The following is a 72,089-nucleotide window of genomic DNA, read 5'->3' on the forward strand; positions in this document are numbered from 1 at the left end:
ATGAGATCAACTTTATTTTTGTTTCTGCATATGAATCAGAACATGCAGAATTTGTCTTTCTGTGCCTAGCTTTTTTAACTTAACATAATGTCTTCCAATTTTATCCATATTGCTGCAAATGACAGGGTTTCAATTTTTATGACTGAATAGTATTCCATTGTATATATGTACATTTTTTATCCATTCATCCATTGATGGCCACTTTCATGATTTCATATCATGGCTATTGTGTATAAGTGCTGCAGTATATATGAGAATACAGGTATCTTTGATATTTTGATTTCATTGCCTTTGGATATATACCTAGCAGTGGGATTGCTGGCTCATGTGGTAGTTCTGTTTCCATAATTACAATACTAACTTACCTTCCCGCCAACATTATATGAGAGTTTCTCTTTCTACACATCCTTGCTAGCATTTGTTATTTTTTGTCTTTTTGATAATAGCCATTCTAACTTGGTTTAGATGCTATCTCATGTTTTTTATTAGTGCATTTTAATTATGTAGCATATTTGAACATGCAGATAGCATACTTTAATAATACCCACCCCTCCCCATTATTCCCCTTCCTCTTCTTTAATAGTCTTCCTAATTTTTTTCAAGTTATCTTTTTCTCATTTTGGGTTTGATTTGCATTTCCCTGATGATCCCCTGGTGATTTGCATTTCTTTAATGATCAGTGAGTATTTTTCAAACACTTGTTGACTATTTATCTAACTAAAATTTGCAACAGGAATATTTGTGCTTTGTCACGGTTTTTAAACAACTTTACTTCAAAGGTTGAATTCAAAATCACAAAGAATTGACAAAGAAGCATTAAAGATGTACATAATTTTTTATAGCTTCTTCTTTCTGTAGTCTCTCAAATATTTCTTAAAATTTTATAATTTCTTTCCAAGTTACATTAATTTCTTTCCAAGTTACATTAATTTTCTGGAGAGAACACCTCTTAGGGGTGGAGGGTATTTTTGTTATTCAATTCCCTGCCTTGATCACTGCCTGGGGTAGGAATAAGTGTATGGATATATGAATGAAACATATGAGGGGTATAAAGGAAAAATTGATCTACTTAAAATTAACTTTCAGAGAACCTTATTTTGTTAATTGGTATGCAAATGTGTTATTCTTTTCATGCTGCAGTTTCTATGTTGAATAGATGATTATTTTAATAAATGAATTTTATTAAAAGTTTTATTTAAGACTCTTTAGTTTGTAAGGTTCAAAGATTTACTGAAATTGTTTTGAGGATTAGGATATTTATTTTCAGAATATTGTGTGGATTTTCTAAATATCTAAAGTAGAAGTTATAATACTTTTAACTTAAAATTTAAAATAGCCCAAATAATGAAGAGACATAGAGATGTTTTCCTACATTTAAGGGATTATTACCCTGAATGTACTTTTTAATTACTTAGTCTTGGACCAATTTTTAAAGATTCTTGAACTTCTGTTTCGTCTTCTAGAGAATATTTTGTATTTTTCAATCATTGTGAAGTTTAGGAAAGAATTTTCATCAAAAAAGCTCAGTAAGGGACTATTAGGGTTGTGAATCTATAATATTTGTTTCTGTCTCCATTCCTTCATTTGGAAAATGAGAATAATTATTTTTTGTGTGTAACATTATCTGTTTGGATGCTTATAATAAATTATGTGAATTAATTGAGGAAACTTTGAAGAGTTTCACAAACACTTGTGATATAGATGTCAACTGGATGATATCAACCAGTTAAGGTAGTTTATAAACAAGTAGGACAGAAACTTTCAGAAGTAGTATTGTTTTCTTAAAAAATTGAATCCTGGGATATAACTCAGATGCTAGTGTGATTGCCTCACATTCACATGACATGGCCCTGGGTTCAATCCTCAGCATAAAAAATAAAAGAAAAAAAATTGAATCCAGTCAAGAATAAAATTAATTTGAATGCTCAAAAAATTAAGGATTCAATTTAGTTACATACAAACATTAGATTAAATAAAATCTATAGTCAAATAGCAAAGATGAGTCATTACACTTTAAAAATAGATGAAAAGTTGTAATTTATGTTTGTAGGCACGTCTGTAACAGTTCAGTTAGTTTTTGATTTCTCAATAGGAAGTTGTCTTTCATTACTTACTTTGAACAAACAGAAAATTCCACTTCCAATAGTGAGTATTTATAAATAACTTTATAATTGTTTCCAGTTTATATTTTCAAAAAGGGGACTTTAGAATAATGAGAATTATTTGTATATATTTTTTGCATGCCTTTGAAGTTGGTACAAGGTGAAAAAATTAAGAAGGAGCTCCTAGAATAAAAGAGAGGCAGAATTAAACTTTTGCTAGTTTAGAGGTCATTTTGTTTTTCAAACTTCTTAGCAGTATAAATGAGGAATCCGAGAATCTAGAATTATTTCAATAATTAAACCACAACCAAGAGAATGTGTGGAAGGTTAGAAACTGTAACTTCCATGGTAGGATTCAGTTCTGAGGCAGTCTTTAAGTCAAGAAAAATCTACCATTGGTGCTTTGAGAACGATCAAAAGTTGGCATGTGTAATGGTTAGTGTAGATGCTAACCATTCATGCTTGAAGTTTCTGAACAGGTTGTAGTTTCCATTCTATACTGTACTGGTCATAACTGGATGCAGAACATTTTAGCACACAGAAACTAAATGAAATTTTGTGTTATTTAATGGGTGGGCATTGGAATATTTGTCTTCCCATTTACAGAAGTAACATTAACTAAAACCAAAATCACAGATGTATTTTGTTGATTTGTTTTAAATAAGAATTATATCTAGTGGCATTTTAATAGTCAAAAATTTCTTTCAATAAAATGATGTGTTTCTTTAAAGATTGTTTAGTTCCTTCCCAGCCTAGTATATTTTCATAGGAAAAATGTTTCTCTTGGTGAAATTAAGTTATAATTGTTTCCTGAGTAGGTTCTCTGATCCACTTAGATGATTTTTTTGTTGTCGTCTTTTTACTGGTTGTGGACAGAATGAGACCTTACTGTCCTGAGGTCACCAAGTTAAAATGATTTATCTATATGTGACAATAAAATTAGCTTTTATAAACTTCTCAAGTGTCTTCATTATCTTTTGTGGAATCAAAAACTATTTCCTAATTACTTAAACATAAAATGACAAATTTAAAGTTTGTTTTACTTATGGAAAAACTTAAATATTTTATGTAAAAGGTCTGGACAAGCCAGGTGCAGTGGTGCATTCCAGTAATCCCAGTGGCCTAGGAGGCTGAGGCAGGAGGATCACGAGTTCAAAGCCAGCCTCAGCAAAAACAAGGTGCTAAGCAACTCAGTGAGAAGCTGTCTCTAAATAAAATACAAAATAGGGCTAGGGATGTGTCTCAGCAGTCGAGTGCCCCTGAGTTCAGTCCCTGGTAACCATACCCACACCCCCACCAAACAAACAAACAAACAAACAAAAAGTCGAAACCTCTGGACAAGTTAAAAATGTTGAATAATTGTTAGCTTCTAATAATGAGACTACAGGTTAATATTTCTGTGTATATTTGTAGTCTTTCATTTATTCATATACACATTTTCCCAAAGCAGTAACTTAATGCATATTGGTTTCAACTTGGTTTTCTATTTGTTTTTAATTTATTTATTTATTCTAATTTGTTATAAATGACAGCAGAATGCATTTCAACTCATAGTACACATAAACAGCACAGATTTTTCATTTCTCTGGTTCTACACAAATTAGAGTCATATAATTCATATTTTCATACATGTACTTAGAGTAATGATGTCCATCTCAGTCCACCATCTTTCCTACCTCCCTACCCTCTTCCTTCCTCTCCCTCCCCTTTGCCCTATCCAAAGTTCCTCTATTCCTCCCATTCTCCCCCACCCCCATTCACATTATGGATCAGCATCCACTTATCAGGGAAAACATTTAGCTATTGGTATTTTGGGGAATGGCTTATTTCACTTAGTATGATATTCTCCAACTCCATCCATTTACCTGAAAACGTCGTGATTTAATTCTTTTTTAATGCTGAGTAATATTCCATTGTGTATATATACCACAATTTCTTTATCCATTCATCTATTGAAGGGTATCTAGGTTGGTTCCACAGTTTAGCTATTGTGAATTGTGCCATTATAAACATTAATGTGTCTGTGTCCCTGTAGTATGCCATTTTTAAGTCCTTTGGGTATAAACCAAGGAGTGGGATGGATAACTGGGTTGAATGGTGTTCCATTCCAAGGTTTCTAAGGAATCTCCAAACTGCTTTCCATATTGGTTGCACCAATTTTCAGTTCCACCAAGAATGTATGAGTGTGCCTTTTCCCCCATATCCTCGCCAACATTTACTGTTGTTTGTATTCTTAATAGCTGCCATTCTGACTGGAGTGAGATGAAATCTTAGAGTTGTTTTGATTTGCATTTTTCTAATTGCTAGAGATGTTGAACATTTTTTCATCTGTTTGTTTTATAATATATCATCTTCTGAGAAGTGCCTGTTCAGTTCCTTAGCTCATTTATTGATTGGGTTGTTTGCTTTTTTGTGTTAAATTTTTTGAGTTCTTTATATATCCTAGAGATTAGTGCTCTACTGATGTGCATGTGGTAAAAATTTGCCCCCATTCTGTAGGCTCTCTATTTACCTCACTGATTATTTCTTTTGCTGAAAAGAAGCTTTTTGGTTTGAATCCATTCCATTTATTGATTCTTGATTTTATTTCTTGTGCTATTAAGAAAGTTGGGGCCTAACCCGACATGATGAAGATTTGGGCCTACTTTTTCTTCTATTAGGAGCAGGGTCTCTGGTCTAATTTCTAGGTCCTTGATCCACTTTTAATTGAGTTTTGTGCATGGTGAGAGATAGGGACTTAATTTTATTTTGCTGCATATGGATTTCCAGTTTTCCCAGCACCATTTGTTGAAGAGGCTATATTTTCTTCAATGTATGTTTTTGGAACCTTTGTCTCATATAAGATAATTGTAATTTTGTGGATTAGTCTCTGTGTCCTCTATTCTGTACCATTGGTCTACCAGTATGTTTTGGTGCCAATGCATGCTGTTTTTGTTACTATTGCTCTGTCGTATAGTTTAACATCTGGTGTAGTGATACTACCTGCTTTACTCTTCTTGATAATGATTGTTATGGCTATTCTGGGTCTCTTATATTTCCAGATTTGATCCCTTTTTCTATTTTTATGAGGAATGTCATTGGGATTTTGTTTGGAATTGCATTGAATTTGAATAGTGCTTTTGGTAGTATGGTCATTTTGACAATATTAATTCTGCTTATCCAAGAACAAGGGAGATCTTTCCATCTTCTAAGATCTTCTTTAATTTCTTTCTTTAGCATTCTGTAGTTTTCATTGTAGAGGTGTTTCACCTCTTTTGTTAAGTTGATTCCCAAGTATTTTTTGAGGCTATTGTAAATGGGGTAGTTTTCCTTTCAGATGATTTGCTACTGATGACCAGAAATCCCTTTGATTTATAGGTGTGGATTTTATATCCTGTTACTTTGCTGAATTCATTTATTAGTTCTCTGCATGGGCTCTCTCTCTTCCAGCAAGGAGGTCCACGGAACAGGGTAGAGGAGAATGTGGCTGCAGAGTTGCTAATAAAGACCTCCAGAGACCAAGCACAAAGCAGGTCTGATTTTATTTTACCATGTATATATACTCAGGCAGTAACTAGGCAGATTATAGGCAGCCACCAATACACTTTCTTGCTAACTGTCCTTGCAGTGACCAGTTGAGGAGTGGGCCATGGAACAAGCACTGGGACTGCAACACGTGGCCTCATGCCCAGGGCTATGCCTATGGGGTAAGCAGTCTGCTGCTCACGTGCCAAGCATCAGGGGAGCGGCTTGCCACTCAAATGCCCTTAATGTATGCCATGTATGCAATATTCCATGCAGTTGTCCCCACAGTCCTAGAGGTTTTCTGGTGGAATGTTTTGGACCTTAGGTATAGAATCATGAGGTCAGCAAATAATGATAGTTTGAGTTCTTCTTTTCCTATCTGTATCCCCTTAACTTTTTTTTTGGTCTGTCTGATCACTCTGGCTATGTTAAATAGAAGTGGCGAAAGAGGACATCCTTGTCTTGTTCTGGTTTTTAGAGGGAATGCTTTCAATATTTCTCTGTTTAGAATGATGTTGGCCTGGGGCTTAGCATAAATAGCCTTTACAATGTTGAGATATGTTCCTGTTATCCCTGGTTTTTCTAGTGTTTTGAACATGAGGGGTGTTGTATTTTGTCAAATGCTTTTTCTGCATCTATTGAGATGATCATGTGATTCTTATCTTTGAGTCTATTGATGTGATGAATTACATTTATTGGTTTCCTTATGTTGAACCAACCTTGCATACCTGGGATGATTCCTACTTGATCATGGTGCATGATCTTTTTGATATATTTTTATATTCAATTTGCCAGAATTTTATTGAGAATTTTTGCATCTATGTTCATCAGAGTTATTGGCCTAAAGTTTTCTTTCTTTGATGTGTCTTTGTCTGGTTTTGAAATCAGGGTGAAATTGGCCCCATAGAATGAGTTTGGAAGTGTTTCCTCTTTTTCTATTTCATGAAATAATTTGAGAAGTATTGGTATTTGTTCTTCATTGAAGGTCTTATAGAACTCAGCTGTGTATCTGTCTGATCCTGGCCTTTTCTTGGTTAGTTTTCTCTGATGGCGTCTTCTATTTCATTGCTTGAAATTGATCTGTTCAATTTGTATATAGGTCATGATTCAGTTTGGATAAATCATATGATTCTAGAAATTTGTAGATGTCTTTGATATTTTCTATTTTATTGGAGTAAAAATTTTTCAAAATAATTTCTAATTATCTTTTGTATTTCTGTAGTATCCATTGGGATATTTCCTTTTTCATCACAGATTTTGGTAATTTGACTTTTATCTCTCCTTCTCTTCATTAGCATGGCTTAGGGTTTATCAGTTTTATTTATTTTTTTTTAAAGAACCAATGTTTTGTTTTGTCAATTTTTTCAGTTGTTTCTTTTGTTTGAATTTCATTGATTTCAGCTCTGATTTTAATTATTTCCTGTCTTCTACTGCTTTTGGTGCTGATTTTTTCTTTTTTTCTAGGGCTTTGAAATGTAATGTTAGATCATTTATTTGTTGTCTTTTTCTTCTTTTAAGTAATGAACTCCATGCAACGAACTTTTCTCTTAGTACTGTTTTCATAGTGCCCCAGAGATTTTGATGTTATGTCAGTGTTCACATTTATCTCTAAGAATTTTTTAATCTCTTCTTTCATGACTTCTGCAATCCATTGTTCATTCAATAGCATATTATTTAGTCTCCAGGTGTTGGAATAGCTTCTATTTTTTATTTTATCATTGATTTCTAATTTCATTCCATTATGATCTGGAAGAATTCAGGGTAGTATCTCTACTTTTTGTATTTGCTAAGAGTTGCTTTGTGGCATACTATATGGTCTACTTTAGAGAAGTATCCAAGTGCTGCTGAAAAGAAAGTGTATTCACTTGTTGATGGATGAAATATTCTATATATGTCTGTTATGTCTAAGTTATTGATTATATTATTGAATTCTAAAGTTTCTCTGTTTAACGTTTGTTTGAAAGATCTATCCAGTGGTCTATTTGACTCTTGAAGTTGAGAAGAGTTTGTTTGATGAACGTAGATGCTCCATTGTTTGGGACATATACATTTATAATTGTTATATTTTGTTGCTGTATGGTTCCCTTAAGCAGTATGTTATGTATTCTTTATCCCTTTTTGATTAACTTTGGCTTGAAGTCTACTTTATTGGATATAAGGATAGAAACTACTGCTTCTTTCTGAGGTCCATGTGAGTAGTATGTTTTTTCCCAACTTTTCACCTTCAGTCTGAGGATGTCTTTTCCTATGAGATGAGTCTCTTAAAGACAGAATATTGTTTGGTCTTTTTTTTATATCTTTATTTATTTATTTTTTTTAATTTTTGTGTGGTGCTGAGGATCGAACCCAGTTCCTCAGGCATGGTAGGCTAGCACTCTACCTCTGAGCCACAGCCTCAGCCCTTGTTTGGTCTTTTAAAAAAATCCATTCTTCCAGTCTATTTCTTTTGATTAATCAGTTTAGGCCAATAACATTCAGGGTTATTATTGAGACATGATTTGTATTCCTGGTCATTTTTTTTCATTTTTGTTTATTTTTGGTATTTAACTTGACTTGGTTTCTCTTTTGACTGGTTTTTACTTTAGTGTAATACCTCCCTTTGCTGATTTTCATTTTTTAAAATCTCCTTCTCGTGGAATATTTTGTCAAGGATGTTCTGTAGTGCAGGCATTCTAGTTCTAAATTCTTTTAACATTTTTTTTTTAAAGAGAGAGTGAGAGAGGAGAGAGAGAGAGAGAGAGAGAGAGAGAGAGAGAGAGAGAGAGAGAGAATTATTAATATTTATTTTTTAGTTCTCGGCGGACACAACATCTTTGTTTGTATGTGGTGCTGAGGATCGAACCCGGGTCGCACGCATGCCAGGCGAGCACACTACCGCTTGAGCCACATCCCCAGCCCTAACTTTTTTTTTTCAATGGAAGGTTTTTATTTTGTTATCAAATCTAAATTTTGCTGGATATGAGATTCTTGGTTGGCATCCATTTTCTTTCAGAGCTTGGAATATGTTGTTCCAGGATCTTCTAGCTTTCAGGGTCTGGGTTGAAAAATCTGCAGATATCCTAATTGGTTTTCCATTACGTAATCTGTTTTTTTTTTCTTGTGTGGCTTTTGAAATTTTATCCTTTTCTGTATGCTAGGCATTTTCATTATAATATTCCTTGGTGTAGATCTGCTGTGATTTTGTATATTTGGTCTCCTGTAAGCCTCTTGTATTTGATTTTCCAATTATTCTTCATGTTCAGAAATTTTTCTGATATTATTTCATTGAATAGATTGTTCATTCCTTTGATTTGGAACTCTGTGCATTCCTCTATCCCAATTATTCTTAAATTTGGCATTTTTATTTTATCCCATAATTCTTGAATGTTTCTTACTGTCTTCATTGTGTGATCTACATTCTTTTTGAGATTATATATTTTGTCTTCATTGTCTGAGGTCCTGTCTTCCAAGTGATCTAATCTGTTGGTGATGTTTTCTATTGAGTTTTTAATTTGGTTTATTGTTTTCTTCATTTCAAGGATTACTGTTTGGTATTTTTTCAGAACCTCTATCTCATTATTGAAGTAATCTTTTGCTTCCTGTGTTTGCTTATGTAGTTCTTTATTGAAATGATATTTTGCTGCCTGTATTTTCTCTCTTATATCATCCTTTATTCACAGAAAATTTCAATTATGTATATCCTGAACTCATTTTCTGTCATTTCTTCTGCTGTTCTGGCCATGGATTCTAATAAAGTAGTATCTTTGTTTGTTTGGGGCACTTTCTTCCCTTGGTTTTTCATGTTGTTTTTGTGTTTTCCCTTCTAGCACTACGTATCTAAGATGTTACAGGTTTTACCCTATAGGATTATAGTGTCCTCCTTCAAGGGGGAGACCAATATTAACAGATCCCAATACAAACAATATACTCTAAGGAAAATAAAAGGAGACACAGAGACAAGATGCAGAGGCAGGAAATATGGCAGAATGGCAGAGATGCCAAATTGCCAAGCTTTATTTATATTAATAGGTTACTTTAGGTCATTAGTGCCATAATTACATTATTGTTTGGTGTTCCTTTATTCCCAGGAGCCGAGTGTATGACATCAGGGTCCAGGATGATAAGACTGTAGCACAGAGCCTCTTCATGAAGGATATTACCATAGCAATTAGATACTGCACCTGTATTAGTTTTTTTACTAGCTTCTAGGAGAAACTGCCGAGCATTCCAAACATATGAAACAAAGTTCCAGTTCCCCCCTGGGAGTTTGCTCTTCAAAGAAACATTTCTCTGTATATTTCCATGGTCAGAGTTCCTACACAGCCTTAAACCAAAGAGCTTTTATTTTATTTTATTTTTTTTTATAGACTAAGAAAAGTTTTAAATTTATTTTGTGATAAAGGACATGTTTACATAATTAAGTGATAATGTAGCTTTACATTTTCTAGTTTTGTTTGATCAAATAGTATAGCTTATATTTCCCTCCTGTTTATTTCTAACATAATGTGGCCCTACTGTCACCTTATCTAAATAAAAATAGTGTCTTCAGCAGACAGTCAAACCAAAGAGCTTTTATTAAGATGTTTACAGTTTTGTCACAATATACAGAAATGGTGAGTTCAATTATTATGTACAATATAAATGGTATGTTTGCAAAAGGGTCTACAATTTCTGATGGTGGACAAAAAGAGACCTGGGGGTGGTGTGTAGGATGAGATGTTAAGGAGGTAGGAAGTGAGGATGTAGAGTTATTAGGTCTTAGAAAGCATGAAAGAGGAATCTAAAGAAGTTGGCTAGTAGCAGGAGAACAGAGAAAGTTATTTTGGGGACACAAATGGGAAGACAATAGACAGAGTACCAAAAAAAAAAATACATAAAAATTAAGAAAAATAAAAGTACAAAAATAGAAGGTAAAAGAATAAACAACACAACTGTAATACACTATTCAGACATCCCAGACTTCAGCAGCCTAATCTATGAAAAGTACTTGGCTTCACAAATGTTGGGGATGTGAAGGCAGGAGAAGAGAGAGAGAAAAAATAGAAAAGAGAAAAAAAAAATCTTGAGGTCTACCATGCGGCCTGCGTAATGGTTTCATTAATGAGGTTCTTGGCATAAAAGTTAGCTAGATGAGATCGAAATAAAACACACACACTCAGTTACCTTATTTCTATTGCCAGGTCCGAGACGGCTCCCCTCTCTGGTTCCCACCTCTAACCGCCCAGCAGGGCAGCAAGGATTACTCAGGGCTAGCAGGAGAGAGAGAGAGTGTACATGCCTGGGAGTAGCTTTTTATTGGGGAACAAGAGATTCAGGGGAGAATTCCATCCAATGAAGATTGAGGGGGGACCGCACTCCAAGGTCAGGGTCAGTGATTGGGTCCCCGGGGTCAGTGGTCAGGCACACCCCCACACGGATGGGTTCTCTCATCAGGAAAGGGCCGGGAAAGTTCCGACACAGCCAGAACGCCTCAGGCCCTTAACGGGAGCCACCCAATCACGTGTCAGAATGGCTTCCCACATTGAAGGAAAATACAAAGATTGTTTTTGTTGGAGTGCAGTATCTTTCCTGCTTCTCTTCTCATCCAGTAGGTGGGTTGTCTGTTGTTTGCCAGTGTCTCCGCCCTCAGGATGGTGAAGGTTATTGGGTGGGAGGGTTGGTTTTGGAGGTGGAACTCCTGGAGGTGGGGTATACACTTTCTGGTCCCTGATGGGAGACTGCACCCCAAGAATCTCTTTTGGGGCCTGCTCAAGTGATGTGGACACCTGGTCTTATCCTTCTATCTCCTATAGATTTCACAATTGGTCTCTAATTTAGTCTCTAAACTGTATCTTACTCACTCCCTCCCTTTCTACTTCCAAATCAGGAACCTCTCACTACAGAGGTATTGTAGGCTGTGCTCTGGGGTCTGCACACCCATCTTGGAGAGCTATTTTGTATTGGGCAGTTCTGGACCAGGCTTTGTGAGCTACCAACCAGCCATATAGCACTGTGCAGGGTTAGTGGCTTTGGGGGAGACGGGGGATTTGGGGACTATAGCTGGGAGTTGCCCCAACTAAAGATGGTGACAAAGGTGTCTCAAGATGGAGGCGGCTGCTTTCAGCGATGGGGTGTCCAGTTGGGTGGGGCCAGGCAGATGGGTCGCCACACAGGAGTGGCAGATGGAGGTCCTGTGTGTGGGCAGCAGCCAGAGGATCTGTGTGGGAGTAGTGGGGTTGAGATTATGGCTGCAGGTGGGTGGCCAGGGGACCAGTGTGAGTGTTGATGCTGAGGGTCCTGCTTGGCATGGTGGTCAGAGGTCCTGCGTGGATGCTGAGGCCTGGGGACCTGTGTGGGCACGGTGGCTGGGATTCCTCCACAGGAGCAGCTGTAAAGGGTCCTTTAATAACTGGCAGAGAAACAGTATTCCCACTGCTTGAATCCCAGGCCATGGAGCTACACAGAATACAGCCTCCCTCTAGTCTTGGATCTCCTCTTGGTTTTCTAAATGTAATATTATATCCTGGATATCTTTCTGTACTAATTAAAAATTCTTCTGTATTTAAGTGATAGATTTGAGTGTGTCACAGATTTAAAAATGTCATTTTATTAGAAATTTAAACTTTTACAATATTTTAAAAGATGAACTTTCTTCGATGAATGTCCATATTGCTAAATGTTTGAAGATACAGGCATGTTAAATTTCCCTCAGGATAAATTCTAAGAATGGATTTTCTGGGTCAAATAGAATATACATTTTAGAATCTTTTGGTTTATACAGCCAAACTACCCTCCAGAAATATTATAACATGAATTGTTTCTAAGTAAAACCACATGAAATATGTCATTTTATGTGACCTTGATGGTGATCACATTTAATAAAAAAGACCAAAAGGAGGTTTCCACTGTTAGGAAGTACAAGGAAGGAAGAAAAATGCAAAACACAACAAAACAAATGGACACAAAGCCAAAACTGGAGAAGTTATTTTCAATATCAAGCCAAGATCTACTTTTACAATTTGGAATAAAGTTTCCTTAGCAGACCAGGCAAACTGTCATAATGATAGGACCATGTATAAGGTTTTATTTTGCCTTTTCAAAGCCTCATTTTCTTATAGTCTTTTTTCCCCCTCATTTTTCTTCCAGTCTCTCCTATTCAAATATTTTTTCCTCCAGAGATGATGGTGGTGACATTTAGCAGGTTGTTCTCTTTTCTAAAGTTTTCTCAATGTGAAGATTATGGCTAGTTTGGTTATAGACTAGAGACAGTGAAAGCTGACTTGGTACCTTGAGACAGTAGTATGTATTTCACCACCAACTCATCAGCCAACCTTTGTTAAGGTGTGAGATCCTGACATCACCTTTTATTTAGTCAGGGTTTTCTAGAGAAGTGGAACCAATAGATTCACTCCATTCCCAATAGGAGATATATACATATGTATATCCCTAATGAATAACTATATTATATATCTCTAATAAATCCCTTTTACCTATAAAACATTTATAATATAAATATTTATAAATATATTTTATAAAATGTTTATAATTAACCTATATTATATATTTTTATAGATAAAAGAGGAAGTTTATTAGGGGATAGGCTCACAAGATCACAAAGGCTGAAAAGGTCCATGATGGCCATCTGCAAACTGGAAAGCTGAGAAGCCAGTAGCATGGCTCAGTCCAAGAAGATGGAAGCCCCAGGACCAGGAAAATCAATGTTGCAGCCTCCAGTCCATAGGCAAATGCCCCAAAGCCCCTAGTACAAAGGGTCCAAAGCCTGAAGAACCTGGGCAGGAGGAATCTTCCACTCAGGGAGGAAGATTCAGACAGTTTCCATCTTCTTCCATTTTATTGTTCCATTTGGGCCTCCAGGCAGTTGGACCGTGTTTTTCCACATTGAAGGCAGGTCTTCCCCATTTTGTTCACTGACCCACATGCCAGTCTTCTCTGGAATCATCTTGACAAATATTCTCGGAGGTAATACTTTACTAGTGCTCCAGTTGACACCCAAATTAACTATCACAACCTCATACTTTAAAATAACTAAATTTTAAATCATATAATATAATACAGATTCAGGAGATAATAGGAGCTACTGTTGTTGTCTGTTTAACTGCTATTTTCCTATAAAAATATCGATATTATAAAGATCCAGGGAGTATCAGTAGAGTAGATACAGGAGAACAAGAGGAAGGAAGGAAGGGAAAGGGGAAGATAAATGGAATGAATTCAATAAAATCTTGCTATATTCACATATGAAGATACAAAAGGGAATTTCAGTTTTATGTATATGTAGAAGAAAGAAAGTTTAATGGAGCAGAGAAGAAGAATGGCAGGAGGGAGGAGGGGAAGAAAAGTTGTGGGGGGAATGGGGCTTGAAATAAATTTCCTTGGACATATGATTTTGTCCAAATGAACCCAAATACAATGTATAGTTATGATCTCTAATAAAATATTTTAAAAACACTGATATAAGAGATGAATATTATAAATTCAGTAGCTTATTTAAGCCTCATAATTCTGTAAGTGTGGTTGGTCCCTGGACAAGTAGCATAAGCATCACGGGAACTTCTTAGGAAAGTACTCAGGACTTACCCCACTCCTCCTGAATCAGAAACTCTAGCTTCTTATTTTAACAAGATCTCCAGGTGATTCTGATGCATGCTAAAGTTGGAAAAAACACTTATCTCAGATAATATTCTGAAGTTTTTGTTAAGTCAGTATGATGTAGGAAAGACTTCTCTTTCATCTTAACACCTATTTGGATTATTTGTGGTATACATTAAACTCTCAAAGATAACTTTAAAATATATAGAGAGCCAACAACGTTTCCCAGGAAAATACTAGGAAAAGTATTACTTCTGAAATTACTGATTCTGGTAAGTCATGTCCCTTAGGGATGTTTTGATGTTATAGTTCTCATTAGCTGTGTACAGCTGAAGGCATGTTTCCCATTACTTTTTCCCCCACAGGGGTTAGATGTACCCTTCGGACCGGATTTCTGGTGGTGATGAGTAAAAACTTTAATGTCATCATTCGTTCAGCTATTTTCACTTGCAAAAACATACAGACCCATGAGAAAAAGTAGCTCCTTGGCATTTTTCTCACAAGTATTTATCCAATTGAGGCTGTGGAATGATTTTTTTGATTTAAGAGAGAATCTTTGCTTGCATTAAGTGACAAGGTTAACTAGCTCTTGGAAAAATGATGTTAAGCACTAACATTTACGGGGTTTGATGGGGCTTACAGATTGTAAAGACAATAATTAATAAATCCGAGATACATATGGATGCTGCATTTTACTCATGAATCAAGTGAAATAATCCCAATAAAAGTCAGCTATCTAGTGAGAGAGAGGACCTCATATATCAGTCAACTTCCCTAACTAGGACCACAGAAGAAAATATGGGGAAATACAGGCTCCGCATCCAGATACGAGACCAGTTAAGTGAGGAAGGCCAGAGAGCTCTTAGCTTCCTGAACTTTCCTGGGGCCTGGGACTGTTTTGGAAAATTGCTTTTTACTTTTTACCTCTCTGGGGTATGGTCTCCCTCTAACTGTGAACTGAGGACAGGAAAAGACATGGTCTCTAGGGTAAGAGAGAGTGGGAAGAAAGGGAAGAAATGTTGAGAGATTCAGAAAACATGATTTATTACTTCAACTTCCTCATGATGTTTTACTTTTCTGTTGTTTATAAGATTGCCAGCTATGAGTGAATGAAATAAAAAGTATAAGGTGATTCAATTATCATGTTATCATTTGACTTTTGCCATGAGTGAGCATATTGCCTCTTTAGAATTGCACATAATATTCTTAAGCTAAATCTGCCTTGACTTGTGCATAAATTTCTGAAAGTAAAATTTTGTCTAAAGTGGGTAAAGAATAAATTAAACTATATAAAATCATATTAACAAGGTGTCTCAGTTACAGAGAATATGTTAAATTTAACATGCCTTCAGCTGTACACAGCTAATGAGAACTATAAAAGGAAAACAAATTCCAAAGAACTGTGTACAGAAAGGAAGCAGGGAATGAGTGGAGTTGTAGGCAAGACCCACTGCACAGCTGTAGTTGAAAACAAATGACTAGTTAAGGAATTAATAGTCCCTCTACTAAAAAAAGCACTCCTACAGAATAAGTTTTTGGAAAAAAAAACTTGAAGTTTTTGGACTATGTCTTGTATTTACTTTGTCACAGCCAAGCATGGCTTCTGTTATTAGGGCTAATTTTTTTCATTTTGGGATTGCTGGGGATTGAACCCAAGGCTTTGGGATGCTAGAAAAGAGCTCTGCCACTGGGCTGCATTCCTAGACCATTAAGGCTGACTTTTTCTTGGGGAGTGGGTCCTAGGAATTGGGCACTTGACCACTGAACCACATCTTCAGCCCTTTTTTTTGTATTTTTATTTAGAGACAGGGTCTCACTGAGTTGCTTAGCACCTCACTTTTGCTTAGGCTGGCTTTGAAATTACTATCCTCCTTCCTCAGTCTCCCGAGCAGTGGAAAGGCTGACTTTTATGAGTACATCATAGTGTAAAGTCATACCTCCTATACAATGAAACAAATGTAGACATTCAGGGAGAAAAGTGAATTTAAAACTAAGGATCCTTTAAAATATTTAATTATTTTACTGAAAATGGAGAAAGTTCAATTTCCTAAAATTATGAATCGCAAGCTTTGAATTAATTTCATCAGTCAGGAAAGAACTGAAACCAAATGATATAAGCCATTCACACTTCAGTAAACCTCTAATGATAAAGGGTCCCAGGTAAAGTTTTTGCAGGAAGAGCAGCATGTCCGTATGACAGATCTTTCTTTGTTATAAGCAGTGACTCTCATTTTAAGTATAATCTGCTATGAGAAATATGATTGAAACAATCTCATGGAAATGAAAAGATGAAAAAGACACATCAGGCATTTTCCTTAAGTAAACAGGAAACCTCATTTGAAAATAATCTAAAGAGAAAATGATTACTTACAAGAGCCTATTCATGACAGCATTCAAAATAGATCTTAAAACACTAATATGGGAACTGGTTGAGGAGTATAAAATTAGAAATTTACAATTAGTTTAATAAATGCTGTCTACTGGTGAATTTTATAGTCTGAATCCTACTCCAAAGGACCATGAGTGAAATGCTTGATCTTTAGGATGATGTTATTGGGATGTGGTGAAGCCTTTAAAATGTGGAGCCTGGGAGGAGGTCTTTAGGTCATTGGAGAGATCATGGGACCCCAGACTCTTCCTCTTTTTCCCTTTTTCCTCCTGTCCATGGGAGGAATGTTTTTGCCCTCCTGCTTCTTCCTGCCACGATATGCTGTCTTTTTTTAACTTAAAAAAAATTCTTACATACATGACAGTAGTGGAATGCATTATAATCATAATTATCCATTCACAACACCAGATATGCTGTCTTGCTATATATAGGCCCAAATGCAATGGGTCTAATTGATAATAGACTGGAACTTCCAATACTGTGAGCCAAAATAAAAATTTTGTCTATATAAGTTAATTATCTTAGATATTTGTTATAGTTTTGAAAAGTTAACATCCTAAAATGCTCAATTCAATGTGTGTGTATACACACACACACACACACATATCACACATACCACACACACATAATAAATATAGTGTAAAATATGCAGCTTAAGCTTCATTCTTTTAAATTATTCTTTTAAAATAACAACCTATAATAGTTACATGAAACTATAGGGTATGATTTGGGTAACTAGTTATTGGAATTTTGCATGCCTGAAGTAAAGGGAAAGGAAATCAATATTTATTGAGCACCTGTTATACTTCATATGCACAATTTAAATACTCATTTATTAGAACAGCCCTGTGAACTAGGCAATCTGGTTCCCTACTTAAAGATAAAGACATAATACTTAAGAAACATATTCTTGAATTGATTAGTCAGCTAGTAAGTGAAGGAGTTATTAATTTCTCTTAGCCTATAAAGTAAGCCTATAATTTGTACCTCAGAGAAAGTAGATAATAAGCAAGCAAATAACTAAATGACAAAATCGAGAATCATAGTAAATGCCATGAAGAAAAATAATTTACTTACAATGGAACATTTGGAATATTGTGGATAATAAACCTTTATCTGTATTTAAAAAGAATAAAAAATAGAATTAAATAGGATGATATATATGTATAAAGGCCTTAAGGAAGCACTGCTAAGTTGTGGTCTGATTCTTGACCCCATAGTTCTGTGTCATCATTCTTATTCTCTTTAGGCTGTAATGAAAGAAGACTTCAACTTTTAATTCTTGATGTTTATGCTGAATGCATATCTTTGAAATACCACAGGAACTCTTGAGAAATATGGACAATCCTAATATTTTCAAAGGAGTTGCTTCCAGTGTTGTCTTGTATTTTTATTTTAAGCAGATGTTGACTTATAAACATAAGTCATTGTGTTATGGTTCTCTAGAGAAATATTATAACTATTATCGTGTTGTCCATCCCTACCCTTCCTGCCCAATCAAGAGAGGAGAGAGAGATTTATTGCAAGGAGTTGGCTCACATGACCATGGAGGCTAACACATCCCAAGATCTGCAGTTGGCATTTTGGAGACTCAGAAGAGCTAGTGATGTAGCTCCAGTCTGAGTCCAAAGGCCTGAGAACCAGGAGAATTGAGTTGTCTTGAGGATAAGAGTGAGAATGCATGTAAATTGTTTAGAATAATGTCTGGCATACACGAGGGATTTAATAAATCATTTCTCACATCCTTTGTTACTTTGCCCCCGAGGACAAGGACCACTCTATTGTGCACTTTATGCATGTTCTATGAAAATGTGCTTATTTCTTGAATTTAAAACTATGGCAAAAAAAACAAAGAGAACTTCATTTTATAAGTGGTTCAGATAGGAATCAGAAGAGCCTAAAGTCCTGCAGAGCCTAAAGTAAGACAATTGTAAATAGAAATTTGGCAACCTAGATGATTTAGGCATGCGGGTAGCTATTTAGCATGTGTGTTTTTGCCAAAAACAAATCCTATAAGCTCATGGGGATTTATGTGGTTACATTAGTCATTTCAGGGGCTATGGAAAGAAAACATTCCCCTCAGATCCCTCATTTAAAATATTTTCTCATGTTCTTCCCCTTGTATATTCTCCTGAGAAAACTCAGTTAATCCAAATACCCTGAAGACACACATACACAAACACACACTTATAAGCCAAATATATTTATGAATTATATGTATGTAAGTTAGCTATATATAAATTATATACACTAAATATATAAATCAAGTGCAATTAAATACACATATGAATTAAGCATATAAAAATTACTTACATGAACTATGTACACAGCGTTTATGTAATAACATAACTATGTATATAATATAAAGATAAAATAACTATTCAATCAATATCTATATCCTTATTTACTTATATTGTAGTTTTCAAAAAATTATAACAATGCCTTGATTTCTTACTAGGTGCTAGAAATTGTCTAGGTATATAAGATGAATAGAATACAGTCTCTGTCACGATGGACTTCATATTTTACTTAGGAAAATACACAAAGGAATAATTTTATAGTATTTACAGCTCACAATGAAAATAGAAATCTAACAAAAAGAAATAATAGTAGAGGAGAGAGAAGCTCTGCAAAAAGTGTCATCCACATGCAGAGTTAGAAATCCTTGGGTGAGGTTTTCTAGAACAGTTGACAATGGACTTTTATAATGATTGGTATTTCATCAAGAGGAAAAGGACTGGGAGGGATCAAAGGAACAGCATGACAACAGTCAAAGCAGCATGAAAGTACATGACTTGTGTTTTATAATTTTTTTTGTTCTTCTTAGATAAACATGACAGTAGAGTATATTTTGACATATTACACATACATGGAGTATGACTTTTCCAGTTAGGATCCCATTCTTGTGGTTGAACAGGATGTGGAGTTTCACTGGCTGTCCGTGTATTCATATATGAACATAGGAAGGTTATGTCCGATTCACTCTGTTTTTCTTATCCCCCACCCACTTCATTCCCCTTTGTCTAATCCAACGAACTTCTATTCTTCCCTCTCCACCTTGCTGTGTGTTAAAATCTGCACATCATTGAGAACATTCTTGGCCATTGGTTTTTTGTCTTGTTTTTGTGGGGAGTTGCATGAGTACAGATATCAAGTAGGTTGGGTCGAGGTGGTTGTAACAGAAAGATGACCCTGAAAATGAATCAAAGGACTGCCTACAGTGGATTAAGGGTATTTGGAAGTATATTCCATGGATAAATGTCCAGTAAGGCTGACCTAATAAAAGTTAAGATAGACTGATGAGAAGCCTAAACTTCCCAAATTCTAGTATGTGCACAACTGGCCTAAGGACCTTGATATAAGGTCCAAGGGTGGGCCCAAGGCTTTACATTCCTAATAAGCCCCCAGGCATTGCCTAAACTGCTCCTCTGAAGACTACTTCTTGAGTAGCGTGGGTTCATAGCCTGAATGGCCCAAGGAGAGAAAACGGTTCTGGCAGGAAGGGCCATGGGCTGGCTCACGGGAAGCTGCCCTCTGAGTGGACCAGCAGGCCATGCTGGACTTCCTATGGAGCAGAGATGGACTGGCAGGAAGCATAGGAACAGAGGCAGGCAGGGCACATCTGAAGAAAACTTAATTTGGAAAAAATCATTAAAATATCATGGTGGGAGCAGATCCACATAACCAATGACTCACAATAAATTTGTTGGTCCTAAAATAACCTGATGAGGGTTAGTAAATTTATTTCTGAAAATACATTAGTGTTCTGTGGGATAGAGCAATGTTTATATGTTATACTTCCCCAAATGACAAGCTATTCCTAATTCTATTCCATATGTTCAGTGCTCTGACAGTTGAGCTTTTGATCCCATTTTGTTGACAGAGACTTTCTCATACTTTGAACTCCAAAGTCTTCCCATGACCCTGCACGCTCAGAGGGCTCTCCACCACTCATCTCTCCTTCTCTCCACCTATTGAAGTAAACCAACATTTTAGTGTTTTGGATTTTATTCCACTTTTTCAATGCCCCTCTTAACATAGCAGCTATCTTAAAATGTCTGGCCCCCACTGCCCAAGGCAAATCCTCTGTTGGCGCTGTGAGTTCCATCTTTCTAACTCTCTTTTGGGTATGTGGTTTCCTTGATTACTTCATCCCCATCTTGGATCTTAAATCTCTATCTGCGTCAAGGCTCTTGGTCATCTTCATTGAGCCCTCCCTCTCATGCTCAGATGTCTTTCATGTTAGACATGATCTCTTGACCTATTTTCCCCTCCAGCTACAGCTCCCTCTTTTCTTTGTAGTTTCCTCACCTCATCTCCCATTCCTTTGCCAACACACTGCAAGCTGGTTTCCAGCCCATTGTTGAAATGCCTCTTGCTAAGTTACCAATGAACTTAAATGAAATGAGCATTTCAATGTCTTATTTTACTTGACCTGAAGTTCATTTATTTATGACATTATTTCCTTCCTGTCTCATAAGAGGATCTTTCTCAGGCTCTTTTATTTTCCACTTAGTCTCTAAAACTTGTTTTTCCCACATATAAAGTACATAAAATTAGGATTATGCCAATTTTAGGATTCTTAGGAATAATGAGGATTGTACGTAATGTCCATGACACAGCATCTTGACAGCTTGAATAACTAGTAGCTTGCAGAGACAGGGTGCTGATTAGGACTTTAGGTTCTGGACTCTGGATTTCCTACACTCAAATCCTGCCCATGTTGGTTTTCAGCTTTGGGAAACCTCTTCAATCTTTCTGCTTTTTAATTTTCTCATCTGAAAGATGGCATCCCCAATAGTACCTGCTTCATAGGGCTGTGAAGATTTAATGGTGTAATATGTATCAATACTTAGTGTAGAGTCTGGTAAATATTTCTCAATTATTATTAGTTGTTAATAAAATAAATTTTATTCTATTACTCAATTTGGCCATAAAATGTCCCTAAACCAGTCTTTACTTTTTATTTGTCATTCTGGAATCCCATGATTTTTCAACTTAAAAATCATCACAGAGCTTTAATTGATTTATAAAAAAAAATTTAGATAATTTGAGCACATTGCTCACACAGTTTCTAATTCTGTCACTAATTTCTAATTCCGTCCCTAATTTCTAATTCTGTCCCTCCTGCTGAGTGAAGTGCCTTCCTCCACTCTACCACATGTAGTAATAGAGAAGCCAGTTTTATTCTTACTTCTAGAGTTTTGGAAGTGTAGAATGGTGAACAGGCATGGGGACTGGGACTCAGAGGCCCCAAATTCATGTTCCGGCTCCTTCATCACCAAATCTCAGGACTTTGGTCAAAACCTATCACTCTGAGTTTCAGTTTCTGTAACTGAAAAATGAAAATATTTTCCTTAAGTGTAAAAGCACATTAAACCTCCCTCAAAATTATAGTAAAAGATTCAAAGAACACAAATTTATAACGTATTGTATAAATATGAAACATTGCTAAACTGCTTTATTTACAACGTCTTTTAGTGTCTCAGTGATCTAAATTTTTCTTCTTGCCACAGAAGAGTCTGTGTGCCTCCTGGCTCACTCAGCTGCGCTGTTTCAGCTTCCTGTGTTCTCTAGATCTGGGCTCCTCTTTTCAATCCTGTGGATGCTTTTACTTTTCTGCTCCTATTGTTCTGTGAGTTTTCATCTCAAAGTTTCTGATCCTTTTTTAAAAAATGATTTGTTCTTTCTTTCTTAATGGTACATTGAAAGAAAAATCAAAATGAATATCAACTGACCTTAGAGACATGCGACTAGGGAAAAAAAAAAATTTAGGTATTAGCTGTAAGCATCACTTCTTTAAAAACTAAACCATGTCTCTTCATGGTTCCAGTATAATCCTTTAAAATTAGGGGAAAATTTGACATGAAAAATAAGATAGATAGGCTAGTTGTTGATGCCAGTGCATTTGTGAATTCACTTGGCTATGAGAGGATAATATTGGCTGATGAGTTTCCACCTGGGTGTCTAAGCCAACTGTAATTTCATGGGCACTGAGGACATGCTAATAGTCAATTCAAATTTGGATAGTACATGACTGCCACTTTTTTGTGTGTTATGTATAATCAAGTGAATGAACAGAATGTGAAATCCACTTAACACATGCAGTTTAACCAGGAGGAAGATGATTCTGCCAGCACTAAGATTTATCTCTGATGAGTTTTCAGTCTGCTAAAGTGGGAAGCTTATAATTTTCTTCTAATTTAGACTCTAAATTTCCTCCAATGGAAAGTGAGTTGGGGGTGGATAGGTGGAGATCCTCTATTAACTGAGCACCCACAACTTGCTAGCGTGGGAATTTATGTGAATGTATTTCATATTCAATTTTTTTTGATGGAAGAATAATGTCATGAACTTTAAATGGGTCATAGCTTTCTTCTGTTTTTTTTTTTCTTCAGCTTGTAATTAACCAAAATAGTGGGCTGTTGTGCAAAGATCATTAAATGGAATTTTCTTTTCTTTTGATTTAGTCACATATTCCTAAAGTCTTGCTTGCAGGAAGTCTTGTTTTTTCCCCATCTGGAAGTGATCTCTGGTATATTTTTATTTTGGGATCTTTATGGTATGCATCATCACTTCCTCTTTTAGCTTATAGATACCTATATGTGTCTGATTTTTCCCATTAGAATACAAAATGGCCTTGAAAAAAGGTGTTTTATACATCATGTTCTAGTGCTTAAATATATTTCATGCTAAATAAATAAATGAGTACATAATACTTTGTTTGACTAACAATAGGAAAAGAAACAAAACAAAACAAACAAACAAAATACAGAAATTATGGACTCTGAGAATGAACATAGGATCCAGTGGAAAATGTGCCTGATGTGGGGAAAAGAAAGAGCTCTGCTATTTTCTGATACCAAGAAGTCCAAGAGTTGGGGTGATCTTAGGCAATTTATATATTCTAAGCCTAAATTTTTTCTTTTCTTTTGTTTTTAATCAACAGGTAATAATCATACTTGTTTTTTCATTTGTGAAATGGAAATGACTTGTGTCTTCGTCATAGAACTGATGTAAAGCTCTAAGTTAAAAAATGTAAGTATGGGTGCTTTTTGATCTACAAGGTAAATCTGACCCTGTTGAAGGGGAGTTTGAATTATGAATGATTCCCATGTTTAACGGAGTTTGAAGTCTTTAGTAGAAATTTATGAGTCATATGTAAGTTATCTGGAAGAGGGCCTGTCTCAAAGTAGGTACTCAATATGTATTTGATGAACTGAATTATTGATAATTTTATCAAAAGGGTTCCCTTAGAGAATCAATGAAATTGTGTCCTAACCTGGCCTACAGGAAGAAAAATTTAACAGCTAGCTGTGTGATTTTCTTTATTCTTCTTGTTTTTTATTTTTTATTTTTTAAAGTTTCACATATTTATTACTGAACCAACCCAAACCAGTACTGCAGCACCTTTCTAACTAAAGAAAGCTCACATTCTCAGTTAAATGTTCTCAACTGTCCAGATAGTGGTGATGTTTTCAGCTGGACATGACAAGATGATCATAACCTTGATACAACATAAACATGTAATTCCTTATAGATCCAGTTTGGTTCTCCTCCAATGTCTGCTCTTGGAGTTGTACCTGATCTTATTCCCAGTTTTCATTTGAGTCTACTGGGGGAATGGGATGATTTTGCTTTTGTTTCTTGGCCAGGAATCGCTTGATCCCAAAAGTCTTGTGAGAAGACAGGTGAGGAACCGAATCAAGTGCTTGCAACACAATGACTGAAAAAAGGTGAAGGTAGCTGTAGGATTTTCAGATGGCTGTTGGATTTGTATTTGGTTTCTAATTCTAGAGTTTTGGACCCATTCCTTCAGAGAGTTGTTATTTGAAAGAGATACTGTATAGGCTTTTACCTATAGGACTCATCAAGAGCCATATCTTGAGTTGCTCAACAGAAGTCCCATTCAGAAATTATCCTTGAGCCGTCCTGCAGGTCAAAATCTAAGAGCTGGTCCAAAAGCAAGAAATACTTTAATGTATTAAGGCAGATAAGATGCTAAAGGTCATTTTCATTGGTGGTTGCTGCCAAATGGAGTCATGGCAATTCCTAGGATCTATCCCTTTATTAAATTAATTTATTCAAAAATATTTATCAAATACCTACTGTGTGCCAAACACTATTTAGACACAGGCATTCAGGTGTTGGAAAGATGAAAACTCTTGCTGTCATGGATAAGATTTTTCAGGAATAGTTATTGGGAAGTGTTGCCATCAAAAGCTAATACCAATAATGATAATTCACTGATGGCAGAGGCTGGGTGTACTCCTGGGATCCATGAGTGGTACATGTAGTCAGAAGAATGCTTGGAGGGGATTCCTTAGGTCTCATCAGCATCTCAAATAAAGCTTCCTGAGATTCTGGGAGAAAAAATAGAAGTCATTGAATTTTTTAAAACTCAAAATTTCCTTTTCCTACCATTAAAGTTTGATTCCCATGTCAACTTACCTTGATTAATTCCCACATCTGTCCCCTGTTCTCTCTCATATTATTTATCACTTTCTAGCTTATATTGTGGTTAACCTTTCTTAAAGGGAAAATAGAATAGAAGGAAGTAGAATTGTCATCATTGCTGGAAAATCTCTATCTAAAGATACTCATGTTTTAATATGAAGTCTAAAATAGTTTTTTAAGTGTTGGGGATCCTTAGTACTAATGTTCCTTTCCCAGGGCCTCTTGACATATTACTTTGAACTATAGTGGACTTTCTTGTACTTTTAAACATCATCTATCCTAAAATTTATCAAATCATTCAACAAATATTATTAGAAAATTTATTTTCCCAGACTTTAAAAAAAATACAAAAACGGGAAAACCCCCCATACACTGCTTATCATAAGTAGTCAGTTATCACATTCACTTTAGTTATTGGCAATTTACAGCTTCTCTATGAGTCACATAGTAATGTTAAAGATAAATTGCTATAATCCTTTCCTGGAGGACCTCTGAATATGTCTTTCTTTTCTTTTTTATTTTTTTTTTAAAGAAAACACAGGAACATTATGAGTACCTCCAATGTGATAGACACTTATGTTACTCAGTGAATCCTAAACACAACCCTAAGAATAGAGCAGTATGAAAATTACTATTTCACAGAAAAGAAAACTGAGTGTCAGAAAGATTCAGTAACAAGTACTATAGGTTTTCAATCATATAATAAGCATGTGATTTTTATTAGTGCATTTAAATATACAGAATAATGAGTTTCATTGTGGCATATTTGTACATGCAAATAACATGCTTTGATCACATGTGATGTGTTTTTTGACCTAATTGTAATGCTATTAAATATGATAGTAGTTCAGAATGTCTAAAGATGAAAGCTGAGTAGTGATTTAATAAAAATTAAATATAATTTAACTATTAAATATAAAAACAAAGACACTAATATTGTGTATATAATTCTGATTCAGATATTATATTTCTTAATATAATAATAATTAATATAAATGTATTATTATCTGTATTGTAAAACTTAATTTTGACAACCAGGAGTTGAATTATTTTGTGTTAAACGGCTTTACACCAAAATGTTACAGCATATATATATATATATATATATATATATATATATATATATATATTTGTTGTATTTAGTGGTTCATTTGTGAATAGTTTTGAAATATACTTTTGGCAAATTAGTTCCTGAGTTTTACAAAATTCTGCTAAATACTGGATGACAGAATATTTTCAATCATGAGTTATAACACAATACAGGCTTGAAAATAATTGCTTTGTTAATTTTCTTAGTGCATGTTCAATCTGCCCAAGGCAAATATATAATCCTTATATGCATTCCTGTCAGTGTGATTTTATAAGTTTATAAAAATAAATATTTGTAAAGATGTTAGGACTTGGAGATTTTCTGAAAGTAAAATCAGAGAGTACCCACAGTCTTCGACAAGTTTATAAAGCCTCAGAAATGTGCCCTAGAAAATTTTGAATAGATAAGCCCAGTGAGAAACAATGAACTTGTAAACACTGTCAATTTACCCTGTGCATCAATAGGTAATTTGAACAAGGATCCCTGCATTGAACTAAGAAACAGATCCTAAGGAGAGAATTATAGAATTGGACCAGTTATCAGCTGGATGGCAGTGTAAATGCTGTCACTGATGGCAATCATGGTACTGATGTTTCTTGGCATGTGCTAGTGGTGCCAAAGCTAAGACTTTGATCCATCATGTTCTGAAATGGGTTATATATAGAAGAGAAAATGCTAATACTGCAGTGTCTCACATTTGAGAGATCTGGAAGAAAGTGTAACTATATAGACTGAGGATGTGGGGGCTGCTATGAAGCACAAGCAACTTTTTGAAAAAAGAAATAATAGTTTCATATCTACTAATCAAACTGTGAGAGTAGTAGGGCCTCCAATATGTTTTCTAAAGAGAATCTTATCTCCTAAAGTTGAAGTACAGACACAGATGGAGATCAGGCACCAATGATAGAACATCACAGAAGATTGAATTTTCAGCCCAGGTTAAGTCTTCTATCCCAAGGTCAACTTGAATAGGGGAAAAGCAGAACTCTGAAACTTGGGATGGGGATATCTGTATAGATGCACTTGTGATTTTTGAACCTTCTAACTTGTCTGAACCATCTGTGTGTGCAGAAGAAGCTAATCATCTACTGCTAGAAGATGGGAGCTTCCCTCTCCACTTTAAAGATTATCTGAAGGACTCAAGTGAGGCAGTTCCTTCTAAGACAGTATTTTCCCTTTTCAGAATCTGTTTCCATCTTTTCTCCTGGCTAGTTCTGTTATTGGCATTGACTATATGCATAGCCCACCTGGGGGAAACATTGACTTGCTAAGGGAGGTTAAATAGTGTCTGGTAAAGGGGAATCTGGGCCTTGCTTATATTTACTTTAGAAAATATGATAACAGAAAGGTAATAGAAATCTTGAGTGTGCTAGATGGAGTGAGATATAAAACTGGCTTAGGAAAAAATTGTTAAGAGGAAGGTGTTTTTATATTTCACTCATGGCCATAGGAAATGAGCTTATATGGTGTTGGTATTCTACTTGCAAGCTTAGAGGAAAAAATATTTCTCATTAAGAAAAACAGAGATGTAGACCTTTCTCCTTAATAAATGAGAAAAGAGGACATTCTAGAGTGGCTCTTCTATATAAGAAAAATAACTAGCTCACCATATTCCTCAGGGTACTCCATTTACCAACGCAATAAAGAATGCACTGGTGAGGGAACTCCAGCATAAAGGAGCACTCAGAGATGCTTTTCATATTTTTTCTCCTAGCAGCTCTGTGGATTATAGGGTCTTGAAATAGCTGAGGTCAAGTGGCAATATTTATCATCAAGGGCAGGGTGAAAAAGGGTAGTAGTTACTATCATATTTTATCCAGATGCCTTCTTCTTCAGGGGTGACTTGCACCCTAGTTTCTTGGAATTGGTGGCTACTGATACAGACAAGATTATACTCTTTCCAGGAAACAACATTCTTCCAATGGTTAACAGGAGGATCTAATGACCTTGCCAGAATTTGGGACAATTCTGAAGAGTGTGACTGGCTTCAGAACTACTAGAAGGATTGATTAAAGACTCATTTATAACTTCATTGATGATAAACTGTATAAACCTAACCAAGTAGGATGCCTAATGCAGTTATAACTCTGGACATAGTATTTTTACTGGAGCAGATTAAATTACTTAAGCTACATAATTTACTAACATAGTAAATGTATTCCTTACTTGTTCACAAATAAGATCAGAAATAGATTGTATTCATAAGGGAGGATCAACAATTTATACTCGAAATGCTTTCTCAAGGCTATATTAATTCTATTCGTCATAATTTAATCCAAAGGGATCTGGATTGTTCTGGGCACATAGAACATTTATCCCCTGTATTAATGATATCATGTAAATGAGATCTGTTGACCTGGATAGTGTTAAGGATGCTTTGATAAAACACTTGTACTCCAGAAGGTAGCATGGAAACCCTAAAAAAAAATTCAGTAATATGCCACATGATTGAAGTGTTTAGGGATCTAGTGGTTTGGTGTATACCTATATATCCTCATCAGAATACAGGACAATTATTGCCCCTTGTAGTTTTTACCCCTAATTAAGAAGCATAAAACTTGTAAGGGCTCTTTGGTATTTGGACTCAACATATTCTACACTGACAATTACTCTGATGCTCAACTATTTGGTGAAGTAAAAGTCTTCTCATTTTGACAGGGGCTCAGACCAAGATGAAGAAAAGGCACTACAACAGGTATAGTTTGCAGTAGAAGCAGCCCTTCTAGATAAAGAAGTTTGAAGTTTCTAAATAAATAGGAGAAAAAGTGCAGACTGGAGTAGGGACAAGCCTCCATGCAACTTATGACCACTGTGCACCACTCAAAAGTCTCTTGACATGTTATTGGCTCTAAGAGAAACTAGGCATCTCACCAATTGTCAAACAGAGACAATGAGCAGTCAAGATCTGATTCCCTCAAGAGACTGTATGCAGGAGCCCCTCACCACTTATTAGGCAGACCAAAACCAATGTTTGGCTAATGTGAAGGTGGACAGTACAGCCTACTTCTCTTGAAATGAGACCAAGTCTGTGGTGTAGTTTACATTCTAGAATTTCTCCATTATATCAAATGAAAGCTAGCTTATCTTGCTTTTTCTTTAGCTCCCTTCTTCTGAGAGAAATGAATAATTTTTTACAAGGACCCTGGTCTTAAGCTGTTTCTAGGGATCCTGACCCAAGACAGGAATCACTGGCATAATGGTGGTATTTTAAGCCTTGCATGTAATGGGATCACCTAAAACAAGTACAGAGTGAAAACCTATCTGAAGAATAAATGGTTAAAGAGCAGGAAAAGGAAGAACAAGATGCTGAGTAGGAAAGCAATCGCGAATATTGTGGAAGCCAAAAAGTATGTTAAGAAAGAAAGTCAAGTGTAAAGTGGGAAGAAACTGTAGCAGATGCTGTTCATCCTCTACCAGATTTCTTGGGTTTTCCGACACTTTAAAGGTTTACCCTGGGGCAACAAGAGGCCCATATCTGCTGTGTCTGTTATTCCAATATATTTTGGGCCTTGGGTGCAGAAGGCATGCTTCTTTGCAGGTGGGTACAAAAGCTACCATTCTTCCCTTTAGGTTATCACAGACTCTGTAGTACAATCTAATTTCCAAGGCTTCCTGTGGAATCAGACTGAGGCTGCTCTTTACCTGGAAACACAGCCTTGATTAATCTCTCACTCTTTTGTATCCTAGATCCCTCAGATTTTTGTAGGGCCCTCCTGAGGACTTGGGCTTCTTAGAAACCATGCCTAAGATTCAGATTCAGGTAATTTATTGATGGATTGTTAAATAAAGGCTCAAGTAAGGTCAGTATCAAAAAAGTGTTTCTAGGATTTGGAAATTAGGATATAGCTAATGATCTTGGGACAAAAATCAGATTAGCATGAATAGAGGAAGGAGAGGGAGGAGAGTTACAGAAGCCAGGATATTTAGACAAATATACACCATTTTGTTGTGACATAAAGGAGAGCCAGAGAGATTTAGATTTGGAAATAGGGTCAAGGGAATTATGTGTGTGGATGCATATGTGTGTGGATGCTTATGTGTATTTGTATGTTTTTGTGGGAGGTGGGTGTTTTAAGATGTCAGTTTTTTTTATGAGAATTCTTTATGCTTAAAGAAAATAGTAAAAAAAAAAGTGTGTTGGGGGGAGAAGTTGACAATGCAGGAAAATATGTGGAACTGAACACCTGTGTGAATCTCATATAAATGTGTATGAATAAAAGGCACATACAGAATAAAAGATGAATGGCAGCATATTTTATTTTTATATCTAGAAGTACTTATAGAGCCTCAAGTATTCAGATGCATCCAATCCTCCTGAATAGATAATAATGATAATTTTCTGTAAAGTAGATAAACAAGACCTTAAAAACAATAAGTTGCTGATTGCTTGACTTGTGCCATATAAAATATCTTTCTTGTTGCTAGGTATCAGATGTGATAAACTATATGGCAAATGATGTGCACTATTTTAGGGGTTTACCAATGACTTAAAGAAGACTAACATAACCAAATTGAGGTGGATGAAAGGAACAGATATCTAAATAAGGAAAACAGGGAAAATCTGAATGTTTTAAATTCAGCTAATATAAAACCCATCAGTAGGTTGGATGCAGTCGGGGCTACTAAAAAGTTTAGACACTGAACCTTGTCTGAAGGATGTTATGTATATCTGAAATCCTTATCTTAAAGTTACTGAGATCAGCTTAGACTCAGTGAATGTTTCCCTCTTATTTTTCCATTTACCTTTGCCAACCGTTCATTGATAATCATTCTCTAATTTTTTTCATCTTCTCTGTGTTGTTTTTTGGAGTCTGTACTCTTAGCTCTGGGAACTCTTCACTATTTGTACATTTTCATCTGTTGGCTCAATTTGGGCAATTTGAAAATTGGCAGTCTTTCATCATGCTCTGCTTCTATTTGCTACAATGGATGCAAGCACATATTTAAGCATTGGCTCGAAGTCCAAGGATTTAGTTAGTGTTAGCGTACAGTCTGAAATGTGGCAAGAATTATCAGCTTCATGAGAATTCCTCCTGTAATCTTTGGATTCCAGGATGTCAATTCATTTTTGTTTTCTCCTTGGCACTTCCATTATCTTTTATTTAGAGAAGCAAGTGTGAGGAGTTGAGAGACATCTGGTTCACAGCTTCTGGCAACAGCTTGACCCAAAACGTAAGTTCTGTACTTTGCTTTGTGGGTCAACTGATTCAGACTGTTGGGTCCCAGTGAGTGAGTCATTTTAAAGGCCACATGCCATCCCATGAGATTGCCTCCCTTTCAGCGAGGCTTTCTCTCTGCCTTTTCTGCTTGCCATCTCAATTCAGAGGTCACTCAGTGCCGCCTGGATTAGGGATGGCCTTCCTTTGATAGTTGGATCTGCTTTCCTTACTCTTCATAGTAAAAAATAATACAGATTGAGTATGAACCTTTGTAGAGATGATCCTTCTGTGACGGGCTCAGCCACAAACCTTTTGCCACTGTTTTGATTTTTGTTTATTTATTTTTGTCACTGCACTATTACCAGGAACAGCAAAGATTCTTTCTAAATCCCTTAGTTTTTAGGAGTCATTACTAGTTATCTTTAGAGTGTAAGGGTAAAAATTTTCCATGTGTTAAAACTTGCACTGGAGGCATTACATAAATGCAAACCATGGTGTCAGAAATCTTAGGTAATTTGCTTGCAAAAACCCAGACGTCTTCACAGTTAGTCAAAGCATTAATGAGAATGCATGTTGAAATGTCTAATTAATCTGGTTAGATATGGTCACCAAGTAGCAGACGATGAAACAATTAATTAAAGCCACCCTGTTCTGCTTTGTCCTCCTCCCTCCACACTTTCCTGCATCAGCAGTGCTCCTTACTGGACCAGCTCTGAAGTCTGACTCAAAGTTGAATAAAAGGCTGTCCCTCATCTGCAGAGACTGACAGCATAGAGCGGAAGTGGGGAGAAGAATTCTGTAAATGAACAACCACAGGACAATGTGTTAAGATATTCTTAAAATAATAAATATAAGTTCTATATAACGAGGATTAGAATATAACAATGGAGAAATTAAACTCAGGTGTTGAGGGGTGGGAGCCAGACTGAATTTGTTTGCCCTTCTAGCATTTTCCTTCTGAATTGAAAGCTGCTGTTCACTTAATCATTCATTTTTCTTCAAATGTTTTACCCTATATATCCAACCCATCACCCAAATTTGTAGACCTGCCCCCTAAACACTGGCCTCTTCTTTCCATTTCTTTTCTTACTACTCTTTTGGTCTCTACTTCTCATCTTTGCCCAGTCAAGATCATTCTTCCTAAAATCATGTTTCCTAGACCTGAAATGGCTTTCCTCACTGCCCAGATTAGATTTTCCTCCTCCTAGGAGAGTATTTGCTTGGAGGGGAGGGACTAAAAAGTTGGATGAGCGATTTTTTAGGCTTAACAAGATTGGGCGTTTCATGCTAGATGTGTGAAGGAGGGCAGAGGTATGGAAGAGCACCAAGTAGTTGTGGAAGTTTAAGAAGTTTACTGAGGCTCCGTTATTTAGGATCAAAATAATGAGAGCACAGACATGTTCAGAGAACTGCAAGTAGTATTGTGTAGTGGTCTCATTTGGGAAAGGGGCAGAAGCGAAGATGGAGAGTTAGGTTGGAATAGATTTTTGTCATCATTAATGCCATCCCCAATACTTTGACTCTCTCCTACTTAGAAATCAGTGTTTCCCTCATTATATTCAGTTGTGTTTCTCCATCATGGGTAGTATTGAAAACTCCCATTTACAGGGAAATATTTTTCATTATTTTCCAGTGTTCATTTAAGTAATAGTACTCCAATATTTTAAAACAACTACAGACATAAAACTAGGTATAATCCTTCATTCTTGAGTTCTTTTATTATTGCCAAACACAAAAAATTATAAATTAAATAAAAATTACAAACCTTGTAAAAGTCAAATTAATCATAGGAATTTAAAGCAATAGATGGTGTTTGGTGAAATTAAATTGCTAGATTGAGCTTAATAGTAGAAAGATATACTGCTAACATTTATATATTAACCTATTTATTCATTTTTTTTATTTTAACCCTGATGAGCCATACTTCAACTCACCATTATGATCAATTCCATCCTTTTAAATTAGGTCTTGGCTAATTAAATTCATTATCTTGTTGGGCTAATCGGTTTAATATTACATAGGGAGCAAAATAAAATAAAATGCCCCTTCAGAAAAAGAAAATGTAGTACTTTCATTTTTTCTCCTCTTTTCTCAGGAACAATTTCCCTTGCATACTTAACTGCAAGTTGTTTTGAACCAGATGAAATTGACATGAGCAGCTTCTTTAAGTGATCATGCACTGAGTACCGTGGTGCAGTTATGATTGTGTTTGGAAATCTCTAGCACCATGAGCCACATGGAAACTTAATTCTTTCAACACTTTTTTTGAATTGACTTACAGTAAAGCCTTTGTCCCTAACCTGTGACACAGTGTAGATTTTTCTTGGTGCCTCTCCTTGGCTGTCTATGAAGCATGCCAGTGTGTGTTCCTTATTAGACTACAGTAATTAAATATATTACCATGACATTTGACATATTATTAATTATGACATATAATGTTACCTTCATAAGAATGACTTTATTAAAAAGTTTAGCTAAAGCCGGACACAGTGGTGCATACATTTAATCCCAGCGCCTTGGGAGGCTGAGGCAGGAGGATTGTGAGTTCAAAGCCAGCCTCAGCAAAAGTGAGGAGGTAAGCAATTTAGTGAGACCCTGTCTCTAAATAAAATACAAAATAGGACTGGGGATGTGGCTCAGTGGTTGAGTGCCCCTGAGTTCAATCCCCAATATCCCCCTCAAACAAAAAATTTTAGCTTAAATATTTTTCAATGTAATATGTCTTCCTACAACATAATTAATTTGCAAATTAAGAAAAGTATTATAAATATACAATTGTATAGATGGAAAAATTAGATTACATTGTAAGTCTGTTTCTCCAGGTGTATTTTAAGCATTGTGAAATGAACAATAGTGATTTTTCTGATTTTGATTTTGATCATTCAAGCATTTAAGAAATACTTACTGAGTGTTGACTATTCATCATATTTCTATTATAGAAACATCTCCCCCCAACAATGTAAAAGATTGATTACCTGGGTCAGCAAGAATGAAAAGCTGGAGAATGGCCAGGATCACTAATCTAACCAGGAAATGCTAAGTGTCTGCACTTAAGTAGACACTGAGGATGGAATAGAGGGTGGAAATAGTTAGGAAGTAGAATTAACAAACTATGGCATTTATCTGAGATCTGAGAGATATTCTAGACTCCCTATCTCTTTGTATTCTTGCATTCTATAATTCACCAGAGTAGATGTGATTAATTAGAGTACAACTATAAGATTTTTTTTCTTGGTGAGGTGAAGTATATTAATTTGGTTTCTTTAAGTGTCCATAGGATATCAAGGAAGAGACATTTTGCTTTGGCCTCTAAGACCTATGTATAGACCAATGTAGGAGGAGGAGAGGAGTTGCCTTGCTTGACTTCCTAAGTTGTTAGGACAAAGTGCAGATCTGAAAGGCAATGTGCTTAACAAATTTTAACTCTTTGGAAGAATAAACTTCCTTTAATGTATGTATATCTTTTATTTGCCTTGGAGACATTCAATTTTTAGAGAACTTTAGTGCTAATAAAAATGAAAAAAAATGCATGTGTATCTACAAAAAATTGCTTTTAAATATAACTTGCCCATAGTTGCACATTAAATTAAATATATTTGTGGCTAAGTATCATGACTTCTGATTTTCCCATTCTTCTTTTTTAAAGTTTTCTCTTTTTTTAAGTTTATAATTATTAGCACATATTAATTGTAAAAAACGGTGGGTTTCTGTGTGATGCTTTCATACATGCATATATTTTGATCATATATACTCTCTGTATCCTCTTTTATCAGCTTCCCCTAGGACCCTCTCTATTCCCTAGTAGTTCCTCTTCTACTTTCATGTCATCCTTTTTTCCCCTTAGATTCTATATACTTTGAACACATTTTTTAGAAAGAGTGAGACAACCTGTGTAGACTTAGAATTTGTTGTTGCAGATTTTCTGGCTTAAATCAGAGAAAAAGTTTTTTTTTTTCTTCCTGCTTTATGTGTACCCAAGGAGTACATATAAAGCAGGAAGGAAAAAAACATAACTAATGGAACTTTAGGAAATTCCATTTTTTTCCCTCAATGTTTTTCTTCATCATAGTTATTTTGTTTTCAGTAAAGAAAATGTGGAAGACAAAGATAGGAAAAAAATTACTTGTACTTTGACCATTAAACAAAGTCATTATTAAAATGCTTTTGCATAGATGTTTCTAGGGTTTTTTTTCTGCCACATTTGAAGATCTTTTGTTTTTTTTAAAAATTTATTTGGAATGTGGAAAGTAACATACAAGTAGGAGGTGGAGGAAGAGGAAATTTTGAAGACAAGTGGGAGGAGGCGGGGCATTAACAGGGGAAAAACTGCTGGGAAACATCATCCTAGAACCTAATGAAAAAAGATTTTGATGTGTCAATCAATATGACTGTGCTTAAAAAACTTATTTGACAATTAGGTGGGCTTCAGCAGTCTTAGGTAGGGAAATTTTATGGAAAAGATGACTGTAAAGCCCAGTTTAATTTTGTAGTAAGTTGAAATTGTAGGCCATTCTAAGTTAAAATTGTCAGTTATTTTTATTAAACTATGGCCCAAGCATGTGACTATTATATTCAGTCATAGATCTTATTACATACACATCCAAAACTATTTGAAAGGTCTGCTGAAGAACCCACATGACAAAGAAGCTAAGAAGAAACATTTGCTAGGGAAAATCAGAAAAAAGCCCCCAAAACCCATAATATCAGTTAACCATTTCATGCCTCTTCATTGACTCAGTATTTCTAGATGATACCATTTTAACTGTCTATATATTCTCATGGGAATAAGTGATTTCATTAACACAGTGGTTCTGAAAGTGAGATTTGTACATAAACAAAGACAAATAGTATCTTCAATGAAAATTTAAACTGTATATAACATGAAATTTTAAGGTATATGAGTGCACAGGAATTTTGTTACAAAGTGTAGTTCCATGGGACCTTTTTTTCCCCCTCTCAAATGTGAATACCTTTTATTTCTTAATTTAGAAAACATATCCACATCTCTTTAGACAAGAAAGCCCTTGTGTTAAGAAGTTCAAATGTAGTATTTCATTGCCTCCTTGATTCTTACCTTAAAAATTAACTAATTACTTTTTTTTTAAAGGCCAAGGAGAGTCAGTCACAGTGGCACATTCTTACATGTAATCCCAACAACTTGGAAGGGTGAGGCAGAAGGATTGTAAGTTTGAGGCTAGTCTGGACAATTTTGTGAAACCCCTCAGGAACTCAGTAAGACCTTGTGTTAAAAAAAATAAAAAAGGCAAGGAAGCTTTTAAAAGTAAACAAATTTTACTCATATCTCATATCTTATTATCATGTGCATGTGTGGATTTATTCCCTTGGCCCAAACCACCTGCATTCTATGGAACGTTGCTATCTCTATATCACTATTACCTCAACATCTTGCTCAGATGTAGGAAAACAAAACAAAACAAAACAATCCACCATAATTTGACAAGCTATTAATCATGCATGACTCAAGAACAAAACAAAACCCAAAAGATATTTGTGATGCTTGACAATTTCACACAAATAATATTTTGCTAGTACATAGTTTTTAAAAAATGTTATTTATTTTCATATATATTTTAGAAAGATTTTAGCCATCTTAAAGAAAGTTGGAAGTTGCATTGTTTTCTTAGATTGAAGTATGAACCTAAGACACTTAGAATTTTTAATTGGCTGGAATGGAGGAACAAAGATATATAGTATAAACTTGACTTTTTTCTTTGAAATTTTTTAATTCTTCATGTTTAAACTTGATTGTAAAATCGATGACTTTTTGCTTTTATTCATTACTTATAATTTTCATATTTATTTTATTTTTAGAAAGTAGTAAAATTGAAATTAACAGGCATGAACAATGATATGGAGAAATCTAGTAGGAGTGTAAAATGACAGTCACTGTGGAAAACAATTTGGTGGTTGCTCAAAAAGTCTAATATCAAATTACCACATTGTCTGGCAATTCTTCTCCTAGGTAAATCTCTAAAAAAATTGAATATAAGTACTTAAACAAGTACTTATAGAGGGATCTTCACAACATTATTATTCATAATAACCAAAAGGTGGAAACAAACACAATGCCCATTAATAGATACTGATGGTGTGGTATGGATAGCCATGTGAGATATATATGTATCTGCTATAACTGATGGATTTAATTTTTCATTCAGTAAATGTTTTAAAGATGATGATCTAAAGAAATACCATAAATTAAATGCATAAATATAGCTATTCAAAGGGAGGCATTAAATATCTACAAGTCAGTGTTCATTTTTAGAAAGGAGATCGTTGCCTCAATGGATTGTGGAAATATTTATGATAATAGACACAATATGCACAAACTGTCTACCCTTGGGTCATGGAAACCTTCTGCTCCTTGTTGTCTTTTCCTCCCACTCCCTGGTACTCAAGTTTCCCGTTTATGGCTGACTCTTCTCAAGTGTCTGTGTTTACTGAACAGCAATTCAAACATTCCCATAAATGGTTTCTGTTCCTCTAGAAAAATGTTTTTCTTTCATCATCATCAGTGGCGGGGATTGTGATTGCCCAAAGTTTGATGGGAAAACTTATGACTGGTTTATCCTGATATCGTCAGTGAGCCTGTGATCCACCTGGTGTTTGTGGTACAGAATTTTCTCAGAAAGCAGTCATAGGATGTAGAACTATTAAAAGAAAATGAACCCACATCAAGGAGCAAATCAATGGAGATGTGAAACTGCTTTTATTTGAAAAATAATTGCCCTATTTTACTGACTTTTAGTCACAGAGGATTGTTCTCTAAAAATAACAAGTGGCAAGTAACACACTTTACAGTAACTTATAATAAATATAATTTATAATAATTTATCTGAGTATATTTTTCATTCTTCTTATATTCTCCCAAATTTCTGAGGAAGAACATGATTGAAAATAAGGAGGAAGAGGTGATGGCACTGGTGAATGTCTCTGGATTTCAGGTATGGGTTAGGGTTAGAATTAGGGTTACTTGAGGATAAAAATCATGGCGGTAGTTTGGAGGTAGGTTTTAGCAATCTCAAGTAAAGTTTTTGGGATACAGCGTACTCACCAGAGTGGGAGTTTTATCCTGCTAGGTGGCAAAACACATTTAGGTATCTATCAGTCTTGAGAGCCTCTGAAGATTTTGTACCTATGGACTATAGAGACTGGAATGGTGGCTGGAGATGGGAGATGTCTTGTTTCCAGGAGTAAGAATAATTTTAGTTTGTAGTATTTTAAGAGGAGCATAACCTCCAGGAATGTGAGAGCAGCCAGTTGTATGATCCCTATCGAATTTAGAGCATTTTTTTCTCTCATTATAAGAAAACTTGGCCATAGGGGCACAGAAACATCCTAGTCCATCCTTGGAAGACAAAGGAAAAGAGATAACTAATAAGTTGCTTATATATAGTTTCTCAAACCAAGATGGCAGGATCAGACTGTGTTTCTTAAATTTGAAATTATAGTCCTGGTTTGTCCCAGGAAATGACCAAACCTCATGAAACCTTCTTTACTTTGATTTACAGTTGGCTCTGCCTCGTTCCTCTCCTCCCCTCTGTAGACTTTTTTCCTTAATTAAGTTTTATTAATTTCACCTCTTATCTGATACAATCTGTGTTTCCCTTGTTGTAATCTCAGAGACCAGGGGCCCTAATTTATTGTGTGTGTGTGTGTGTGTGTGTGTGTGTGAAACTCCACCCTGTGTGTTTAATAATAATAACAAAAACCTCCCACAGTATTTCTTCTAGATTGAAACTTTTACCCTAACACATATTTCACTGCTTTCACTTCACATAAAATTTTGCATCCGAGCACTAATGTGACTTGAGGGTGAGAATGCCATTTTCTAGAAGAGAGTAATAATCCTGTTCAGATGTGTGTTATCTACTTTCTCCACATTCAACCTGGTCACATTAAAAATGGTTTCAGTTTTTCAGAAACCCTATCCCTAGATGAAATTCCTTCTCTGGCTGAAACATAATGACCTGTAAGTCTGGGGAATTGCCTGGGAAGTTTGTCTTGTCTCCCCCTGTGAACATGTCTCTATGTCTCTTGGGAATGAATTTAGTTGTGAAAGCTAAAAAGCGGGAATAGTTTCATAAAGTATGTTAGCACACAAGAAAAAAGACATTCTTCTTTGAAGGAAATTAGTGTATTTTCTTCAGTGGATGTATAATTAGGATTCTGAAAAAAAAATGTCCAATATATTGTATATTGTCTACCCTGAAGTGGATCATTAAAATGTGCTTCTGTATATTTCTCCATTCTGCTTCACCATATTTTTATTACACATATAATAAGGAAATCATGGGAGCAAGAGTTGTTAATAATAATTGAGAACTTATTATTTTTCTGATACTGTGTTGGATGCCTTCCATACGGTATCTCATTTAATTATCAAAATACTCTCATGAGTTAGATGATTGTTGCCTTCATCTTTAACCTGAGATTTGCATTCTTTCTTGATGTCACTCAGCTGGAAAAATGTCAGAACTTAAACTCAGTTTGACTCCAAAGCCAGGTATTCACATTCTAATTGGGAAGGCATGCACTGTATCATGGTGATTACTTTAATTCATATGAAAAATCAAGTGTCTGTGGTATAAAATTCTTTATGGTAGATGTTATCGAGCTAAAAAGGAAGAAAGACAGTGTATTAGTTTGTTAGGGCTGCTGGAAAAAAGCACGGTAGATTGGGTGACTTAAACAATAGTAAATCATTTTTTTCACAGTTTTTGAACTTGGAATTCCAAGAGTAATGTGTCAGCAGAGTTGGCTTCTTCTGAGGGCCATGGGGGAGGAATCTGTTCCAGTCTCTTTCCTGGGCTTCCAGATGGCTGTCTTTGCCCATGTACCCATACCTCTGTAGATGTGTCGAGATATCCTCTTATAAAAACATCTAGTCATATTGGTTTAGGGTTTACTCTAAAGATCTCATTTTAACTTAATTACCTTGGTGAGACTATGTCCAAATAGCCACATTCTGAGGTACTGAGGGTTAGAAGTTCAAAATATAAATTTTGAGGAGGATATATGTCAGCGCAAGACAGCTTCCTTCCATCAAAAGTTACCAGTCTATCAAGATATCTTGATATTTAAAAAAAGCTGGACAGAATAATTTTATTTTGGGCCTGTAGAGAAATGAGTGCTTAATTTTGCCTAGAGTTAATGGGAAAGGCATCATCGAAACAAGTGTCCTTCAACTTAAGTCTAGAATAATAAGTAAAACATGGAAAAGGCTGAGACTGGATAGAGAAGAAAGAATTTATGTGGCCTTTGGGGTACAGAGAGTGCTCAAGCATGGCAGACACACAGGGTACAGTGAGAGATGGGATGATGTGCTGGTAAAATATCTCTTAGGTCCCCATTGCATCACTTGCCATTGCCCTGATTCATGGCTAAGGGCTGTTCTTGGTGGGTTAGTGCCTCCCTGCTTCCCATCAGGCCTGTTCACACTCATGCCTAAGTGTGCTCCTGCTTTTGCCTGGAATCTGAGAAGTTGAAAAATGCTAGGAGCAAGAATCTATTGAGTACAAGTGAGTTGAAACCCTGAGAAGTATCCACTGTAACCTGGATGGTAGCTGTATACCATCAGTATCTGATTATAGATGAATGGGAAGAGAAGAAAATTGTTTCAGTAGAGAAAATTGTTGGAGTAGAATATACAAAAACCTGTGATGGGAGAAAGCATTGTATGTTGGAAAAAGAGGTCAGTGAGGATAAAGTTATGTCTTTATGAGGATAAAGATATGTCTTTTATTATGAACTATATGAATGTGTGCATGCACATGCATACCTTCATCTTGGGTATGGCCTGAACAGATTTACATTTGGAAAGATCATCCTAACTGCAGTATGAAGAATCGGTTGGAGGGAAGTGAGACTGCCAGCCAGAAGACCAAATGCAGGTTATTGCCGTGGAGTAGGGTGAAGATAGTTGGGCTAGGTTAGAAAACTAGTTAGGCTATAGCTCAGCACAGGTCTTGGGTCCTTAGATTTTATAAAAGGAGTTTCTAGTTATATATAAGGGAAAGTAAAGGGGGAGGCTGGCATTTATTGTTGGGTCAGAAGGGAAAGAAATACCAAAAAATTATAGAAGTGCATCAAAATAATTCAGAAGCCCTTTTGGAGGAGCTCTCATAGACTGTGTGGAACCATTTGAACATCACAATTGTAATGGTAAGGGGTTAAAATTCATTGATGGAATATGGGACTATACAGTAATAAAATAAGGTGTGTATAGAGGGAAAACTCTTTTTTTTTAACAGAGAAATGGCAGCAATGTGGACTGTGTGATGGGTTTTACAAAATAATGATTTTCTAATTCTGTGTAATAATGGATTCAAGCAAGATTCATCCATGAACAATAAAAATCTATTGGGTTAACACCTTGCAGATTAGTTACAAAGAGAAAACTATACCTTTAAGGGAGTGATTTAGCTGACTGATAACATTTAGATCATTAATATGGAACTGACATTATGGAATTCCCACGATAGTATACATATTTTTCGAGACACACAAAATTATCTAAACAGTGTTTTTGCCAAAGATGTTTAACCGACATCTGAAAGGGAGGAAGCCATCAGGCACATCCAGATTGAGATACATTTTACAAGTCAAATTACCTGGATCTTAAAAAATGTGTTGTGAGGAACAACAATAAAAAAGATATGTGTGTGGGAAGATGCTTTTCAACTAAAGGAGAACAAAGGAACATGACAGCTGGATGAAATGCTTAGTCCCTTGACTGAATCTTGGATAGGGGAAACAAACGGCTACAAAGGGCTTTTATCTGGCTGAAAATTACTCATCATGTAATTTCATCTGCTTATTTTGTTAGCTTAAAATTTGAGAAAGTAAAGATATGAACAGATCAAAAACAAAAAAAAAGCAATTGTTAGAGGCCTTTAGTGGGAAAGATTAAGTCAGTGGCCATACTATATTCCACATAAAATACATTGTATATTATAAACTCCATACATGCATGTATTATAGAATTGAAAATAAATGTATTATTGGGATTTTACCTAGTCATAAAGAAGAATAAAATTATGTCATTTTCAGGAAAATGAATGAAACTGGAGAACATCATGCTTAGTGAAATAAGCCAGATTCAGAAAGTCAAGGATCATTATTTTCTCTCATGTGTGGGAACTAAAGAGAAAAAAATGAGTAAAAAGGTATCTTACAAAAATAGAAGGGAAATTGTAGAGTAGAGGAAAAAGATCAGGAGGAAGGAGAAAGAGAGGGAATGGAGAGGTACTGGGGAATAAAATTGAGCAAATTATGTTACGTGTGTGCATGAATATATTACAAGGCAAATTACCTGCACTCTTCAAAAATACCTATCACACAAGTATTATGTATAAATATAATGCACCAATAAAAAGACCAAATAAATGTGACATTCAAACCTTCATAATTTTAAGGAAATGTATTTCATTATTAGATATGTTTTTCAAAATTCCTTTCCTGTGACCTCCTTTTTATTTTGTTCTGCTTACTGTTCAATTCTCCTCACTTATAAATTCTTACCATGTCTGGAACATAGGTGTTGGCTTTACTTATATCAGGCACTGAGCCAAGTGCTGAAGACACAAAGATAAATGAGAAAAATTATTTTCTGCCCCATAGGAACTGATAGGCTACTAAGAAGAGAATAGAAAACATAAATGACAATACAATGTTATGAGCATAATACAAATGGATTCATATAATCTGATTCAGTATTGTGAACTCCAGTTTGAAATAAGGCCAGGGCTCAGCTAATGTAGGCTACCTTGGATTCATTTAAGAAATACTCATCAAGTCACTGTCAAGGAGAAAAACTGGCAATAGCACTTACAATTAGTACTTAGGGAAAACCTAATGCCAGACTCAAAGAGAGCACTGGATTGAGAAAGATAAACATAGGTAGTGCTTATGAATCGGAAGAAGAATCAGTACAGAAAGACACTTTGTTCCTCCAATTTGTGTGAACAGACTCTGAGACCTTGATTTGTAAACATGGCAGCTGCTTTCTCTGATGGCCCAAACTACTCTTTTCTTAACTCCTTATTCTGTCAGCTTTGTTTTATAATTAATTACTTTTCTGACAGCAGATTAATATCCAGAATATTTAATGAACACAAAAAACTTAACACACACACATCATACAAAAATTGTCCCCAAGTAACCCAATTAATACCTGGGCAAGTGAACTAGACAGACACTTCAAAAACAAGAAATACAAATTGCCAAAAAATCCATGAAAAAGTGTTCAACATCATTAGCAATTAGAGAAATGCAAATCAAAACTACACTGAAATTTTTTTCTTACTCCAGTTAGAATAGCTGTCATCAAGAATATGAACAATTATAAATGCTGAAGTACATGTGAAGAAAAAGGAACACGTTTACACTGTTGATATGATTATAAATTAGTACAATCGCTATGGAAATCATTGTGGAGTTTTCTCAAAACACTAGGCATGAAACCACCATATGACCCAGTTACACCACTCCTTAATATTTATCCTAAGTTGGGCGAGGTAGTGCATGTCTATAATTCCAGTGGCACTAAGCAACTCAGTGAGACCCTGTCTCTAAGATAAAATACAAAACAGGGCTGTAGATGTGGCTCAATGGTTTCGTGCCCCCAGTTCAATCCCTGGTACCCTTTATACACACACACCAAAGAATTATAGTTATCATACTACAGTGACACATGCATACCCATTGACAATAGCCAAACTATGAAGCCAGCCTAGATATCTATCAATGAATAAATAGATGAAGAAAATGTGGAGTTTTATTTGGCCATAAATAAGAAAGAAATTATGTCATTTACTGCTAATGGATTAAACTTGAGTACATTATATTAAGTGAAACAAGCCAAACTCAGAAAGTCAAGGGTAATATATTTTCTGTCATCTGTGGAATCTTGTATTAGGATGGTTCTCTAGAGCAACAGAACCAACAGGATATCTGTGTGTGTGTGTGTGTGTGTGTGTGTGTGTGTGTGTGTATGTGTGTGTGTGTGTGTGTGTAACAAATTTCTTTTTATAATTACATATATAATTATTTAAAAAAGGGATTTGTTGGATTGGCTTACATGGCCAAAAGTTGTATAGTTCCACAATGGTTGTCTGAAGATTGGAGAGTAGGAGAAATCAGTGCTCAGTACAAAAAGCTGGAGCTTCAATCTGGAGCAAAAGGCCTAGAAACTCCCTGGAGAGAAAGTCAGAATGTGCTTTGGAAAGGTGAGGGAACTGGAATATGATGTCCTCAGGTGATCACAGTAGCAATTGAAACAGTTACTCAAGAAGAATCAAGGTTGCATCTGCTTGTTCTTTATTCTTTCATCTTTTGTTCCATCTAGGCTCCCAACCTATTGAACTGTGCTGCCCACATTTAGGGTGTGTCTCCCCTCAGTTTTCTGTCCCACATGCCAATCATTCCTCAAAATAACCTCATTGATACACCTAGAAACCTCGTAATGTAAGCACCTCTTAATTCAATCCAGTTGACAGTTCAGATCAATCATCACAAAGCTAGAGAAGAAAAAGGAAAAGAAAGGGGGGGATTTCATGAAAATCAAAGGGAAACCTGTAGAGTAGAGGAAAGGGACAAGGGGGAGGGAGAAGGGGAGGGAAAGGGGAAATACTGGGAAATGATATTGGCCAAACTGTATAGTTAAATCATGTGCATGGGTGAATAAGTAAAAACAAATCCCACATATGTACAGCTAAAATGCACCAATAAAAAATATGAAAAGATGGAAAATGAAGAGACAAACCCACATACTTGCAGTTATCTGATACTTGACAAGGTGCCAAAAATATATGTTGGAGAAAAGGCAGACTTTATAATAAGTGGTGCTGGATACACAGGATATACATGTGTAGAAAGAAGAATTTTAATCCCTATCTTTTACCCTGCACAAAAGTCAAATAAAAGTGGATCAAGACTTAGGAATTGGACCAGAAACACTGCAACTTCTAGGAAAAAAAAAAAAAACAGGATCAACACTGCACCATATAGGTGAAATCACTGACTTCCTTAACAAGACCCCTAAAGCTTAAAAATCAATAGTGGGATGCCAGCAGATGAAAAAGCTTCTGCACAGCAAAGGAAAAATTAAGAGAGTGAAAAGAGAGCCTATGGAATGGGAGAAAAATCTTTGCCAGATACAGGGGATTAATATCCAGAATATAAAAAGAACTAAAAAAACTCATTGTCAAAATAGTAAATAGTTCAATCAGTAAATGGGCAAACAACAACAACAACAATAACAAAACAACAACAAAAAACTAAACAGAAATTTCTCAAAAGGAAAAACAAATGGCCAAGAAATACATGAAAAAAAAAAAAAAAAGCTCAACATCTCCAGCAGTCAGGAAGAAGCAAACCAAACTACACTAAGATTTAATCTCATGCAGTCAGAATTGCAAAGTACATGAATAATAATAAATGCTGGCAAAGATGTGGGGGGAAAGGTACACAAATTTGGTGGTATTGCAAATTAATAAAACCTCTCTGGAAAGCAGTATAGAAATTCCTCAAAAAACTAGGAATGGACCTACCATATGACCCAGCTATCCCACTCATCAGTATTTATCCATAAGCTCTAAAATCAGTATACTATAGCAATACAGTCACTGCAATGTTTATAGTAACACAATCCACAATAGCCAAATTATGGAATCAACCTAGATGCGCATCAATAGATGAATGAATCCAGAAAATGTGGTATATATACACACAATGGAGTTTTACTCAGTCAGAAACAAGAATAAAATAATGGCATTTGTCTCTAAATGGATGAAAACACTAAGAGTAACACACTAAGTGAAATAATCCAGATTCAGAAAATCAAATGTTTTCTCTCATAGGTGGAAGCTAGAGCAAAATAAGGGGAAAAAGTCATTTGGGGAAGGGATAGGTTATCATAAAGATATAGGGAAGATCAGTGGAACAGCAGAAGAAGAAGAGGGAGAGAAGAAGGCAGAGAAAGGGAAAGAAATATGGAACGAATTTAACAAAATCATGTTATATTCACATATAAAGGTGCCAAAGGGAAATCTGCCTTTATGTCTATGTAGAAAGTACCAATCAAAAATAAATAAATGAAGGGGTGAAAGGAAGATCAATAGAATAGAGGAGGAAGAACAGAGAGAGGAAGAGATGAAAAGGAGAAGATGGGGATTGAAATCAAATTTCTTGCATGGATGAGTGTGTCAAAATGAACCAAAATACTATGTATGATTAGAAAGCTCTAATTTTTAAAAAAGGAAAGCATCTCTCTAGATTCCGAAAAAAAATATGAAGAGAGAAAAAATATAAAGGCACTAATTCTATTCACGGGGGGGGGGGGTCTGCTCTTAACCTAATCACGTGTCAAAGGCTCCCACTTCTAAATACCATCACGCTGAATATTAGGTTTTAACATATCCATTTGGGGGGACATAAACACTCAGCCTATAGCAGCATGTGGCCAAAGAAAGTCCTCAGACAGAGCATCATAGGGGCCTGTGACAGGAAACTACAACTATGTAGGGAAATACTTAGTAGTTAGAGGATCAGGGTGGGCACAATATCTACCATACAGGCCTCCTTTATTTTTGTTGCCATGTTTCTACCTTTACCATTGTGATAACAGAACTGAGATATGTTTTTCCATATTGGTTCCATTGGTTCCTGGTCCTATGATGGAATATTCCAAACAAAACCTTTTTAAATTGTCAACTTAGACTTTGAATCTGCAACTAGTTTATTTTATTACTTGTTATTCTATATAGTTGACACATATACTTAGAATAATGATCTCCATTCTTTTTATGTTCACTAAAAAACACTATACCCATCTCCTCTGGGCAAATTGACAGTTTGGAACTCTGAAAATTATAGCAGTGATTGGAAGTAATTTAACTATATTGAGCTCCAGTTGGAGGCTAAACAATGAGAAGTGACTCTTGGACCTATGGAAAAGACACCTAAATCCCCTAACACAAGCCCCTCCAGATCCATCCTGTGTCCCTGAATACAAGTGATGGAATCTGAGCAAGCTAGGTTAGCACTGACTACCCTAGTCTAGCACTAGCAATTTAAACACAAGTGCTGCAAGAACTTTCCATATATTGCACATGTCTATTCCAAGTTATATTCCTTGATATGAAAGTCATTTAAACTTTATTCTAGTGATTTTAGCAGTTTTATATAGACCCTACTGCTCATTCGTGTGTGTGTGTGTGTGTGTGTGTGTGTGTGTGTATACATGTTTGCATTTATGTAAGGTCTTTACATATAGGCTCCATTTTTTCATTTGCCTTTTAAATTTCTTTAGATTATGGAATACCAAAGATGTTTAAGAAATTTAAGAATTTTTATTACTTTTAGGTTCTAAAGTCATTCCCCATCTCTACATCAGAAGCCTATACTTAGATTTTCTTCTATATTTAAATTTAGCATATTAATTTATAAGATTTATTTTAATATATAGGTATGATTTTTAAATTGTTATTCATTTGTCCCTAAAATGTTAGTTACTCCTTTCTCCCAATTGCTTGCAATATATTATCTAACAAAGTCAAACATTTGCAAAGAAGGATACTAAGGATAACTTCATAGGTTATTTTATTGTCTTATTCATCTCTAAATCCTTTGGCTAATATCACATTGTTTTTTAAATATCTAACACATCAAGTACCCTACATGGAAATTCATTTACAAAATTTTATTAGCTTTCCTTATTTGCTTATTCTTCAAATGAACTTCAGATTTTTATTAGCTATTCTTACTTGTTTATTCTTCAAGAGAACTTTAAAATCAATACCCACTTCCAAAAGTACTCTTAGTTCTAATGGAATTTTTATAGGTATTTAATTAAAAATTAATTTGGAAATTTATTTTCAATAATATTTAGTCTTTCAAGGATGTGGTATACAGCATAATTTAATCATGTCCCATGGTAGTTTTTTCTCAACTAGATCTTTCTAATATATTACTAAGGAATATAATATGGAAAGCTAGTGTACAAAAAATAGATGTATACTAATAAATCTGGTGCATATTACACAGTATACACACACCTATATAATGATGAACATTTGCTCTGGCACCTGAGATGTCTTTCTGTAATAATTGCTCATCATTGCTGGTATATGGGAAACCTGTTTTCTTATGCCTATTTATTTATAACTAGTCTCCACAGTTGGGATTCCAGTCAAAAAAACAAAACAAAACAAAAAAAATATATGACACACTCTAAGGGGTAATTGATAAAAATTTTACAAAAAACTTTATTGACAGAGGCATGACCAGGGCTAGAGATCCAACAAGGGATGACAAAGCAACAGGACTTGCAGGAGTGGAAAGCCATTATCTTGACTATCTTGAAGTGACAGAGAAGGGCCTTGTGCTGTTTACAGAATCTGTGAGAGCTGTACTTATGGAAGAAGACCTCCTGGACAAATCGTAAGTAAATACACATCATTATTTCCCGTCTATTGCTTTACTCTTCACCTGGTAATTCCTATTTGCTGAATTCAACAAAATAGATAGGAACAGAGTATGGAAAAGGGAAGGATAAGCCTGTATACCCTGTTAACATTTTCAGCTCTTTAAAATGGGGATTCATGGGAGGTGAGCATTGAGAATGTTTCTGGGTAAGGTTATACACATAAAGATAATTTTAAAAAATAAAGTCTTTCTTTAGGTACACAAGAAACCTATTCCCCAGCCTTCATTTTTTTTAAACTGTTGAGTTTCTTTTTTAAAAAACATTTATTTATTTATTAGGTGTAGATGGACACAACACAATGCCTTTTATTTTTATGCAGTCCTGAGGATCTAACCTGGGTCCCGCCTGTGCTAGGCCAGTACTCTACCGCTTAGCCACAATCCCAGCCCCACTAGCCTTCTTTACTCTCTGGCTTTCAGTGGTGTCAGCACAAGGAAAGCCTTTGTGGAAAACCAGAGAAAGGGAGAGAAGCACCATGTTATGGTTTGGATGTGAGGTGTCACCCAAAGGCTCCTGTGTGAGACAATGCAAGAGGGTTCAGAGGTGAAATGTTTGGGTTATGATAACCTTAACACAATCAGTGAATTAATCCCCTGATGAGGTTAATGAGTGGTAACTGAAAGCAGGTAGGTTGTAGCTAGAGGAGGTGGGTCTTTGGGGGAGTGGCTGTGGGGTATACATTTTGTATTTGGTGAGTGGACTTTCTCTTTCTCTCTCTGAGTTTTGGCCATCATGTGAACCACTTTCCTCCACACCACTTTTCCATCCTGATGTCCTGCCTCACCTCAAGCCCGGAGGAATGGAGCTGGTTGTCTGTGAACTAAGACCTCAGAAACTGTGGGCCACCAAATAAACTTCCTTCTCTACACTTATTCTTGTCAGATCTTTCAGTCACAGCAGTGAAAAAGCTGACTAAAACAGGCTCCCATAATCCAATCATGTCTCCTCTAATCCTTCTTGTTTCACACAATGGGGACACTTCACATCCATACCATAACACACCAGGTTATTCTGTTGCCCCTTCCCCCTAGACTCAAGCAGCTAGTGTGAGTCACCTCTGTACCCTTGCTCTTAATCAGACAGTCCATCCTCAGGTCCCTGCTTATGGTTTTAAGCTCTGTCACTACTTTCTTTACTGTTTCTGTCCAAGTTAAAAGGTGGTAGCATCTATTTGTTTTTGCCAGATTCATTTTCCCTTGTTTGGTTTCTTAGTTCTTTAAATGCTTTATATAATATTTTTTTTATTTTTTGTATTATATTTGTATTATTTAAATGCATAGAGTAGTTTTTGCTTTCCTGATTGGACCTTGACTGGTACAATTATCAACATTTTGCCATACTTATTTCATATATCCTCTTTTCATTTCTTGATGAAGTATTTTTAAAGTAAAACTCAGACATCACATCATCTCACCTCTGCATCTCTAAAAATATGTATCTATAGAGATGCATCTCTAAAAATATAAAAATGTTCTTAGGTAACAGCCAACTTATGATTAGAACAAAATTCCTGGGTAACATCTAATATCCTTTCTAAATTAAGATATCCCTGCACATTTTTTTAACAGTGGTTTGTTTAAATTAGGGTCTAAACTAGTCTTGCATATTTGTGTCTTCTGGTTCTTTTAATCTAGAGAAGTCTCTGCACTATTGATTTTTAAATGTCATTGAGTCACTGAAGAAATTTTTTGCTGCTTTGTAAAACCCCTCAAATTTTGGGTTTTGTCTTCTTGTTTCCTAATCTTATCATTTAATTTGCTTCTTTGTCTTCCTTTTTTTCCAGTTAACTGAGAGTTACTCTAGTGTCTGGGTTACATTTAAAGATTTTTCCATCTAGGTTTTTTTTTTTTAATTTTTCAAGCATATTTCATAGATTACATTGTGTCCCTCATCTTGCATTATGGTAGCAGTATACGGTATTTTTTTTTTCTACTAATGATTAGTTGGGCAAAATGATGACTGTCTAACCTCTCTGTTAAAAGTTCATTTATTATAAGTGTTGCTCACAAATATTCCTTTTTCTCCTTTTGAGCACAAATAAAATTGAACCTCCAAATCTTCCTTGAAATTAGACATTTCTATGTGACCTTATTAGCCTAGTGAAATATGGTATGTACAGGTGGAAAGTTTTTATAGCCAGTGTGTAAATCATCAAATTTCTTTTTTCTGACTCAGAATCAAGGAAGAATATTCTAAGCTGGATCTCTGAGTGACTCTGAATAGAAGGACTCTTGTTTTGAAGATTAGACTTGGACTATATCATGAGTAAGAAACAAACTTTTATTTGTTTATATACGCCACTGAGATTTTGGCTGTGTTTTTTACTACAACATAGCAGAGTCCATCATAATAAGAACATTCATCTGCCAAATCTTTATTGGTTTCATTCATTAATAATTATTTTCAGAATCAATTATTTTATTTCATTGGCAATTATAAAATAGTGTTCTTCCTCCAATTTTTGGCATTTCTTTTATAGTCATCAGTTAAAATTCTCCTTTAAAGAAAAATTCAATACCATTTATCATCCCCTTGGATTGAAAAAACTGAAAAAAGGATTTTCAAACATTTTTACTTATTGTTTTCTAACTGGTTAAACAATTATATTTTACTTTAACTCTTTGGTATTTAATTTATGGGGCAAGATAAGCTAATTTTGGATGTTAATTTCATTGAAGCATAACATAAATGGATTTAATCTTTGAATTTCAATTTTTCTCAGAACTTTATAATGGAAGAGTTTGTGTTTAAATGGTGCATCTTGTTGGAATTACAAAAGCTCATTATTATTTATCTGGTTGCTGTCAGCTAATCTCACTGCAGAAATTCAGATGAAAGTTTTGGTAAGAAAATTTGGAATGGAAAATAAGGACAGAGTTTTTAGTTACGAGAACAGGCTTATTGTTAATATAAAATATGAATACATTTCAGAACATTCACCAGGGTTGGTGGGATATAGTAGTATCAAAATGAACATGAATGATTTTGGAATAATTGAAAGAATTAGGAAAATAATCTTCTGAAGATGGGAGTAGTATTGCTAATCTTAATCTGCTCCCTCAATTTTCCATAGTTAACACTGAGTTTTTCCAGTGTAAGCCCAGAATGTTAAGATATACCTTGTGGTAAACAATTCTTTTTCCTCTTTAGTTTAACTTTCAGCCATGAATGCTGACTCCACAGAAATTAACACATGACTACAGAGTGCTTCAGAATGTTCTTCCTATGGTCTTCCTGTGGAGACGCAGATCCCAAATGGGAAGGGAAGGATTTTGTGAAGGATTTTTGCATTCCCATATTCTTCCAAATGTATCAGTTGGATTCAGTTTATTTTTTTAGTGGTTTGTTTGCTTTTGTGCAAGAAAAGTGAAGGATAAAGGAACAGGTTTGGAGGATAATTTCTATTTAGAGAAATATTAGCATGCTCATTTTATTGAACACTTGAACAATGTTCTCTATTCTAGTTTTATATTTTAAATAAATAATAAAATAGACATTTTGAACTCAAAATTCTAACTCCTAAATCTATCGTATTAGTTCTTAGCTTAGGTTTATTTATGGGCTTTTGGAAACTCAAAGCAATACTCTGTGAGATATGGTATTGTGTTCTTTTCTTTCTCCTTGATACATTTCTTTGTTTTTCTCCTTCCTGCCTTTCCTTTTTATTTATCATAAAAGCTTTAATCATCTTACAGTTTCATTTAAAAAGTTATATAAGGATATTGGGGGAGATGAAGCATTTCATTTTTCACACAGTAATTTGAGATGATTAGAAGGCATCTCTCTGGAAGTGGTTATGCATGAGAAAGGTGGGAGTAGAGATTAGTAATTTGGAAGCCATTCATATTTGGAGGATGGTCAAAGCTGTGGGTACAGATGAGTCTGCCTGAAGGCAGTGTATCAGTAGATATCTGAAATACTTAGGAACATATTTAAGGGTTGGAAGAGGAGGAAGAACCTAAAAGTGTTTTTAATTCTGTCTCTACACTGTTAGGGCACGTAGTCTCTAGTGTTGATAGAATCAGGCTTAATCATTGAAGTGTCATTTGCAGGCCTGGCTAGAGCATCTGGCAGTTTCCTATCTTTGGTAATTCTGAAAGAGTGACAACATTTTGTGAGCAAATAATAAGAATTGAAAATCAATAATGGAATTAATAATAAAGAGACAGGTGTAACAGAATTCAGTTGAGAATTTTAAAACTTTTTGTACATAGGTAGAACATTCCTATGAAAATTGATGTTTTTTTTTCTGTAGAGTTAGTAGGCTCATCAGATTTTTATGTTTTCTTCTCATATCATACTATTACTTTGACTTTCTTTGAATTTAAGATAATAACTCATCTCAACAGATTAGTGTTACAGTCTCTATGAGACATCAGGACCTAGATGGTAGTGAGAAAGGAAAACCTAGAAATGGTCTAGATGGGATGATGAATGAATGTGGAAAGTTTGCTAGAGTCTAGCTGGTGAAGAAGAAGCAAACAGAGAGAATTAAATCTTACTTAGGGCCTTTATACTTCTTCCATCTGGTTGGAATAGTTTTCTCTCTGATATCATCATGGGTAGATCTGAATAGTACATGGAGTAGTTTATAACAGCCTTTCTCAGTACCCTACTCCTGTCCTGTAGCACCCACCATCCTCTCGAACATCATGTTTTCTTTCTGAAAAAACCCTGTAACTCTTTCTGAAAGTTTCCTCTGACTGTTGAAGTAGGACAGATAGGAAAAACTGGTGAATGACTCTTCTTGGAGTAGTTCTCACAACCAATGATGAACAGAAGTTGGAAGATAAACACCAATTTCTCTACCTTTTCAGGGAGACATTACTGAGGAGTATTTACAAGGACTATCCAAAGTGCCAAGTTGGAATGAGCATCAAGTGCACACAGAGATCATATACTCATGATTGAACTCCATGTTGGATTCTTTCCTTTGTCTCACTTTTGCAATCTCTTTCTACTGCTTTCTTTGATCTTATGCCAAATAAGCTTACATCCACTTTGTTTGTCTCAGGGTCTGCTTCTGAAGGAACTTAAGACAGAGAGTTTGGGTAAAGTGGAGAAATAAAGTATTTCCTGAGAACAAATATTAAACCTTAGAGGGCAAACATGGTAGATATGAAAGGGAAAATGAAAGCTTTCAGCTCAAGACACTCCTTGAAACAAAAAAAATGATAAGCAGTGTGGGAGGCCAACCAGCACGAGACTGCGTCTGTCTCCCCTCCTGCCCAGTGTGGCATCTGGTGGTCATGCTGTGATCTGGATAGCCCCGGTCTTCTAGGGTAGGAGCAACTATATCTTCGGGCATGGGCATGCCTTCCTACAGCCCCATGGGTGGAAATATGCTTACCTTTTCCTTTGTAATATTACCCCTTGCCCTGTTTGGGATAGAATGTTCCATGGAAACACCTTTTGTGTGTTCCCTTCTCTTACTCTGCCCTTGGGTGTGGCCTACCGAGATGTCAGTTAACTTGCTGACAGCAGACATCATGAAGCTAGACTCAGCCCCTTGAAACCTGACCCTTTGCCTCATTTGAATAGCTTCTCAATAAAAGGGGTCAGCGCATGCTCTCTCTCTCTCTCTTTTTCTGTGGACCCTTAAGGTCAGAGGAGCCGTCACAGCACCCCCAAAGAGAAAAGTATTTCTGTCTCTTGTGTGGTTATTTCGTGCAGCCCAGTTTCCCCGGAGTGACCCCTGAGTGTTTTAGTCTCCTGCAACCTGGCAAAGCAGATTGCATAGTAGATAGTGAAGGAAGGCAATGAAAGTGTTAGAGGAGTGGGAATCCCTGAATGGAGATATTTCATGAGCCCAGAAAGCACACCAAAATCCTATATTTTATAGGAAGTTCCTGAAGATACATCATTAACTAGTGTTTTAAGAAATGGTCTGGTGAGAAGTACAATAGCATCACTAGGAAGTGAAGTGGTGATTCTCCTCTGTTGGCCAGGGCTGGTCATTTGATATGACCACTGATATCAATGAGGATGAAGCAGGGGCCTCCATATTTAAATTCTCTATATTTCTTCACATTTGTACTTACATACTATCTAATTTGCTCTTGACATTATCGTCATCATCACCATCAACTTATTTTTTTTTCAAAAATAAGTTCTTATAAAAAATGCAACTAGTAATCATGAGTCAACCCTGATAAGATTCTGCTTTTTAATATTGTCAATTAAGTTTAGTAAGCATGTTACACAGCTTTCAAGTTATCTCAGGCAACCAGTTATTAGATGTTTTGCCATCACATACATGGATTTCCATCCATCTAGCCTATTTTCTTACCTCAGTATGTGAAGCAACCATTGTCAAACTCAGTACTACTATGATGAAAAAGCTATGAAATGTGGCACAAGACTGTGAATGGTGTTATGAGAAAACATAACTTCAAAATCTCAGTGGCTTAGCAGAACACTAGTACTGGCATAGTTGCTGGACGGATGGTGTTTTAGTCAGCTTTTTCTCTGCTGTGACTAAAAGACCTTACAAGAACAACTGTAGAAGAGGAAAAGTTTATTTTGGACCTTACTATTTCAGTACTCAGTCCATACATAGCTGGATCCATTCCTCTGGGCTTGAGATGAGGCAGAACATCATTGTGGAAAAGTGTGGTGAAGGGAAGTGGCTCACATGATGATCAGAAAGCAGAGAAACCCCACTTGCCAGGTACAAAATATATACCTCTCAGTTCTCAATGACCAACCTCCTCTAGCCACACTCTACATACCTTTAGTCACCATCCAGTTAATCCCATCAAGGGATTAAGTCACTGATTGGGTTAAGATTGCTAGAACCCAATTGTTTCTCCTCTAAATATTCTTGCATTGTCTTACACCTGAGCTTTTGGGGGATACCTCACCTCCAAACCATAACAGATATTCTTCCATGTGCTTTTGGGCCTCAGGATCTTTCCACCTGGTGCCTTCATTATCCTCTAGGAATGCTTAATTGGGTCCATTCATCTAGCTAAAAGGTAGGGAAGAGGCATGTGGAGGATCATGGGGAAGTATTTGATGTCAGATTTAAAAAGAGTTTAAATTTATTCTGTCCCTATTTCATTGGCCAGTGCTCAATTGTCTTTTTGCGTTGCAGCAAGGGGGCCAGAAAATAAAGACTAGTACTCTACCCCCATTCTCATCCACAGGATATATGTTCCAAGACCTCTACTGGATGCTTGAAACCATGGACAGTAATAAATCCTATGAATACTATATTTTCCCCTTATGTATAAGGAAATAATTATAGTGTAATAAAAGCTTGAGCTTTAGAGCTATGATTAAATAAATCTTACTAAGAGGAGGAAAAACATGGGTATTGGTGAACACTTATGTCCTCTGCTACTTTCAACATGAGTTATTTATTTGTTTATTGAATGAGTGTTAATTTCCCCCATTATAAAACGAGCTTTATGAACTGAGACTGTTGTCACTGCATTCTCAATGTCTACAACAGTGATAGGCACGTAGTTGGAGCTTGATAAATATTTACTAAATAAGTGATTTACTAAGTGGATAAATGAGTGAACGGATGGATGGGAATATGAAAGGATAATTAGTCCATATTAGTTAGTTAGTCCATGTTCAAGGGGGAAGTAGCAAGCACTGAAGTTTATGGGCATATATAAGCCCAGTGTTGACAAGTTTAATTAAAGACAAAGCATGAGTCCTAGAGCTGGTGCTTCTTTAGGAACGTAGAGGAAGATCTATTTTGAAGTTTTTTTCATATGGTTACTTTTTAAATTTTCTCTCTCTCTTTCTCTTTTTTTTTTAAAGACAGAGTCCCAGAAAACACAGTGAGGCAATGCATTCAATATTATAGCATATGGAATTATTTAAAAACTGTCTTTTCAATGGAATGCAGTATTGAAAAAGTTCTTATTTAGAAAAATTTTACCTTGAAAAATTAAAGTAAATAATATTATTTATAAGATTCCTCTGGTGAATTTTGAAGATTTAAAATATAGATGTTTTGAAGCAATGCACTATTAAAATATTTCTCTGAATGGACTTATTGACACTTTATTACCTTTTATGAATTAATGGATTTAGTCTAAAATTCACTATACCATACTTTATTGTTGAGTTTGACAGGAAAACAAATGTTCTCTAAATTGGTATTTAATAATAGGGAAATAGTATTTTATTACTAAAGAAATGGAGAAGTAGAAAGAGCCAGACTGTGGAGTTAGGAATTCATAGGCTGAAATCCTATTCCTATCACTTGTCAGGTAGGAATGCTTGGGTATGTTATGCACTTTCTCATTGCTTTTTTTTTTAATCACTAGAAAAAATAGAATAGTACTCTGATGGTAGCATTATTGTGAGGGTTAAATAGGACTGAATGCAAAAAATTTAGCAGTTTCTGAAACTTTCCTGGTTCTCCATCGGGGGAAAAAAACCACTCTACTTTTGGTCTCTTATTCCTCTTCTTATGTGTTACAGTATTTCTCAAGAAGAGAATTAGAGCAATCATTTAGGGTGGGCCTAACATTGCCCATTGGAGAAGGTAGTATGGCATCAGGATGATAAATCAGTTTCAGTTTACTGGTACAGATGGAGGGATACTGAGAAGTGTTTCAGTCTCTTCTAGATGCAGTGTAAAGACCTCATGGGTTTGGTTGACTAGAGTTCTCTCTTCCGATTCCTCCATAAATCCTACCCACAAAGCAGCATTTGCCACCCCCTGTTTCTTTCTGATAAGTTAAGTAATAATTCAACTACTCTGCAATATATATTATGAAAAAAATTCATAGAATTTTATGATTTTGTTCCCTATCCTTAAATTGGTCTTTCCCACAATCCATTCAAATAACAATTTTACATTCAATTTTATTGAACTTTTCTAAGGTAGTTAATGAGTTGTTCAGAGAAACTAGTTCCTTTTTAATGTTCATATTTCTTCAGTTTACATATTATTTAATCAGATTATGTGTTAATTACACAATAAATACAACTGATATCAGCAGCTCTGGGAAGAAACAGCACTTTGATGTATAACTCAGTGGGGTGGGGGCAGAAGAACAGGCACACATCAGGGAGTGTCTACTAACACAGCTGGCATCAATAAGTTTTAAAGAAGGGAAGGAAACTTTTGATTAGTCCAGTGAGTCAGTTAAGTAGAAGTTGATTGAAAGAACTTATACAAACTGAATTATAGACTATGACATGGCTTTCTTTGCAGAAAATATAAAGTGAATATAAATATGAAATGTGTCTACTTTTATGCAATACTAAACATTCAGAACAAAATTCTAAATCAACATCAGTCATCCAGATGTTTTAGCTTGTGAAGGCATAATTCTAATGATTGAAAATTTCAGTTTTTATCTGAATGGTCCTACTTTAAAAAATGGTCCTACTTCAATTTTGGTTCTCAATAAATTCTTGTTCAACTTTAAAAGTGAAACTGAAATAATTAAATGTAAAAATCAGTTGCATCAATTTTGAAGTAGCTATGCAACCTTGGGATTTTGTTCATAAAACAACTAGGTTATATGATAAACCAAAATGTCTCATTGATGAGCCCCCATATGTAGGTTAGATAGACTCTCAGATATCACTTGGTTAATAGTGCATAAACACAATGAAAAAAAATCTATGAAAAAAGAAAAACCAAAGGAACAAAACCAGAAGACATGATTTTAATTGATTCAAAAGTCCATCCAAAAGACAGGGAAAGAAGGTGAAAAGACCTTGGTGGTATAGATAAGGCAAAGGGAAAGTAGAATATGTTTTGAAAGATGAAGAGGGAAACTGAATTTAAAAGGACAAATTAGCTTTAGCTTTGTGGCCCAGCATGAATGATTTTTAGTCTTTGAATAAAAGAAAAAAAGAGAAAGAAAGAAAAAGAAAAGGCTGTAGGATAAACCAGAGGCAGTGAGAGTTAGAGAAGTCAGGGACAGTGAAATATGTATGAAAGCTATTTGCTTTGACTACAGCCAGGGGTTACTAGTGACCTGAGACTACTTTCCCTCCTGAGCCATGTTGTCCACATTCAGGGGCCTCAGGTTTGGAAAGCTGGGGGAGTTTAGTCCACAAATCTGTTTCTAAAGTTATTTGCCCAGGGAAATGCAAACATGACTTTTTGCAGGTTTCGCCTCACTGTTTTTCTACTTTGGTTCTTTTTCTCTCTTGGTCTTAGAGATTTCATTTACTTTCTTAAGATTTCAGCAATACATCCAAAAGCATGGTTGTTGTAATTTATTGAGGACAGGGACTTGTATTGCAGTAGAGAAATTCATCCAAGTATCTTGTCCATAATATTAGAGGAAAGTGGTCTGATAGTTTCTTAGGAACACAAAAATGAGAATGAGAACTTCATTGAAACCTGCAGCTACAGGTGTGTGATCCCTTAGCCTTCCCTCTCCACACATCGGGGAAACCTTAAGGGCCCCTCCCAGCTCTCCCGTAAGGGCCCCTCCCAGCTCTCCCGTGAGTGCTACAGCCAGCCCGAGGGAATCAGAGGTGGTGCGGGACCCGCGGCGCGGAACGACCGCTCCCACCAGGGCTGACTGCTGAGGTCTCTTGCACCAGCTAAGGGTTTGAGGGAATGGCAAACGGGAAGAGTGTGCCCAGTCGTTCATGAAAACGGGGCTCCCGGGAGCAGTAGACCTGGCTTGTAGCCAGTATTGTGGTGAGAGGGGCCTGGCTAGAGAAAAAGTGGGAAGTGACTAGACACAAGAGGAGGCCCTAGACACTCAGGACTGGAGACTCGCCCAGTCTGGGAGGAGCTGCTGCACAGTGATTGGTTCCCGCGTATTGACAGGAGAAACTTGACCTGGTGGGCACAGCGCCACCTACTGGAAGAGAAGTTAATCAAACTCTAAGACTGCATTTATTAGTTTTTTTTTTCTTTCTTTCTTTTCTCTTTTTTTTGATTTGGGTTTTTCTTTCATTTTCATTTTTCTTTCTTGTTTTATTAATTTTTTTTACAAAATATTTTTTTCTACTAATTTTAATTTTAATTTTTTTTAAATTATTATTATTATTATTTTTAATTTTTTTCTTTTTTTAGTTCCTATTTTTTTCTTCTTTAGTCTTTTCATTTTTCTTATCCCCCTTTCCTTGAATTCTACCTGCCTACTCTCATTCTCTTTAGTGACTTCTTCCCTTCCCTTCTAATATCTTTCCTCCCAAGCATCAAATTAATTTATAGGAGTAAACAGTAATGCAGCAGTCAAACAGAACAAGAAGTAACATGAGCAGCTTCAAAAAACAAGGAAGAAAAGGAGTACAAACAATGCAGGACAGCCTAAATATTCAGGAGGACCTAGAGTCATCAGAAAAATGGTCATATAAAGAACTCAAGGAACACCTTAGACAGATGGAATGGAACCTTAAAGAGGATACAAGACAGCAAATTCAAGCAGCGAAAGAACACATTGAGAATGAATTACATAAACAGATAAAAGAAGAAGTTAAGCATCTTTATCAGAAGATAGAGATTATAAAAAATAATCAAACAATAATTCTAGAAATGAAGGAAACGATAAACCAAATTAAAAACTCAATTGAGAGTATCACTAACAGAGTGGAGCAAGTAGAAGCCAGAACATCAGATAATGAAGACAAAATATATCATCTTGAAAAGAGTCTAGCCAACTCAGAAAGGCTGGTAAAAAATCACGAGAAAAACATCCAAGAGTTATGGGATAACATAAAAAAACCAAACTTATGAGTCATCGGGATAGAAGAAGGTACAGAGATTCAAACCAAGGGAATGAGTAACCTGCTGAATGAAATAATTACAGAAAACTTTCCAGAAATAAAAAAGGAAACAGATATACAAATTGAAGATGCATACAGGACACCGAGCACACAAAATCACAGTAGACCAACGCCAAGACATATTGTTATGAAGATATCCAATATACAGAACAAAGAGAAAATATTAAAAGCTACAAGAGAAAGGAGACAGATTACATTCAGGGGTAAACCAAGGTTAACAACGGATTTTTCATCACAGACACTGAAAGCAAGAAGGTCATGGAACAATGTATTTCAAACACTGAAAGACAATGGATGCCAACCAAGAATTCTGTATCCAGCAAAATTAAGCTTCAGGTATGACAACGAAATAAAAATCTTTCATGATAAACAAAAGTTAAAAGAATTTGCAGCCAGAAAACCAGCATTGCAAAGCATTTTGAGCAAAACACTACACGAGGAAGAAATGAAAAACAATAACCAAAACCATCAGTGGGAAGTGCCTCAGTAAAGACAGAGGGCAAGGGGAAAGACAATCATGGAGAAACAAACTAAAATTTTTTTTTAAAAAAGGATAAACAATCAAACATGGATGGAAGTTCAAACCATATATCAATAGTAACTCTGAATGTTAATGGCTTAAACTCTCCAATAAAGCGACATAGGCTGGTATCATGGATTAAAAAAACAAATCCAACAATATGCTGCCTCCAGGAGACACATCTGATTGGAAAAGACATACACAGGCTGAAGGTGAAAGGATGGGAAAAAATATACCACACACACGGTCCTCGTAAGCAAGCAGGGGTGGCCATCCTCATATCGAATAAAATCGACTTCAAGACTAAGTTAATCAAAAGGGATAAAGAAGGTCATTATATACTGTTAAAAGGAACCATTCACCAACAAGACATAACAATTATCAATATTTACGCACCAAATAATGGTGCTGCGACATTCATAAAACAAATTCTCCTCAAGTTCAAGAATCAAATAGACCACAACACAATAATTATGGGAGACTTCAACACACCTCTCTCACCATTGGACAGATCCTCCAAACAAAAGTTGAATAAAGAAACTATAGAACTCAATACCACAATCAATAACCTAGACTTAACTGACTTATATAGAATATATCAACCATCGTCAAATGGCTATACTTTTTTCTCAGCAGCACATGGATCCTTCTCAAAAATAGACCATATATTATGCCATAGGGCAACCCTCAGTAAATATAAAGGGGTGGAGATAATACCATGCATTTTATCTGATCATAATGGAATGAAACTGGAAATCAATGATAAAAGAAGGAAGGAAAAATCCTACATCACATGGAAAATGAACAATATGTTACTGAATGATCAATGGGTTACAGAAGACATAAAGGAGGAAATCAAAAAATTCTTAGAGATAAATGAAAATACAGACACAACATATCGGAATCTATGGGACACAATGAAAGCAGTTTTAAGAGGGAAATTCATCGCCTGGTGGTCATTCCTCAAAAAAAGAAAAAACCAACAAATAAATGAGCTCACACTCCAACTCAAAGCCCTAGAATAGGAAGAGCAAAACAACAGCAAATGTAGCAGAAGGCAAGGAATAATTAAAATCAGAGCGGAAATCAATGAAATTGAAACAAAAGAAACTATTGAAAAAATTAAGAAAACTAAAAGTTGGTTCTTCGAAAAAATAAATAAGATCGACAGACCTTTAGCCATGCTAACGAAGAGAAGAAGAGAGAGAACTCAAATTACTAACATACGGGATGAAAAAGGCAATATCACAACAGATGCTACAGAAATACAGAAGACAATTAGAAATTATTTTGAAAACCTATATTCCAATAAAATAGAGGATAGTGAAGACATCGATAAATTTCTTAAGTCATATGATTTGCCCAGACTGACTCAGGAGGATACACACAATTTGAACAGACCAATATCAATGGATGAAATTCAAGAAGCCATCAAAAGTCTACCAACTAAGAAAAGCCCAGGACCGGATGGGTATACAGCGGAGTTTTACAAAACCTTTAAAGAAGAATGAATACCAATACTTTTCAAGTTATTTCAGGAAATAGAAAAAGAGGGAGCTCTTCCAAATTCATTCTATGAGGCCAACATCACCCTGATTCCGAAACCAGACAAAGACACCTCAAAGAAAGAAAACTACAGACCAATATCTCTAATGAACCTAGATGCAAAAATCCTCAATAAAATTCTGGCGAATCGAATACAAAAACACATCAAAAAAATTGTGCACCATGATCAAGTAGGATTCATCCCTGGGATGCAAGGATGGTTCAACATACGGAAATCAATAAATGTTATTCACCACATCAATAGACTTAAAGATAAGAACCATATGATCATCTCGATAGATGCAGAGAAAGCATTCGACAAAGTACAGCATCCCTTTATGTTCAAAACATTAGAAAAACTAGGGATAACAGGAACTTACCTTGACATTGTAAAAGCTATCTATGCTAAGCCTCAGGCTAGCATCATTCTGAATGGACAAAAGTTAAAGGCATTCCCTCTAAAATCTGGAACAAGACAGGGATGCCCTCTATCTCCACTTCTATTCAATATAGTTCTCGAAACACTGGCCAGAGCAATTAGACGAAAGAAATTAAAGGCATAAAAATTGGAAAGAAGAACTTAAATTATCACTATTTGCAGATGACATGATTCTATACCTAGAAGACCCAAAAGGGTCTACAAAGAAACTACTAGAACTAATAAATGAATTCAGCAAAGTGGCAGGATATAAAATCAACACGCATAAATCAAAGGCATTTCTGTATATCAATGACAAAACTTCTGAAATGGAAATGAGGAAAAACACTCCATTCACAATATCCTCAAAAAAAAATAAAATACTTGGGAATCAACCTAACAAAAGAGATGAAAGATTTATACAATGAAAACTACAGAACCCTAAAGAGAGAAGTAGAAGAAGATCTTAGAAGATGGAAAAATATACCCTGTTCATGGATAGGCAGAACTAACATCATCAAAATGGCGATATTACCAACAGTTCTCTATAGATTTAATGCAATGCCAATCAAAATCCCAACGGCATTTCTTGTAGAAATAGATAAAGCAATCATGAAATTCATATGGAAAAATACAAGACCCAGAATAGCAAAAGCAATTCTAAGCAGGAAGTGTGAATCAGGCGGTATAGCGATACCAGATTTCAAACTATATTACAGAGCAATAGTGACAAAAACAGCATGGTACTGGTACCAAAACAGGCGGGTGGACCAATGGTATAGAATAGAGGACACAGAGACTAACCCACAAAGTTACAACTATCTTATATTTGATAAAAGGGCTAAAAGCATGCAATGGAGGAAGGATAGCATCTTCAACAAATGGTGTTGGGAAAACTGGAAATCCATATGCAACAAAATGAAACTGAATTCCTTTCTCTCGCCATGCACAAAAGTTAACTCAAAATGGATCAAGGAGCTTGATATCAAATCAGAAACTCTGCGTCTGATAGAAGAAAAAGTTGGCTCCGATCTACAGATTGTGGGGTCTGGCTCCAAATTCCTTAATAGGACACCCATAGCACAAGAGTTAACAACTAGAATCAACAAATGGGACTTAATTAAACTTAAAAGTTTTTTCTCAGCAAAAGAAACAATAAGAGAGGTAAATAGGGAGCCTACATCCTGGGAACAAATTTTTACTCCTCACACTTCAGATAGAGCCCTAATATCCAGAGTATACAAAGAACTCAAAAAATTAGACAATAAGATAACAAATAACCCAATCAACAAATGGGCCAATGACCTGAACAGACACTTCTCAGAGGAGGATATACAATCAATCAACAAGTACATGAAAAAATGCTCTCCATCTCTAGCAGTCAGAGAAATGCAAATCAAAACCACCCTAAGATACCATCTCACTCCAGTAAGATTGGCAGCCACTATGAAGTCAAACAACAACAAGTGCTGTCGAGGATGTGGAGAAAAGGGTACACTTGTACATTGCTGGTGGGACTGCAAATTGGTGCGGCCAATTTGGAAAGCAGTTTGGAGATTCCTGGGAAAGCTGGGAATGGAACCACCATTTGACCCTGCTATTGCCCTTCTCGGACTATTCCCTGAAGACCTTAAAAGAGCATGCTACAGGGATACTGCCACATCGATGTTCATAGCAGCACAATTCACAATAGCTAGACTGTGGAACCAACCCAGATGCCCTTCAATAGATGAATGGATAAAAAAAATGTGGCATCTATACACAATGGAGTACTATGCAACAATAAAAAATGACAAAATCATAGAATTTGCAGGGAAATGGATGGCACTAGAGCAGATTATGCTTAGTGAAGCTAGCCAATCCCTAAAAAACAAATACCAAATGTCTTCTTTGATATAATGAGAGCAACTATGAACAGAGCAGGGAGGAAGAGTAGGAAGAAAAGATTAAGATTAAACAGAGACATGAGATGGGAGGGAAAGGGAGAGAAAAGGGAAATTGCATGGAAATGAAGGGAGACCCTCATTGCTATACAAAATTACATATAAGAGGTTGTGAGGGGAATGGGAAAATAAACAAGGAGAAAAATGAATTACAGTAGATGGGGTAGAGAGAGAAGATGGGAGGGGAGGGGAGGGGGGATAGTAGGGGATAGGAAAGGTAGCAGAATACAACAATTACTAATAGGGCATTATGTAAAATTGTGGATGTGTAACCGACGTGATTCTGCAATCTGCATTTGGGGTAAAATTGGGGGTTCATAACCCACTTCAATCTAATGTATGAAATATGATATGTCAAGAGCTTTGTAATGTTGTGAACAACCAATAAAAAAAACAAAAAAAAAAACAAAAAAAAAATGAGAATGAAGCAGATATCTAATTAGAATAATATATATAGAGATCTCTGCTTCCATGAAATGAAAATAACTGTTTGTGCATTTTAATTCAGCCTTTTTCTTCAAATGTTGTGTAGTATGTTTCTCCTCATTGTTCTTTTGTGTGTGTCAATGTTTTTCCCCTGTTGATGTTTGATTTGACATTGGCAATATGCAGCTATGATCAGACAGCACAATATTCCTAGTATTAATCTGAATGATATTGTTTCTTCTTAAAAAAATGCAATTGTAGTTTCTAAGGTTAAAACAATGAGTTGAAGCTACTAACTTTGAAATAATAAAAAGTTTCAAGAGCTCAGATAACTTTTCTGTGGTTCCTGAGACAGATTATGATTATGTCATCTAAATGGTACCTTTTTTTAGGGAGGGATGTTTTACAATGTGTGATTTAAAATAAAGACAATTTCAGTTTAAAAAGAATGTGAAATAATGATATATTTAAAACATTTAGACTTTGCCCAGGTAATAGTTATTGGGTCATAGTTTTTTTTTTTATCCCCCCTCCAATTTCTTAATGGATACCAGATAAATAAGCTCAATATTAATATGTGCTTAAATTAATTAAAGTAACATAATATATACAATATATAATAATTATATAACAACATAATATGTGACATATCAAATTCTATATAATAACTTAATGTGGGGGTGAGAAAGGTCTTTGTGAGATAAGAAAACAAAAAGATTGTACTGATTACATAAAAGTAAATATTTCTGTATATAAAATGAATTTTGTTTGATCAAGACATGAACTACTAAATAGGAAAAGGACAATATAATAAAACTAAGTTAATATATAGTCTTATAAAAATTTTGAATACTTCACTACAAATCTTCAAAAATATGCTTCTTCTTTACTAATAATTAAAGTAATAGAACTTTAATAATCTTACCATATTTTTATTATTAAACCAGCCTAAAGTTTCAAAAGGTATAATATCCAGTGCTGGAAAGATGAAATAGGTATATACTCTCATGATCTGCTGGGGGCAGTGAAAGTTTTATTTTAATTAAAGGGCAAAGAGGAGAAGGAAGGTGCAGCAGGAATAGACAAGAGAGGATACAGAAAAGGTTTTCTTTACTTTATAATTTTAAAAAAGTGCCTCATACCTTATTTCCTTGGCAGGAGGTATGAATAAAAAGAGAGAGAGAGAGAGAGAGAGAGAGATAGAGAGAGAGAGAGAGAGAAAAGAAAAACAGCTAAATATGTTCATTTGTGATCCACATACATTGTTGAGTTGTGAGATGATCTATCATATTATCCATACATGGATGGAAATGATTTATTGTAATAAAAACCAAAAGAATAATTAATTTTTGCCATACATTTGTGTCAAAGTACAATGGAAAGAAAATGATATTGCTGTTTTATATTGGGCTTTTTATATTTTTTGTCTTGATAGATTTTTTTTCATTCTTATATCTAAAAGATTCTGTTCCAGAGATTGAAAAATATGGTCTTGATGAATTAGAACCAACAACTAACTCAGCTAGCATCTGAGAAAGCAAAGGGGATGAATTGAACAACTTTTTGGGAGCAGGGATTCCATTCTTTCTTTCTCTCTTTAGAGTAAAATTGGAACATTAGTTTTTGTTGTCGTTTCAATTACTGTTTCATATGCTTACTGAGGATGTTCTCTTTGTATTCAGTTATGCTTTGATAATTCTCAAAGTTTTGAATATGAGACATTTGCTTAATAGAACTTTTTGTTCTCATGCACAATTGTGGTAAGTAAAGAGGAAGCCAATGACTTAGTTTAGTCTTGCCTGAGATAGTGGCCATGGAATAGCACAACACAGTATATTATATCTGGTGTAGTTATGTTGTTTTGTCATGAAGATACTCAGAAAGAACATTCTTTTTTTTCTTTTCCTGTTTGTGTATCCCACAGACTATTGCTGTTTTCCCATCTTCATCATAGATCAGAACATAAGTGCATTCATAATTCCCCACATTATAGTAACTTTCACAAATTACTGGCAAGATTCAATTTGTTTTTCTTGTTCCTTTCTCTGGGGTAGTTTCAATTCCAGTTTGAATTCCAGGCACTGCATGGTGTTATTTGGGGTCCTAGACCTTCAACATATTTTTGATGATGATAGTTCGCTGATTAGTTTGCTTCCTTTGCTTCCAGACTTTGGGCTATTTACTACTCCTGGTCCCACTGAGATATTATTAATCATTTACCTGTCCCAGAACTCTGAACTGTACCCACTCTCAGATAATTGTAATACTTATTTCAAGGGTAACTTCTTGTTATTTGTCCCATGTAATAATACGATTCTGGTTTTCCATGTAGATCTAAAGATCTTTTTGGCAATTTATGTTTTACACTTAAAAGTACAATTTGGTGATATTTCCAAACTTATGTATATACAGAGACCTTATTTTTTTAATTGCTGCAGAGTAGCATCACAGAATTTATTCAGCTGTTCTCCTATTGATGATAAATAGCAGGCTTCTATGGTAAAAAATCCTTAGACACACATTTTTGTTCATGAGTTAAAAATTACAAAATTGTGGAATGGATACATAAATTTGAATGGTGTCAAAGAGTATTAGTACTGGACAATGAAATCAGCCACATTATTTTATATAATGTATGAATATATAACAGTGAATCTCACCAGTTTATGTAAGTGTAAGCACCCATAAGAAAATTTAAAAAATAAATATTCAGAAATTTTAATTACTTTTAATAATTGTCCACTAATATAGTTGTATTAGTTTAACATTTCATCTACCATATTGAAGAATATCTGTTTTTTCATATCTTTTTTCACCTCTGGTTATAATTAATCTCCTTAATATTTACCAGTTCAATGATGGAAAAAATCTTGTGTAAAATGGCATATTCATGAAGGTGACCATATTTTCATCTGTTTATTGACTAATTGTGGTTTTTTTTCTCTTGTGACATTTCCTGTTATGATTCCTTGGTCATTTTTTATATTTTTAATGTTATTTTTAAAAGACTTTATACACTATGGAATTAATTTGTTCTTTGATATTTTTAAGTGCTCTCACTCATTATGATATGGAGCCCTGGAAATATTTATATCAGATTACGGTTAAACACCCAGGTATCCACTGAGGTTAAAAAAAAGTTTTAAGATGATTAAAAAAAAATCCTTCCTACTTTATCAGTTGTCTGAAGTGGAAGGGTTATCCAAATCAATTTATTTGCCATGACCAGAAGCTTTTCATTCCCTTTTTTGTTATAGTTTTATGTATTTATATAAAAATGATATTCAGACCTATGGAACCCATGGGTAAACCTTCTCTCAGTTTAACCAGTGTTGTTTGTATAGTGGTCATCCAATATTTTGTTTGCACATCTCCATATCTTGGAAATAGTAAAAACCCTGCCCTTTTGCCACAAACAATTGTGATGGTAGACCAGGAAATGAGAATATGAGGTCATTCTCCTTCCAGTGGTTGAAAAGGCAGTCAAGAAGCTGAGACAAACAAATGTAGGCAGGAAGAAGGAAGATTGAAGGAGGGAATAATGTTTAGGCTAATTTTTCAAATTTTATTCTGAAGCTGGAGAACAATTCTGTACTTGAGTTCTATGAGAACATGATGTTGTTAGGGTGATTTTCTTCTATGTTTAAGCCAGCCCAAGATGGATTTCTGTGACATGTAGCAAAAAGTATCTAATGAGTACAGAATTCCTGTCCAATTTTGAGGTACATTATTTTATTTCCTCCTCCAAAAGAGAATCATTAATACACCACCGAATAAGAAGCTGTATGAAGACAAACTTTTTAATGAGATGCCAATATCCTGTTCCTTCTGTTTCCATGGCACAAAGTTTAAAATAGTTGGGGGAAGATTAGAGGACAGAATAACAGGGAAGAAGAAAAGAAAAGAATTTGCTAAAGGTTGCCCAAAACACTGGAAAAAGTATAGTTAGATTTAGAATTTTATTGGTTTTCTGCTTTGGAAGTGCTAGTTAGCGCTTTAAAACTTATAACATTATAGTTTCTAGTTCTTTTCGGATATTTTCTCGGTTTCTTCCTCTACATTTTTTTATTGGTGCTTTATAGCTGTCACAATAGTGGGATGTGTTGTTACATATTAGTATGTGCATGTGATATAACTAGAGGCCAATATCATTCCCTCTTCTTGGTCCTTTTCCCACTCCCTGGTCCCTTTCCTCTATTCTACTAATGTCCCTTTGCTTTTCATGATCAACCCTCACCTTTCTTTTCCTCTCTAGCTTCCTCAGATGAAAGAAAACATGCCCCTTGATCTTCTGAGTTTGGCTTATTTCACTTAATATAATGTTCTCAAGTTCCATCCATTTTCCTGCAATAATATAAGCTTATTTTTCTTTATGGCTGAATAAAACTCCATTGCTATATTTGCAAAATTAAAAAATTCTTTAAAAAATACATAATTATTTCATAGTTTGCATGATTTTTATGATGACTCCAGTATATGAAGTCTTTGTGAGTCTGTATTAATTATTTCTTTTCTCCTGCTTTATGCCATGAGTGTCTTGTTTCTTTGTATGTTGGTGATCTTGGATGTCTGATTTATCCAAGTTCAAAGATTACTTTCTTATAATACTTGGATTGCAAATCTGGAACAATGTTTCCTTACCTCCAGTTCACTCTTTCTCTAAGGATTGTAACTTAAAAAAGGAGTGGTGGCGTTTGTCAGGCATCCTGCACTGACTTTTACTTTAGTTGTCTTCATTCCAGGAAATCTCTATAGCCCAGTTCTGTTCACAGCTGTATCTTCATATGAATAAACATTCTCAGGGAAAAAATGTTTTTTTGGCTGATCTTTCCTTTGTCAAGTTCTACATTTTCCTAGATTATAATCTGATACTTCCATATCAATTTATTGTTCATCATCATTTCAAATTATATAGATTTTTAACAGTCCTCAGCAGATTTTTTTTTCTTTGTGGTATTAGGGATTGAATTTAGGGGCTTTTAACCACTGAACCACATCCCCAGCCCTTTTTATTCTTTATTTTGAAACAGGGTCTCACTAAGTTACTTAGGGCTTCATTAAGTTGCTGAGGCTTGCTTTGAACTTGGGACCTCCTGCCTCAGCCTTCTGAGCTGCTAGGATTATAGGCATGCACTGCTGTGTCTGGCTAAAAATTGGTTTTAAAAATATGGTCCAATATACCAGGAGTGGAAGTCTTTTCTCTCCACACAGAAGGCAGAGTTTCTCTCCACATAGAGCAGGGGTTGCAGGAGTTTGGGGTAAGAAATGAACATTGATGGAAAATGGATATGAGGGAAAATTTTAGAGTGATGCATGAGTTATACAACTGCATGGTGGTCCTGGTTGTACAACTGTATAATTTTACTAAAATGCACTGATATGTGGACTTAAGATGGGTAAGTTTTATATCATATGAATTATACCACAATAAAGCTGTTTAAAGAAGACACTCAGGGCTGGGGATGTGAGAGGTGGGAGGGAAAAGGAAAGAGAAGGGAAATTGCATGGAAATGGAAGGAGACCCTCATGGTTATACAAAATTACATACAGGAAGATTACAAAATTACATAGAGGAAGTGAGGGGAAAGGGGGAAAAAACAAGGGGGTTAAATGAATTACAGTAGATAAGGTAGAGAGAGAAGATGGGAGGGGAGGGGAGGGGGGATAGTAGAGGATAGGAAAGGCAGCAGAATACAACAGACACTAGTACAGCAATATGTAAAACAGTGGATGTGTAACCGATGCGAAGCTGCAATCTGTATACGGGGTGAAAATGGGAGTTCATAACCCACTTGAATCAAAGTGTAAAATATGATATATCAAGAACTATGTAATGTTTTGAACAACCAATAAAAAAAGAAAAAAAATAAACAACAAAAAAAATCAAAGGAATATATATATATATATATATATATATATAGACACTCAGAAGATGTTTGTTGGAGACTATAAGAAATCTCAGTTAGATTGGGGAGCAAAGTGAAAACAGAGATAGCTTGGGCCCTCATTTCCTGTTTGATTCTCAGGAGAGAGGCCACTTCACAGAAGCATGCCTCCCTCACTCCTGCCCAGGGCCAACATGAAGTGACCATGGCTGCATATTTGGGTAGAGACAGTGCTGGAGATTGCTTTTATCTCTAAATTACTGCCTTTAGCTGGGTAGCATGGAGGGAAATCTACAATTCCACACATGCTTCTTGTGGAGACTCAGAACCAGTGATGTTTCTGTGGTGAGGATGAGGTTGCCCATACAGTAGGACAGAGTGTGGTCAGGAGAAGAGGGCAAAGGAGAGCCAGAGGATCTGAAGCATCTGCCAGGGCTGAGGTAGGGAGACTTAGGGGTGAAGGTCGACAACCTACCCTATGACATGCTGAGAGAACAGACCACAAGCCACCCAAGCTGAACATTCTAGTAAGGACAGAAGCTGAGAGACCTGGCAAGATAAAGTTACTGTGGCATGTATCCTACACCTCCTCTCCATCTGGACCTCACACACAGATGGATTAGAGCTCCTACCCCTCCAACTCCCTGGGCATACAAGAGCTTTACCCTGTTTCCAGAAACTGTCTTGCAAAAGAGGGAGATAATACTTTGAGAGAAGGATGACAGCCTTGATGGATGTTTGAACTTTGAATTGGCTGAATGTTTTCCTGAAATGGACTTTAAAATTAAAAAAAAAAAAGAGGCCATTTTGAATCAGAAGAGAATGATTCACCTCTTATTGGCAT

The 72,089-nt window shown here is 35.5% G+C and overlaps 1 pseudogene across 1 annotated transcript; it reads right to left on the minus strand.

Moving 5' to 3' along the window:
* Window positions 1–24,097: 24,097 nt before the first annotated feature.
* LOC308641677 (large ribosomal subunit protein eL39-like) lies at window positions 24,098–54,092 on the minus strand (annotated as a pseudogene). The gene is made up of 2 exons: window positions 53,975–54,092; window positions 24,098–24,289 (listed from the first exon to the last, which is right to left on the minus strand). The product of its transcript is annotated as a large ribosomal subunit protein eL39-like (transcript).
* Between the last annotated feature and the right edge of the window lie 17,997 nt (window positions 54,093–72,089).

Source organism: Spermophilus citellus, assembly GCF_964194105.1.
Source record: "Spermophilus citellus genome assembly, chromosome: 2".
NCBI lineage: Eukaryota > Metazoa > Chordata > Mammalia > Rodentia > Sciuridae > Spermophilus > Spermophilus citellus.